Below are 72,089 nucleotides of genomic sequence, written 5' to 3' on the forward strand. Positions count from 1 at the left end.
CTGTGATTAAAATTCTGAAATTTTCACTTTCAGATTTTCAATTCAATTAAATATTTATAGGGCAAGGAACAAGGGAAGATTTGGATAACAAAATATTAAGTAACATAACAAGCCACCATTTCCATTGTATTCCATCTAGGCCACACATCTTTCAGTTGGTACCACCCATAGCTAGGGTGAGGCTTCCCATTAGCGATACCCAGAACTCTACTAAACCGGCTAGGTTACCCACACACCCTTAACCCCTGTATAAAACACTCTAATCCAGCATCACACAACCATGATCCATCCACTCCCTCAATTCCTACCTGTAAACACATAAGGGTTACCTAAAAATAAGCCATAATGTGGCATACACAGACAATGGAAACAATTCAGCCATAAAATGAAACTGAAATCTCGTTGTTTGCAACATGATTTATCCGTTATATTACATAAAATAAACTAGGCACACCAAAAATAAATGCAACAATGTCTCAATCATATGTGAAATATAAAAATTTTGGTCTCATAGACATATAGGGGGAAAGGAGATGCATTATGCTTAGAGAAGAGTAATGAATTCAGAGTAATAAGTGAGTAATAAATACATAAATAGAAGAGTAATAAATGGTCATGGGGTGGCAGAGTTTTTAGAGACAACTAACTCTAGAGTGTGGGATTGATTCATGGTCTACTTCTCAGATTAAGGATGTGAGTGTTAACCTGACCCTAGGGCAGGTAGCATGCATACAACGTAAGGGAGAGAAAGAGTCTGGCTTTCCCCTTCGCTCTTGTTACTTTTTACATCTTCTCCTGCCATCGATGGTTGACATTCTGTCACATCACTCTTCCTCAGAGCCAGCAATTTATGAACTGTAACCTCTACAAACTCTGGGCTAAATAATCCTTGCCTCCTTTAATCTTGGGTATCAGGTATTTTGTCTCAGAAATTAGAAAATACCCAAGATATCAGATAATCCGTACATTGATGATGATGATGATGATGACTGTGATACTGGCCATGTGAGTCAAAGTCCCTGTGACAATGAAACAGAGCAAGAGTTTGCTGATACAGATATAAGAAATAAAAACTTTCTTGAATTAGATAAAGAAGAAAATTGCAGTGTTGAGTACACATTTGACTAGTCCAAATGCAACCAAATGATCATACATGCCTGAGTGTATGTTCTAATGTTAGAACTAGGTCCAAAATCATACTTAAGTTCTTGGAAGGGATGAAATATAATGCATGGAATCCCATTACTGAGATTCAATGTTGGAAATTGTTTGTAACAGATGATATGCTACAAGATATTGTAAACACACAAATGATAAAATAGAAGTAACATGTTCTTTATGCTCTAATAGTCATTCTAGGAAGTGTGTTTATTATGAAACCTTACTATATGAGCTGAAAACAGGACTTTCTCATGTAATTACAAGAAGTGTAAAAGATTTCTGAAGAACTTATGGGTATGAGCTTGAGCTCTGTAGAATAACAGTGACATTGAGAAGATTTGGTTTCCCTCAAAATTGCCTGAAGTTTGTTAACAAAACCAGCTGCCTAGAAAGAAAAAGAAAAGCTAATCTGAATGTTATCTCCTTATCATTTAAGAACTTTGTTTCAAAATATCAAACAACTTGCACATCATTTAAACACATAAAAATCAATGAACATCTTGGTGTATTTCATGGTCACTGTAGCTTTAGGCAGAATTTTCCAAGTATGCCTTTAAAAAAGTATAAAACTATATGCCCTGGTAGAGGATAAGACATATTATACTTTCATTTTAGATATTTTTCTCAAAACTCAGTCACAATGTCTTTATTCATGTGGTAATAAAAAGAATGCTTAATGTTGTGAACAGACTTGTTGCTCCTGTTTCCCTGACTAATTAGAATGTGACATTCAACAGTTGGTTTACCAGTTACCCATTGTTGTTACATTTGCTAACAGAGCTCAAGTTGACCAACATAGCAACTATGCACAACAAAGCAGAAATTCCTAATGAAACATTGCAAGTTCAAAATAGAGAAATACATAGTACAATATTTGGATTTCAAAGAGATATAATATTGGTCTCATATATAGAAATGAAAATGTTGCATTAACCTGAGCCATGATGACAAGGTCAACAGAGAAAGCTTTACAAAAATGAATCCAGAAGTCATAACTTTTTAAAACAAAACCAAAGATGGTATAGATGTTATCAATGAATACAGCATTGAACACAGCAATGAATACTATATCACTTGAAACAAAGCATTGGGGCTGGGGATTTAGCTCAGCGGCATAAGCACCTGCCTTGCAAGCAGGCGGTCGTGAGTTCGATCCCTGGTACCGATAAAAATGAAAAAGACAAAAAAACAAAACAAAACAAAGCATTGGCCAGTGATGGTGTGTTTTACTCAATTCTAAACATGGATGGCATAAACAGTTTTTATAGTTTTTAAAGAAAATGACAATTGCAAAATATCATTGAGAAGTTTTCTTAAAGGATTGGGACTGGAACTGATAAAAGATCACCTGCAACAGAGAACAACACATTTCTGCCCAGGGAACCTGTCATGGTTTACATGTGTGGTCCCCAGGCCTCATGCATTTGCATTATGCATTTGTGATTGGATCATTGTCTACCACTTGGATTGGGGGTGTGAATGCTACACTGGTCTAGGGGTAGAGCCAGGATGTAATGTAATGGCAGGAAGAAGGTATGTCTCGCTCTCATGCAGTTTCTGCTTGCTGTTTGCAGCCACCATGAACTGCGGTCCCACCATGCCACCCTGCCATGGAGCCAACTGAATATGAACTGAAACCTCCAAAAACTGTAAGAAATAAACCTTTCCTTTCCCAACTTGGTACATCAGGTATTTTGTCTCAGCAGCGAGTAAAAGTAACTAAGATAGAACTGTTTTTAAAAATTGTGGAGCAAACTAATGAACTGACAGCTGAACAGGAAGGTACACTATCTCAAAGACCCTGAAAACAGGAAAACAAAAGATGCCAACTTTTTTTAAAAAGAGCAGGAGAAAAAAAACATACATACTATTAATATAATCAATCCTTGCACAGTATTGCAACATGTACCAGTCATGTGTGAAGATTACCTCGGGTATGACAACAGAAGCAAAGTTTATTTTTCTGGTAGACTTTGTTTTTCAATGTAGTTTAGATAGGTATTTCTTTCTGATATTATCTTTTAGATTTTGTAAACAAGTAAACAGTTAATGTGAAAATTTTGTCTATTTTAAGCACTCGTTACATACTGTATATTTTATTTTATTAATGTCTTGCTTTCAAGTGCACATTGTATAGCACACTAGGAAGCTCCTGACAAAAAAGGAAGACAAGAGAGGTGAAAAGAACAGCTCGCCACACAGGAAAGGAGAGGTAAGTCCCTATGCTCTCAGTGTAAGAGAGAATTGTGCATGAAATATGCAGTGGTCATGTGTAAAGATTAACTTGGGTGTAACAATTGAAGCAAAGTTTATATTTATTGTATAGTTATACTGGCATTTTCATTGTAGTTCACAGAGGAATTTACTGTTGTTTCTAGTTTTTTAGATTTTGTAAACAAGCACTTGTTGAAAATGTTGCTGTCTCTTCTAAATGTGCCATACATAAGAGCATAGTATTTTATTTTCTTGATATTACATGTTCTTGTTAACTACACATTGTGTTATATAAGAAACTCCTGAAATACAGCAAGACCACTGAGATGTCACGTATGTCCTACAAAAAAGACAGAAAAGCAAAACACATGTGCTATCAGTATTTGTGTGTGGAATATGATGTTGTTATGTGTGAAAGTCAGCTTGGATATGACAGTTGAAGAAGCTTTAGTGTAATGTTTTGCTGTTACTGCCACTGTAGTTCATATAGGAACTTATGTCTTTTGTTATTTTTTTAGACTTTGTAGCTAAAAAAAATGTGAGATTGAGAATTTACACCCATCATGAAATTAGATTCATTTTTTTAAAAAAGTCTGAGCATCTAAGTATAGCATTTTCTATTAAACTATCTAAGGAAATTTTTGGCAAAAATAAAACAGTGCTTTCTCAATAGTGTTTGGGCCCAAGAGTCCAAGGGAGCAAGAAGAAATTATAGTAGATTTTGGGCTGTGAAGGAGACCAGTTGGAAATACCAGATGAGGTCAACTGGTATCTTGAGTTAGTCAAGGAATCAGTGAATACGGAACCATTCAATTGACGGAGCTGAAATCCTTCAGGAAAATTCAAAAAATAGACTGATTGCAAATATGGTCCAAATTATTCCCCTTTCGTTAGCTGCACACTTTGAAATGTGTCTTGATAATTCCTTCAACTAAGAAGTGTGGAGTATTTTCCCATTAATGCTAAACGAAAGGCTTAGGCAATTATCTTTAGGAAGTGAATTGTGGCAAAAGTGCCTATTCTGAACTTTACCCTAAAAGATTTTCAAGGCTCATTTTTGCTCTCTGGAAAACATGACAGCCAATCATGAGGATAAAAAGCAAAATAGAGCATTCACCTGGATAAAAAGAGACACGCAGTCCACTGACCCGCTAAACTTTAGATAGTAACCATCAAAACTCCAGGCCTCTATAGCCAATCCAGACAAGCCCTCCTGCCAGCTAATCACAAATATATGAATAAGTCAATAAAAGAAGCCAAGCCTGTACTAAATAGAAGAGTGTTCTTGGTAGTCTGAATAATTGGGCATAAATGAGTAATTAAATAAGTTATGTATTTAGTAACATTTTATAATGATTTCACATAGTAATACCTAAATAATATGGTGAGATAAAATAAAGAAAGAATTGTACATCTAGGCATAATCTAGAATGCAAAAGAATTATCAAGTAACTGCTATTGAACAAGACTTGTGAATTTTAATATCAAGGGAAAAGTTTTTTCCCCACTTTGCCTCATTTTATTTGTTTAATCAGAAGAAGGACCTCTGATATTAAAGAGCATTCCAGTGAACTCTTCTTAATCATGAACAGCTGACTCTACTTCACTACATTGAGCAGAATCAGGAATCAGGAAGCTAATAAATTCACATGCACTTGGTAAGATGTGATTTTGAGACTATTTCATGGGTATGTGGCAGTCTAGATCCAAATCCCGAGTCAGGAATTGAGACTAGTGGAAACGGGATTGCTAGTAGAGAAAGGTCACTAGACTGTTAAATATAGTAGCTAAGAATTCAGAAAAATGTAGCAAACATGCAAACAGCACATTAGTAAGTACACATGACTTGAAAACTTCCCGAATTTCTTTAACTGATGAACACATAAGCATGGAACAATTTCAGAACAGTATTCTAAAATAATGGAATATATTAGTAATTTTTGTGTCATTATTGATAACAAATCTAGCAAAACCATAAATTGCTTTAGTCTGATAAAAATTATTTCTGATTCTTTTTTTTTCCAGTACTGGGGATCAAACACAACCTTGCACTTGCCAGGCAGGCATTTATACCTACTGAGCTAAATCCCCTGCCCTGGTAGAAATTATTTAGAATAAATCAAATTGAAGGTAATTGTGGAATATTGCCTTTCACATATAGCAATAATAGCAGATGACTTTTCATAGTAATACTATATGTGCACTGAATATATTTGTAAGCAATTGTGATGGATTCATATTCCAGTTTTAAGTATCTATTTGATATTTCTTTTGGTATGTCACATATTTTGCAAAAAGAGTTGGACATGGTTGAGGTGTACTTGTGACTCTGCAATGTTTCCTCTTCTTTTCCCTACATAGCAAATATTACCATTTTTCATCTCAGGAAGTGATTCATAACTCTTGTTAAACAGTATGTGAATTGACGCCACATGGACATTATTCATGCACATTTTAATGCATGTCTTTTATATAGCTCTTTTTCTGGTATTTCTTATAATCTGAAAGGAATAGAAATACTACTTCTGTAAAAGAAAGTCCTCACTTTACCCTACATCTGTCATTTCATGATCCCTAGTGGAAGTAGATTTTTTTCTATTATTTTCTTTTCTTTTCTTTCCTTTTTTTTTTTTTTTTCTTTGCCCTTTATCATACAGCTTAAGGCAGACCGAAATGGAGAGATAATGTTATTTGCTAAATGTTACCTTTGGAAATTCATTTCATCTTGAAGAATCACTTTCTTTAATTTTGATGAGAAGATATCATAATGTCCATCTCTCATGAATGTTCTCTATCAGAGGGATGAGACCTTTTAAGAATGGCATACTAAAGGGATATGGTTAGAAGCATTTAATAAAGGATCAAGAAGACTAAGAGGATATGATGTTACCTCAGTGCAAGTACATGAGGGAGACGCTGCCTTGGAGTGTAAGGAGAGGGGTCAGCTAGTGCACAGGTGGGACCCAGAAAGAAGCAGATGGAACCGCATTCCAGGTTTGCAGTTCTCACCTAGTAGCAACTAAGTGACTCTTCCTTCCACACCAGGGCATCATGGAGAAGGATCTTTTTTTTTTCTTGTTGCTGCATTCTTGGTATCTCCCTCTCTTCCTTTTCTTAGATAACTCTGACATTTGTACATATTCTTTTCATTAAAATCTCTTCCTGTGAAGTGTCTAGAGTAAATTCTGCAATTAAAATGTATTGTTACATTTTTGAAGATCTTTCTACTTATCAGTACCATTTATTACTGCAATTTAAATTTTAAATTGAAATTCATGCTTCTCATGGTTTCTAGACTTTGTCCAGTGTCTTTTGGCTGTGTGGTCTTTACTAGCCACATCTTTTGTCAGTTCATTTAAACATACTTCGCTTCTCTCTCCCCAGAGTTGAGTGTAACCCAATCTAAGGCTCCTCATCTGTCACTATTCATATAGCACATGAATGGGTTCTTGTTATAATTATTCTGTTGATATTATGAATCTAAATATTTATCTTCAAGTCTATGCTTTTTACCTGAGTGACACTGCTAAAATATGAATAAAATAACCTTTAAAGTTTTGTTAGAGTACATGAAGCTCTAATTTTTACAACTGTGTATATGCTATGTAGACTGCTAAATGTTCATTCATATTTGTAGTGTACGTGTCTATTGTTTTTTTATTTTTAAGAGAGTAAAAAAAAACAGAATAAAGTAAATCAGAACAGAACAATTAAAGTGATAAGGACATATTTTATTATAATTGTAAATGATGTATTCTCAGAATATATTGATACTATATGTGCATACATAATTAATGTTATACATATTTTCTAAAATTCAAATAACTACAGTAATTCAGTTAGGTACTGAAATCTTACTAGCATTTTGCTGACCAAATGGTACACTGTGACACATGTTTGCACTTGCCAGAGTGGAGCACATTTTTCAGGTCTTGTGATTTAAATTACCTCTAACCAAACTCAAATGACCTAATCTTTTTTTATTATTATTATTATTTTCAGTTAAGACTATAGGCTTCCATTTTAAAATAATACATGTTGGCAAGTTAGCAAAAAGAATAGGTAAGAAAACCATACAATTCTTTTTAGAATATGGATAAAACTATAATTAAATAGATTAAAGAATTTCCTTAATATGACACAATAATCGCTACCAAAATATTTGGCAAACATATTTTATAGTAACATTAAAAATTTCCCTAATACTGAGAGAAAAACAAAAGAGAAAACAGTCTCTACAATTACCAGTTTAATTAAAAATTTCTAGGATACAATCATATTAAAATAAAAATGAAAAGTGCATTAAATTTTAAAATAAAAACAATTTTACAATGCAGATTTAAAAAGTAAATAAAATGTTTAAAAAGCCATATAAGTTATTAGAAAGAGATTAATTAAAGTTTAATTTTCCATAAAGCAAAATTAGTTAGAAAATTAAATGAAGAATCAAATCCATTTAGAATATGAGCAAAAAATCCTAAATTTAGAAATTACACAAATGAAAATAATTTTATACAACAATTACAAAGTATTGATAAAATAAATTTAAAAATGCTTAAGCAAACTAAAACATATATGCTCAGGGATAGAATAAGTTCATATTATTAAATGATATTTATCATTTACTTGTAAATTGATATACTTGCTGACAATATTATTCCAAAATGAGTATAAACATGTGAAAAAAATCAAAGAAATCTTGGAGGAGAAGAACAAATGGACAAGGCAGAAATAGTTCACATTGAGAATGTCCCTGAGGCTTCAGAGCTCATAGATGGGGCTTTTGAGAGGGACTGGACCATGGAGGCCTTGTGACTCACCGGTCAGGAGAGGTGGGTCTCTCCCTGGTTGCTCCCTTCTCTCTCTGCTTCCTGGGCCACAAGATGTAGCAGTTTTTCCTTCATTATCTCGCTTTGCCGTGCCACTGTGTCTTGGAGCCAGACACCCGTGAGTTGTGACCACTGGATGTCATAATAAGCCTCTCCTAGTTTAAATCGTGGGTGTCAGATAGTGTGTCTCAGAGATGAAGAACTTGACTAGATCTGTAATCACAGTCAAGTTTAGTTAAAAAATAAAATAACAAAAGAAGTGATAATAATTCAAGGGTGAGCACATGGACCACAAAAACACAACATAAAATCCACAAATAACATAAAGTTGTATGTCTGTCACCGAATTTATGACAAAGATGTCATCATGACACTGTAAGAAAGATAAACAATTTTTTTAAGTGATTCTGGAAACATAGCTATCCACGTGGAAAACATCTGGACTTTTCTTACAGAAAATAGATAAAAACAGAATTCATATATAATGTAAAGGTAGATTTGTAACATAAGATTAAAAAATTTCTTAAAAAGCATGAGACTGTCCTCATGGCTTTGGAATAGAGAAAATACTTTTTTCAATTAGAGGTAGAAAGTGCCAACCATCAACAAAACAAAAAGATTGATTTCATCAAAATATTCCTCCTAACCAAAACACACAATTAAAAGAACAATTTACATTTCAATTTGGCAAACATATATCCAATTTGAGTAAACAGCAAAAAAAATTAGATTATTCTGAATTTCTATACAATCTATCATCTATGCATCCATGCAGAGTATATAATAAAATACAAGTTAAGAAAAAGACAATTATCACTGCCTCATCATGAGATTATCAGACATAGACATGTAAGACTGACCTAATCATATGAGTATTAACTGATCTTTTCCAATAACTAATAGAATTAGTAGTATAGTCATCTTAGCTTTGCTATGTATATAAAAGCAAATTTATCTTTTTCTTTTTCACTTCCCTTCTTTTCTCATTTGCCCTACCTAACTTATTTTTCCCTTTTGAATAGTCTCTTACCCTTTCATAACGTCTGTTATAGATCTGGAACTTTATACTTTTTCGCTTTTCTACCCTAGGGAGAAAATACAGTATTTACACACGTGTGCATGATTTATTTCACTTATGAGTATCATCTCAATCTCATACATTTACCTATAAAAGCCTTGATGCAAACCTTCTTAATAGCTGAGTAGTACTCCACTGTATAAAAATACCACATTATATTTATCCATTCTCAGCTGATGGTCAATTGTGCTGTTTACAAGATTTAGCTATTACAAATTGTGCTGCCATTCAAACATGGGTACACACGTATCTCTGTGGTATAATGTTTTCAATTTATCTGTAAAAATGTCCAGAAGTGTAACAGCTGGGTCAATTGGGACCTCTAAACCTCCACACTGTTTTCCAAAGCCACTGCACTACCCTACACTCCCACCAACAGTGAAGAAGAGTTCCTTTTTCCAGACAGCCCCTCCAGCATTTATTGTTGGTTGATTTCTTAATCTTAGCCATTATTTTTGGAGTGAGATGAAATCTCAGCATCATTTTAATGTACGTTTTTCTAATGACCAATGATGCTGAACATTTTTCCATATATTTCTTTGCCATTTGGATTTCATCTGTGAAGCATGTATTCATCTCAGAAACCCATTTTTGTTTTGGGTCTTTGAAATTTGGGAGTTTGATCTTTTTTAACATTTTATGTGTTCTAGATAGAAGTCCTTTGCCTGATAGAGAGTTGGCTAAATTTTTTCCAATTTGTGGGTTTTCTTTTCACCCTGTTAGAGGTTTTTTTTTACATACCAAAACTTTTTAAGAAGATGAGATCCCAGTTGTCGATTCTGAGAAGTATTTCCCATGCAGTTTTATTGTTGTTCATGAACTCTCTACCTACCTTTATGTCTTCAAGAATTCTATGTACCTGTCTTCCAGCAGATTTGGGTTTGCATTTAATATTTAGACTTTTGATCGACTTTGACTTTAATTTAGTGCATGGTGACATATATGGATCTAGTTTTAGTTTTTAGCATATGAAAACCAGTTTTTCCAGCACTATTTACCAAACAAGTTATTTTTCTTCCAGAGAACATCTTTGACACTTTGTCAAAAACGAGGTGGCTGTGTTTATAATTGTGGCTATATCTTCTAATCCATTCAGTGCATCCAGTGATCTTCAGATCTGTTTTGGGGGGCGTTTTTTTGTCAGTACCATGCTGATTTTGTCTTTCTGCTGTTGGTTCCTACTGTTATCCCTCTGTTTATTTATATGTCCTGCTTGTTAATTGTTTGTTCTTTCTGTTGTTCTTCTTGGAATTGTGGTAATTTCTATCCCTTTCTACAATATCTTTTGGTACTCTTTGTAGGTTTGGTTGGGTTGGCATAAAGTTCTTAAGTTGTTCTGTGCCATAGAAGTATCTTATTTTTCCATTAATTTTTAAAAAATAGTTTTGTGGGGTGCATCATTCTGGGTTGGAAGTTGTTTTTTTCCAATACTTGAAATACTTCACTCCATGCTCTTGACTTAATGGCTTGTGTGATAAGTCTGCCTTGATTCTAATAGGCTTTCCTTTATAGGTGATCTTTCTTTTCTTTTGTGGCTTTTGATATTTTTATGCTAAATTTCCGGGGCCTTGATTATTACATGTTGAGGTACAGATTTATTTTGGTTATGGTTAATTTGAGCTTTATATCCCACATTTATCTGTATGTCAGGTTCTTTTCTCATGTTTAGGAAACTTTCTGCTCTTACAACTGCAAATAGTTTTTTATGTTATTTGAGTTGTCTCTTTTTTGTTGACATCTATTAGTTTTATATTGATTCTCTTTGCATCATCTTGCTGCTGTTGGATTGCTATTTCCTGATTCCTCATTAGTTTTAAGGGCTGTTTCCTTCCATGATCACCAGTCACAATCAGGTCTTTGAGGTCTGAAAGTCTATCTTCAGTATCGTTTATGCAGTTTTCCAGCTTTCAATGGAACTTTTTGTTTCCTGAATATTTCCTTGAATCTATTTCATTTGTTCTAATTATTTCCTGTATTGTTTATGCAAAGTTTCTATCACTTTTCAATGATCCTCAATTTTTGTCTGTACCCTCTTTGGATATACTCTACCCTCTTTGGAGGGTATATACTTTGGATATACTGTACCCTCTTTGGATATACTTTGGATATACCAGTTCTTTCATTATGTGTATCATTTCAGTTTTTATCTCTGATTTTTTTTCTGATTGATTCTGACAACTGGAGTTGTTTCTTTTTTTTCTTTTTCTTTTATACTATGTCCTGGCACAAACTCATGACTTTGTGCTTGTCTGTCAGGTGCTTATGACACTCAGCTAAATCTCTGGCCCAAGTTGTTTCTTTTCTTCCCTTGATTTCATTTCAGAGAATTCAGATGTGTAGTTTCCAAATTCATCCATATCTGTATCTCCTGGACTTGAGCAGGATGGGCTAGCAGTCTGAGACTGCATTTTCTTCTTTATTTTGGCATTTTCCTGTGTTCCTCCAAGTCAGTCAGATGCCAAATCCTCATTGCCTCCCATTTTGGTGGACTGTCCAGCAGTGGGCCTCACTGAGGATTGCTATTGATTCCAGGTCTCTGGTCACAGACATCCACACCCCCCCCCCTTGGGTTTCACTGAGGGTTCCTGGATGACTACAGGTTACTGAGCACAGGTTTCCAGCCTCTGTGGGCCTCAGAGCTGGCTCACAGGTGTGTATAAGTATTGGGCACAGAGTCTCTGTCCTAGCCGGCCTCACCAAGGGTTTCCAGATGACCACGAGTCACTGGACATAGGCTCCCAGTCTCTGCGGGCCTCAGAGATGTTGTCCCGGCGTGGCGGGTAACTCAGTGCAGCTTCCAAGTCCGGAAGAGCCTCACTGAGGGTTCCTGGATGACTAAGGGGCCTGTCAAATGTTTGTTTTGAAAACAGTGAGGAGGGCAGGCTAAGAAATGAGGAGGAAAAAGGAAAAGGTGACAGAAAAGAAGAAAGGAGATTAAAAAAAAAACAGGCTTAAGGAACCAGATAACTGGTATTTGCCATTTCCTATGAAATTCCCATGGGTTGATTTGAAGGGAAAGTCAATGATTATGCTTACATGAGTGAACTTTCTTAGCAAATTGAAAGTCAGCATTTAAACTCTCCTAATACTGCACTACACAGTAGCCTTCATTGTTTTCTTCTCTTTCTTTGAAATCACTCTTATCTAAAGTTTTGTTACTTTATTAATTTATGAAGAAAACTCCTCCAACATCCCTAAGTGATCTCTAGGGAGGTCTAATTGGTTTTCAGGTGTGCTGTGACACCTTAAACTCTCAGTCATTTTCACATCTTTATCAATATATCAGCCTTTAGTTTATCAAGCATTTAGAACTCAATTCCTGTTTGATAGGTAGAGTTCTCCTTATTTTGCAAATATTTAATTGATTTTTATTCCTCACTTCATTTTTAAATCAAAACTATACCACATTCAATGTTTCAGTATTTTGTTGGATTCATAATATGCTAATGCACCCGGTATACTTCATGAACTTTAAGAGGTTGTATTCATTCTATTTCATCTGTTTGTTGATTGTCAGTTTATATTGTCACTGTCTTGCTTTCTAAATTTTAATATTTATCAATTAATCTTCACATTGCTGGACAGATGGAAACATACACCCTGCTGTACTCCTACTGTTTTCTTTTCATAGAGTTTCATAAAAATAAAATCATACATGTTTGAATTTTGGTAAATATGGTACACTTTCTGAATGTACTAAGATAATAATATTCTTCCAATTATTTTTGTTTTATTCTTTGTTCCAATTCGAAATTATTTTTCTTCCAAAAGTATTTCTCCATGTCCATTCTTCAGCATCCTCAGGGAACTACACCAATCTTCATTTTCTCTACTTTCTTAGAAGACATTTTTTGTTTGTAAACCTGAGATAAATTGTTTTAAAAACAGCTTTCTGAGCATATTTTCTTTTGCCTCATCTGTAGCTACAGAATGCCTATTATATTCTTCACCCTTTATCCCTTATTGTTTGTATAATTCATGTCTGTATGCTTTTCCTATATAATTAGATGGGGACAAGACCTGGTCCCTCTCTCAGGACTTGCATATAAACACTGAGCAAGGTGGCCCAGATAAAGGTGGCCCACTCAGTGACTGTATCACCAATGCTCTCTTTTTAAGAGCTGGTAATTTGCACTTTAAAAATTTGCCCTTGAGCTTGGGGTCATTACTTTTACTTCGCCACTTTGTTTAATTCATTTAGTAATATTAGATATGGGAATCAATAGCTTGAAAAATTGCTTTAAAGAAAAATGATTCTCAATAGGAAAATGTTATATCTAGTTACATGATTGCTAAACTCTGGTGAGTCACTATCACATAAAGTTCTATAAGTAAATGCAGAAATAATAAAAATGCATTACTGTAGCCTGCATTTTAGTCACCAACATTAGTAAGAATATATTTCAGACAGTGGATTTAGACTCTTAATTATTGAACTTACATAGAATCAGTGACACATAGCCAGTCTCCAGCCATTCACTCCAATTCTCACTTTGAGGTGCAATAGAGCTCAAATTATGGTGGAAAAAGAAGTTGCTGGAAATTCATGGCAAGCAGAACATATAAATCATGTATTTTATAACAGAAGAAGAAAAGCTAATATATAGAGCAAATTTTGTAGTCTAAAATAAGAGTTTGTAAACTTTTCCTAAGAGGTCCTGATGGTATATACTGTAGGCATTGCAAACAATAGAATCTCTGTGACAGTTGTTCACCTGTACTGCTATAGCACAAAAGCATTCAGAGATGGCATGTAACCAAATATGGCTCCACTTGAAAAAAAACTTTATTTAAAAAGGTAGGTGGCCTTTAGGATTTGACCAATGAGTCATAGCTTGGCAACCTCTAGTTTAAGAAAACATTTCCTATAATTAGGGATTCACCTATTAAAACTATCAATAGCTAAAAATCATTAAGTATAATTATATATATGACAGTCAAGTACTATAAGTTAATTCTAGTTGTTTTCATACTTATTTTTCAGATTTTGTTCTATTGGATAGAATATTGCCTAGGTAACTTTGTTAATCATTCTATATTAGTTTTCTAGGGTTTTCGTAACAATTTACCCTATACTGGGTGGTTACAGACAGTAGAATTTTATTCTTTCCCAAATAGAACACTAGAAATCTGAGATGATCCTTTCTGGTGTTTTCTCAGCTTTCTGGTACATTTCTGCAGCTGTTTGTAATCTTTTGATTACAGATTTCACCCTCAGTCTCTGTCTCTGTGTTGCCTTGTAACATCTTAGTGTATCTTACCCTGTCTTCTCTTCTTATAAAGATACTATTTTGAGTTATGTACAAATGTACTATCCTCTGACCTTAACATGGATACATTTGTCTTTCTCAAAATGCAGTGAACAAGAAGTAAATCAAATGTACTTGATTATTCTGAAGCAAAAGCTAGTAGCTTATGAAAACATCACAGCTAAATCAAAAAGACTGATAATTTACAGAAAATCAGGAGAATTCCAACCACCCATGGACATGTGTAGTATTAACTTGGCAATTATTTATTTTAATGGGATACTAGATTCCATTTAACTACCCATCAAATTTTACAGATGAGTTTATAACACTTTATGTACACCAAACTTTAGTATTGAAAGGACATTGCCCTTAGTTTTAACATCAAGTAGACTTCAATGAAATTTGTGTACAATATTTGTATATAATAGCTCAGGAGAAAAAAATTCTTGTGTTCTAAATCACTGTCTAATGCATTAGCAAAATGTTCTTGTCTCGCCAGTGGATTTTGAACTGTAGTTTGAAAACCACTAGTTTAGAGTTTTATTTTGAGATTAACTTTCTGGTACTTGAGAGTAGATTCTACCTGGCTAACTTAACAGAACATTGCAGATTAGAGATATTATGAAGAATTATCAAACAAACTTTATCATTATCTCCAGCTTCACAGATGTCATTACCTTTCCATTCTACATGAGAGAAATTTACAACCCTTTTCTCTCCAGACACCATCCACTGAAGTTCTTAAGGTAGAAAATGGCATATGGGAGGTGGCTAGGAATCCTCATCCTCCTACAGATAAAAGAAAATACTCAAGTTGAAGTTTTCTGGTCAGATAATAGCAGTGACATATGCCAGAGTGCATGAACTATTTTGTCAGGCTGCCTAGACAAGAAGGCGAGGGTATATTATTCTTTATGAAGCTAGCCAGGAATACTCAAAAGTCTTGTTTAGATCACCCAGTCACTCATGGTGGAGGCTACAAAAGCACAGAAAACCACTAGTTTCCTCAGATAGCACCACTGAAAGCCAATATCACTTATAATTGACACACAGCTTTTGTAGGTACATTTATTTCAGTGCATTACAGCAAATCTGTACATACTTTGTGATAACTTTTGTTCAAATGATTCAAGTGATTTATGCATGTGACCTGCTGCCTGAGGGAAAACACCCTTAGCAAAGGCAGTTTTGCAAGGAGCTGCCATGACCCTCAAGAAGAATTATCAGGACAATTAATATATTTTGACAATGACAAAAGCAAATAGATTTCTATCGACTATTTGCAGAATCCTTCAAACACAAAATCAAAGTCAACTCTTAGACCCAAGATACTATAATCAATGTTCTTCCTCTATTTTTATAGACATAAACAGAGCCCCTAAATTATCTGGTGGAGAAAAAGGCTAGTTCCTTTGAGGCATGCCATAACATACCTTCCTAATTTCTATCTTTTCCAAATTCTCCCACACAGTGAATGCAGGGAAATTTGGACATAATTAAATTACTGCGAGGAGGGTGAGGAGATGAATAAAGAGGATGATTGCATTGTTGAAAATGTGTTGCCATAAGTTAGAAGTGATTAAAAGTGACAATCGGTGTTTTAAATACCCGTGATCTAGAAAAATCTGTATATCAATATTAGTGACATTTCAACTCCTCTTTCTCACAGTCTTAGAACTGTTTTAGAGGCTTTGTTCTTATTTTTATGTTATACAACAGCATAGGGAAAAGAGCATTACCCATCAATTCAGCACTAATAACATTATCAACTGCACACACTAATGTTTCTGTTTTCCATGTTTTCTTCTCCTTAGTGAAAAGCTGTCTTCTTCACTAATTGGAATTCATTACATCCTCCTGAAACAAAAAGGCTGAAAAATTACTGACTGAATGTCTCTATCACATTCAAAAATATCCAAAGAGAACAAATGCTTTTTTAAGAGGAGTGGGGAGGTGGTGTTTTTAATTTCTTATCTCTTTAGCAAATTCTCATCATCGGCTACTTCCTTTGGTCTTGGACCTGAGGCACCCTGCTATCAACAGGAAATAGCAGGACATGGACTATACAAAACAGTCACTCACGACTTAGCAGGCACATGTGAATTTCAAACATACTTCACATAGAATGCTCACCACAGCCTTCAAAATGCTTGCATAATCATTTTATTTCCAGGAGTGGAAACTCTGGTAGACTTTCATCTTTTCCAGCATTCACAATCGTTAATTCTAGTATTTATACAGGAGTGGACCAGGCCATCTACACCTTGCTTCTTTAACTGATATAAATTCATTTGTTGTGTTATGTTTATTAATTCTTTTTTCTTGCCTATAGAATTTCTCTGAAGGTTCTTAACCTGTTTGATTTCCATCAGTCAGGTTTTTTTAATGGTTATCTTTTCTTATTTTAAGATGAAAAAATAACAAAAATGAAGATACAGCATCTCAAAACAAAGTCATAGGATATTAACATTGGTTAATATATTGTCTTCAAAGTAGTTCAGATTACAAGATACAAGCATGAAAAATTATCAAGCAATGAAAACATTTTGATGAACTAACAGAATTAGTAGTATAGACAGGTTTTAGTGGAAGAGTATGCTTGAGAGTTTGGAGGAATTTTCTGACATTAAGGCCATTACAGCTGTAGGGCAGCCTCTCTGCTTACTAATCATGGATTGGTGTTAGTCTATATTTTCTATGTTTCTTGAATAAGTTGTTTTTAAACTTTGACACAAATGATAGTTACAGTAATTTGTCTGAGATACACATGAGAAAGAAAGCTCATCAATGTTAAAGCCACACTGGTGAAGTAATTACTTCACACTTTTTTATGTATAAAACCTTCAGTAAATTGTTTGACATCTTAATCTTCATTACCTCATGGGCAGTGAGGGAAATAATACCTATTCAAAGGATTTAGTGATCAGCGTAATATTTTTTGCTTAAATGGTAGCAAATAAAATAATATTACTTCAGAAATAATTTGTTTGGATTGACTGTTACATTTCTAGTATTCAGCAAGTTTTTATGTAACCATTTCATATAACAAAAGAGAACACAAATTGTGGAATCTTAAAATATATTTGACTCCTTTTAATGTCCCAGATTCTATAAAAATAGTTATGTCTTGAGAAAATGATAAATAAGTTCTTTTGGAGAGCCTATATGGAAAGGAAAAATTTACATTAGGGAGCATTATTGATCTCTTTCTAATTCTCAGAGCCATCCTATTAGTTTGGTAACTTTGTTTTTGACCAATCTTCCAACTTTGTGTCTGTCAATAAATCACTTCAAAATTTATTTAGTTCCTAAAGTACACAAGCTTTGTCTTTTGAAGAGGTGCATCCTCATTAGTTTCTATTTTAGCATGTCATTTGCCCTGGTTTAGTGTGTCTAGTAACCTAACCTATTGCAAAGTATGCTGACAAATGTTAGGTGCATGTGATATAACCACACAGTATCACAGGACTTCATAACCATATCAATTCTAAAATAAATCCATTTGTTATGGTTTGTGTTTAGATGTTCCTCCAAAACCCCATGCAGCACTGGGGGCAGGCTTCTAGAATTTGTGATTGATTCATGGTTCAATGCCAGGATTACGCATATGAGTGCTACATCCGTCCTGAGGCAGGCAGCCTTCCTACAATACAAAGAAGGGAAAGAAGCTTGTTCTCTCTCTCTTCTCCTTTTATGCTCTTATTGCTTTCACTGTTTTCTGAAGCCATGAACTGTTGCTTCTCTGCCATGTGTCACCTTGCCTTGGAGCCAGCTGATTACAGACTGAAACCTTTGCAAACTATAATCTAAATAAAACTTTTTCCTCTTGAATTTTGCATGTTGGGCCAACAACAAGTGTAAAAGCAACTAAGACACAATCTTTATTGTGAATGTATTTCAGACAGTTATTTTTTTCCTTCAAAATATGTTCTATATAGTGGTAATTTGCATTTCCATGGCCATCTGTCTTTGTCATATTTCTCTAATGAAAGAATAAGTACCATTCAGAATCTGATGTTATGGAAAATTTAATTTTGTCTGTATGGCTCTCAAGTTTACATTAGTACATAGATCAACACTTCTGAATGAGGCAGTAACACTCTACCACTGAATGTTCCTGCTCATGAAGTGCTAAAATATCCTGATAGTCCTCTCTTTTCGCCACTCTAAATGCAGTGGTGATAAACTGTTGCCACATTATCTCTGCTCTCCACTTGATACATTCTCTTGGAATGTGCAGCAGAATGATGTGGTATTATGGTGTGCCAGCAGAGATTTTCCAACAACACGGCATGCCAGTGCCATTTCTGTTTCTATGTAACCAGAAATAATTTTTACTGACTGTGATATCAGAAGATTGATTTTGATCTTCAGCTCTGGCATCACCCTGGTACTCCGCCATCATATTTTTGTAACCTCTGTCTGTCTTTTAAGAACCATTGCTCTCATTATCCTCTTGTCTTTTGAGTCCCTAAAATTCTTTGGGTAATCTCATTCCCTCCCACAACTTCTTCAATTCTCATGTTTGCATGGCTGATTTTGAAATAGAATTTCAGTTGATAGAATCACAGTTTGTTTCTCTGTTTTCTGAAAAAAAAGGCCAGGGACAGCAGCCTCAGGAGTTACTTAAGACTCAATCTCTCAGTGATGTTACTGGTAAAGAGGAAATGTGGGCCTGAGATTAATCCAAACTTTGTATTTTCTCACCTTGAATTTAATCAACTTTCTTAGTTTCTGGTGGGACAGCAGCCAGATTCCAGGCATCCCTACTGGGAAAATGCCGAAGAGCTGCTCTGAAGGGATCTAATGAAAACATAGAAACAGTGATAAGTCAAGCACATGTGAACCAAAATTAGAAAGAATAGAGTTGGTTGGTGGAGGATTAGGAAGAGAAGAGAAAAAAGAATCTTTGAATTCTCTTTTCTCCACTCCATGTATATGGAAGAAAAGATGACTGCTCTGTCTTTCTAACCTAATTCTCTAAGGAATAGAAATCCCTTTTTCTCTACAGAGGATGAGGAATGGAGGAATAGGTTCTCTTCAAGCAAATGCCTTAAGATTGTCTTATATATGCCACAAATATACAGACAAATCTACCTAATTTTCTCATCGGTAATTCTTCATTCTCCTCTCTAGTCAAATGCAAAATAATATCATGTACTACCACATAAATACTAATTATCAGAGGTATGTTATGTCCTCTTTATTATATTAGTTACTTTAAATTTACTATCTTGCTCAATTTTGCTACAACCCTGTAGGGTATGTAAGATAATCTACATTTTATGAATGAGAAAACAGAGAATTAAAAAGACAGAGTGTATTACTGAAGCAATATGCTTCTCAAGTGCATGATCTTAATCAATGTAGACAATCACTGCCCACCCCTGGGTCTCTCTCTTTACATACTCTGCCATCTTTTGTTATCTTTTGCCTGAAGATTATTGCAATAGCCCAGAAAATAGACCCTATAACTTCCAATTTGATTTTCTACCATTTATCTTCTACAACCACTGCCTCCAGAGTGCTGTTTCTGAAATGCAAATGAGATCAAGTAAATTTTCTGATGTAAAAATTCCATAGACTCAACATGACTCAGCTGCTGCCTATCTGTTCAATATAATCTACCATTCTCCCACACACATCTTAGCCTCCGCTGATGCTGAATTAATCAGCATTCCCATGAAATGTCAGACTCCTCACCTTTGTATGTCTCCTTTCTTACCTTTGACTAAAATGCATTTATGTCAGCTACCCTAACCCTGTGTTTAAGGGCAAACTCAAACTTAATTATTAGTTTCAATTTTACCCTTTATGTGAACTCTTCCTGAAGCATGTTGCAGCACATACTTGTCAGATTGTAGACATTACCTTATATTGCACTTTAATTGCTATGTAGCAGATTTTTCTGACTATGAAAAGTTTGGATAGCACAATGAATCTTTGCATTTATGTCCCTAATACCTAGTAATGATGCATAATACGCAATATATAATGCATATTCAAACAAATTACAGGCACCTTATATCCATATTTACAATATTTCTCTTGGAAAGGGAGCACTATATGACACACTACTTATGAATATTCTGCAGATTATATTCTAGTCTGACACTAAGTGGAAATTAACAACCAGAAAAGATAACTTGACATTCTTGCTTAGAACACAGATCTTTTTATCAAATTCTGACTTTCAGGACAAAATTGTTATGATCATGTAAACAAGGTAAGTGTGAAGAATAGTACATGCAAATATTGAATTTCACCTGTCCTAGAAAGAGGGTAAAATCAGTGACAATTTGCTTAATTAAAGCTTGAGTTTGAAATTCATTTTTAGGGAACCATGAATAATATAATCATTAGAAAGAAAATGTTTTTAAAATGCTATAAGCTAAATGAAACAAGGTACAATACTATGACTGAGAGAAAGTAGCTAGAGAAGACATTAAAATTATAGTCATGGAAATTGCATATGCCCTGTCACAAGGTGATAGAAGTCAATCGCACTTGAAGTTTCAGGATATTTAAGCAATTACCTAATGGCACAAATGTGGCAACTGTTTTCCAGCCTAATTGTAAATTTTGTTCTTTTCCCAATTCACTAACTGGCTATAAGCTGGTGCCTCTTATTTTAGTCTAGTCCAACACTTTTGATTTTTTGTATAACAGAAGAACCATCTAAACAGAATGTCAAAATAATACATTACAGCATGGATCAAGTATGTCCCTCAGAAGGTTCATATGTTCAGAAGTAGGAATCTTTGAAACTGAATGAATTATGGTGCCATAGGTAACTTGCAGTTTTGAGATGGAGCCTAGCTGGAGATAGATTATTGGAGGGTAGAGATTTCTGGCATAATAGGGAAGCAAAATATAAGAAACAGTGAAAATGGCCTTTTTATTTAAAGGATGTGGAGAGGAACAAACAGCCTGACATGGTTTGGCTTTCTCCTCCAATCAGCTATAGGAGTGGGAAGTCTAGGTGACCTTTAACCAGATGTGGCGCTTAGAGTGGTCATTTATGACACACGAGGAGCTGATTGGATTTTTCTTCACATGTATGGAGAAAGGAAGGAGGAAATTGTAATGGGGAAGAAGGACGAAGTAGCTCTCAGGGTAGGTGTTCTTGATTTGGCCTTCTGCCATGGTAGACCACTGCCATAATGTGCTGTAATTTATTTTAGCAGAAAACTCTTTCAGAGGTGTGAGCTAGAAGGTTATATTTTTATGCTAGCCTTCTATTTTCCTCCTTCTCTTCCTGGGCTGTGACAAGTGCAGATTTCTTTCACCAGATCCTTCTACCATGCTCATCCTGTCTTGGAGCTAACCAACCATGAACTAAAAACACGAACTAAAATTAACCTCTTCTTTTATACTGTGGAGTTTGATATTGTGTCTCAATGATGGGAAAGTAACTAAGATACATTTTGGTGCCAGTGAAACAGGATCATTGCTGTGATAATATTTAACAGCATAGCTTAGGAGGCTTTGGAGTTGTTTTCTGGAGAAGTTTTGTAAAGTTTTGAGGATGTTCACTAGAGACTCCCAAGAATGCTATAAACTGAGCTTGATGGGAGATATTAACTGAAATTCAGAAGACCAGAATGCTTCTGTATCTAGTGGCAATATAGAACAGTTGCAGGAGCTTTCAGTTGGGAACAAAGACTACATTGGCAATTGGACTCAAAACCTGGTCTATTATTATTATTATTATTATTATTATTATTATTATTATCTTGTCTTTTGGGGACAGAGTCTCAGTCTGTCTGCAGTATTATTATCTTGTCTTTGGGGACAGGGTCTCAGTCTCTGTCTGCAGTTCAGGCTGGCTTTGAACTTACCTGTAGCCTCTGCTGGTCTTGAACTTGCAATGATTCTCTTGCAACAGCCTCCTGAGAGGTTTGGCAGAAAATTTGTCTATATAAACTTATCTCCTGAAACTTTGTATAACTGAGATTATGAATAACAGAAAATTAATGTGATAAAGGAAATTTCAAGCAACCCAATGTTCAGGCTGTGGCACAGGTATTCCTGATTGCTTTTATCCAACCATACAGTGAAAATTAGGAACAAATGCACAAAAAAATGCATAGTTGCTAAAAAGATTAGCATTGAAAAGAAGCAAAGTACTTTCCATCAGTACAATGATTAGGATAACTAAAGGGCACCTCAGGTACCAGCAAGGTCCCACCTTTCCAAGCATCAAGGCGATGAAATTATAAAGCTTTCATTTGAGAAAATCACCAGGATGTGCTAATATTTCTGGAATGCAGAGTGAAGCATTTCCCACAGCTTGGCCATTTATGTACACAGAGGCTGCTGCAGCCTTGTTCTGAGGGTTCTGGTTATTGCTTGAGCTGGTGAAAGACCTTGGCATCATCTACATGGTGCTGTTTTCTTGGGCATGAAGAATGAAAAAGTTATAGATTCATGGAGTTTTCCACTCAGATTTCAGAAGATCTCGGAGGCAAGGCAATGTATTCCTGAGAGTTCAGTGCGTGAATCTGAGACAGTGAATCCAAACATGTCACGGAGATTTTAGAGAGTTGCAAAATCAGGAATATGGGACATCTGCTGGACATATGCAGTCAATGAGCATAGCCACCCCAGGTGAGAGACTATGAAGTCTACAGCTAACCAAGCCATAACGATTATGCCACCTGAACATCTTCAGCTCATATCCTGGGCACATTTACTCCACATGTCAGACACATAGCTAAAAGATTTAATATTTTTTGAGGGAGCAAGGGGTGCAGTCTTCCTTTGATCCCATTCCTTTCTATCATCTTTTTTTCCTTTTGGAATGGAAGTACTGACCCCATGCCATTTTATATTGGAAACATTCAACTTCTTTTTGATTTTTAAAGGTTTCACAACTAAGAGTTTGACTGGGTCTCATAAGACTGAATTTCAGCCCTGTGGTACTGATGAACATGTTAAGACTTTGGTGATTCTGAGAGATGGACTAGATGCATTTTGTATCATGAGACGGACATGAGTTTTAGGGGGTCAGGAATGGGATGTTATTATTTAGGTGAGAATGTGCCTCAAAAGGATTGTGTGTGCAGAGTGTGGACTTTTGGAAGGAGATTGCTTTATGGGTCTGTAGCTAACTTGCTTCTGGAGGAGGCACTGTTAGAGATGAGAGTCTGACCTGGAATGGTATATTCTAGTCCCCAACTGCTCCATGTTCTGTCTGTTTCCTGGCTACCATGACAAGTGCAGCTTTCCTCCACAAAAAACTTTCTCCATATCCTGCCTGCCTTGCAGCCAGCTGACCATGGACTTTGAAAACATGAGCCAAAATACATCTCTGCTCTTTAAAGTGTGGCTCTCTGGTATTGTCTCCAGTGACAGGAAATTATTTAAGATATAACATTTGTTTAAATATACATATATCTTACAAAAAAGAAGAAAATGACAACTCACAGATTTACATCCTGGGCATTTATGTCAACTTCCTACATGAACTCATCAGTGCCGAGCTCGCTTTAACTTAATAATAGAGTGGAATTCAGAAATGGGGTAAAGAGTGACTTTAACTAGATTCCTCACAAATTCCTGCTCATTAAAAATATAATTTATGTTTTTTTTTTCTGAGGCAGTCAGGAACTTGAAATTTCCTTTTTTTTTTTTTTTTCTTCAAAAAGGAATAGTGATTCTTCACCTGGGCCTCCAGATGCATGTGGTGATCAAAATATATGGTGAATATTTAAATTTTTAAAATTTATTAGAGTGAAAGGCACATTGCTATTAATTACTCTAAAAAGAACTCCCTGCACTTCAAACACATTTATTCCATCATTCTTTCTATTAGAGGCAGCTGAGTGAGAAATGTTATAGGCAGTCAGATAGGGCCAACCCTCAAGGAAACCGAAACTGATACAGAGGAGCAGATGTCTTGTGACCTTGGAATAGACAGCACCTCCTGCTGTGGTCCAGATCTCAAGGCAAAAGGCAAAACAAATGCAACCACATTGTAAGTATAAATATCAGAGACCAGTATTCTAAATAGGCATCAATCACCTTGAGGAAGCCAGGAGTCACTATCCCACCCTCCTACAGGAAGAGTCATTGCTCCATAAGAATGTCCAGTGCTATGTGACTCAATTCCTTATTTGTCCCTGATTTGGTCAATTTTACCTGAACAATTAATCATAGTTCTTTCCCGCCTCATATCCATCTACCTCGCATGTTCCCAGTTTTCCTCACCTTGGACCCATCTCACCTCATGGTTTTACTCTATAAGTCCCTAGAAAAGACTGAGTCTTTGACAACACACTTGAGACCCCTTTTGTCTCTCTCTTAGCTTTCTATCTCTCAATAAATATATTCTGCTCTTACCCTCTATTACTCCTAAAATTCATTCTCTGATTTTAGAGAACACAAACTCTTGCTGGACATCTAGTAGATTGGGAGTTTTATTCCCGGGTATGATTCCCACTTTCTGAAGCAGTTTTGGAAGTCCTCTTTTAAGAATGTTTTTCAGGGCAACTCACTCAGGACGCCTTCTGTCTTTCTCAGATAGAAGCTTTCTTTCTCTTAATAAATATATTCTACTCTTCTTCTCGGTTGTTCCTAAAATTCATTCTTCAGTTTTAGAGAACATGAACTTGCAGACATAGTAGGTTGGGCGTTTATTCCCCTGTATCATTTGGAGATCTTCCACTGAGATCAGTGGACAGAGGTGAGAGTTTGCTTTTGCTTCATAGATTCTGTACTGGGACTCGTTTAGGTAACAAATTTTTATGTTTCAAATTTTGTCTTGTCTTTGCTTAGTTGTTTATATAACTACTTATGATATTTGCTTGCTATTTTCCCATTGTTTTTGATTGCTTTGTCTTACATTGTTATATTAAAATAATGTGAATCTAAGTTAAAATATGGGAAATTAATAAAGTTATATTTCTTCAATGTTATATTATTAATTTGTTCTTGTGCAAGTTAGATTTAAATTGGTTGCTAACATTACTGGTACTCCTTATTTGACTGTATTTAGACAATAGCACTAGAAAAAATATTAGAACACCTCTGACAAGCTTTAATGTAAACTACTAAAAAATGGTTCTCTTAAATGGAAATCTAGCTCAGACTTAGAAAATACACATGCTTACAACCCCCCCCCCAAAAAAAAAAAAAAAAACAGGACTCCTTTAACCCTTTAAGCAGCACTAGGCAGGTGGCCGGTCTTAAGGCTTGGAGGACAGGTTTCACTGAGACAGACTGGCTCTGATCCTCCTTATATTCTAGAAGAAATGTCAGGCCTTTTCTGCTTCAGTTTGTCACCTTTGTCTTCTACTTATTTCCCACTTTGTACTTTCCTTATAGAGGCATGTAAAGTCAGAAAGAACTCTAGACTATTCAAACTTTTTGCTTCTTAGTTAAGTCCATAGAAAATGAGTGCTTCCTAATGTTGAAGGTAAGGAAGTCATCTTAGATAAAGGACACATACCCCATCTCTGGGTTGGATGAGACATTGATTGGAATTATGCCCACCCAGGAGAACACACATAAGAGCCATGTCCTGGCTCAGTGTTCTGGGCAAATCTCCTTTGGAGATTAAACCTGAGACACAGTGGGGAGAACCAGCTTCCTATGACAGTGGAAGAAGCTATCCCCAAAAGCAACACACAGGGGACTTAAACACATTAGAATAAGGAGGCTCTCCAAACTCGCAAGTTGTAGACTTTAAAACCTTTGTTGTAAATTCATAGAGCATTAGGTAATGATCTTGCTTAGGCTTTTAACTGTCCCTTACAGAATTTTGACAAACAGTAGTTACTCTGCCAGCTAATTAATCACTCATAGCAGCTGCCACTCTCAAAAGCAAAGGACAGGTTCCCCAGCATCTGTTTGGTTAATCCCCATTGAAGCCAGTGCCCAGTGGAGTCCATGGAATGGTGAACAAATAGACAGCTGGATTCCTTTCTCAAGACTGATCTTTGGTTATCTGAGCCAATAGAAACTGAGAACTGAGTGTTCCTGGCCAGGGCAACTGTCTGGTGGACACCCAAAGTTCCTCAGTGAACATTTGCTCAGGACCACTGAAAAATCTCCACTTTTCTATCTTTATTTTTAAACTTTTCCGTGGACTTTCAAATCACTTAGACTACCTTCCCCTACCTTCAGAGATTAGACTGAGGTAGTTTACAACAATGATTCACACTACCTGCTGTGTAGTAGAAAAGGATTTACATTTGTGCCTTACATATGTTAATTAATAGTGAATAGGCTGAGGCTGGGGCTGGGGATTTAGTTCAGTGGCATAAGCACCTGCCTTGCAAGCAGGTGGTCTTGAGTTTGATCCAGGGTACCGGTAAAAACAAACAAACAAAAAAAGAGTGAGTAGGCTTTTCTTTTCTGTGTGCATAGAAAACTGATGTGCCTTTTTAAATGTAAAATGTGATTGCTATTAAGGAATTTAACCTGAGAGCTCCAAAGATACATAAATTTAAATGAAGTATAGCCGTATCCTGCTACTAGGAAAGGTTACCTAGGTAATTAAGTGGGAGACAAGTGCCTGGAGACCCTTTTGCCCAGTGCAGGGAGCAAGGCTCCTCCAGTCAATTGTTCTACCAATCTCTAGAGGAAAAAACATCCTACTTCCAAGTCATCTTTTAAAGTATACTCTCTTCCAATAAGCAAAGTAGTTTATTGAAAAGTTTATACTTCCTTTTTTAAGCATTCATTATAGAAACAAAGCTCATGAGCCATCTGGGAAGATAGGGTTGTGTGTCGGGCCAAGGGTGGATAGGCTGACCCAATCTATCTTCGATGCTCTCCAGGTGGCCTCCTCCTGCTCTGGATCAGTGTCAACGCAGGGATGCATATGAACTGTCTAGCAAACGAGAATAAAAAGGGGTGCCTTGTTTATCTCCTTTATTTGCATAATTAGATAGCTCAGTACCACTCATAGCTCAACAAAAACTCCTGAGTTCAATTTGGAGGTACAAAAAGGCTTCATACTATGCCTTGCTTCTATATTACAGACATGGGCAACGCCTTGCCAAAGCTCCTCACTCCTTTGTAATGCATTCTCAAGCACTGAGGTTCAACCTTTCCATGTTGAAAAAGAGACATTTGGTATTTCTCTGCAGGAGTGTGTGGCCTACTGACCCCCTAGAACCAAAGTAAAATACAGAGACTTAAATCTGAGCTTATACCCAAGATGAAAATCCCTGGTGTCTATCAAAAGCCTCTAGACAGGATCACTGCAGAAGTACCTCTGACTGTCATTCAATAACTGTGACCCTGTTCAGCTCAAAGAAGTTTGTGATCAGTCATTGCCCATTATCTCCTCATGGCAGTTCAGGTTACTTCTTCAGAGGGAGGATTGTTGCAGGCATCAGATGAAAATGACCGCAACCTCTAGAACAACAAAAGAAAGAAATTGCTAGGCTGGACAAGAAATTAAACAAGGGAGGAAATCAGGAAACCAACAATAGGAGCAAATATGGCAAAGTCTAGCCAGTACATACTAGTGACATCCATAAATGTAAATGGGCTCAATTCACCTGTCAAAAGAAGCAAGCTGACAGAATGGATCAAGAACCAGGAACCCATTATATAGTGTATACAAGAAACATATTTGACTAAAAAGAAACTCACAGACTAAAAGTCAAAGGATGGAAAACAGTATTCCATGCAACAGGAACCCAGAAAAAAACAGGGGTAGCTATTCTGCTTGCAGACAAAGTGAACTACAAACCTAAAAGAATTAAAAATACAGGAACACTTACCTATGTAAAACAAATACTAATGGACAAGAAAAAACAATACACAAGAACACAATTGTAATAGGCAACCTTAACACCCCCATTGTCACAAAGAGATACATCAACTAGACAAAAAGTCACCAAAGAAATAGCAGAACTGAATCACACCTGTAAATGAATGGACTTATAGGATTATTTCCAAAAGATATGAAGTATAAAACAAAAGAGGCCTTTATTCTGAGAACACGGAGAGAGATAACTGACACCCCTGGCCGCTGGAGTCAGGCGATCTCTCCAGCGGACACGTTGCGTGGGGGGTATATAAGTAGTCTAAGCTTGGGGTAGTGCTCTAGGGCCATTAGAGATGCACAGGTATTTCATTGGCACACGTTTGGCGCCAGGGGTAGATTCCTAAGGGTGGGGGAGATAGAGTTATAGGTAAATCTCTGGGGCAGGGGAGATAGGAGCTCTCTGGTTCCGGCTGAGGTTTTATCTGGCTACAGTGTCCGGTCTGGGCCAAAACCCTTTCAAGTAGATGTTTACAGAGTGTTCCACCCAACCACATCAGAATATGCATTCTTCTCAGCTGCACAGGGGACTCTCCAATAGACCATATATTAACTCATAAAACATTCTTAAATAAATGCAAAAGGAATGAAATTATCCCATGCATAATATCTGATCATAGTGCACTAAAATTGGAAATCAACAGCAAAAAAATTGCAAAACCTGCACAAATACATGGAAATGAAATAACAACCTGTTGAACAACCAGTGGGTTACAGATGAAATTAAGGAAGAAATAAAACAATACCTAGAGTACAATGAAAATGCAGATACAACATGCCATAACCTATGGGGTGCAATGAAAATAGTCCTAAGAGGAAAATATATAACAATAAATAATCACATTAAGAAAATGGAACAAGCACAAATAAATAATCTAATGCTATATCTCAAGCTCATAGAAATGAAAGAGCAAGTCAAAACCAAAGAACATACAGGAGAGGAAATTGTAAAGATTAGAGCAGAAATTAATGCAATTGAAACAAAAAATGCAAAGAATTAATTAATCAAAGTGTTGTTTTTTGAGAGGATAAACAAAATTGGTAAACTTCTGACCAACCTTATCAAGAAAAAGAAAAAAACTCAAATCCATACAATAATGACTGAAAAAAGGGAAATTGCTACAGATTCCAGGCAAATTCAAGAGACCATGAAAACCTGCTTTGAAAATCTCTACTCCCATAGAGTGGAAAACATAGAGGAAATGGACAGATTTCTAGAAACACATGAACTACCAAAGCTCAATCAAAAAGATATAATAATATTGAATAAACCAATAACAGCTACTGAAATTGAAAACATAATTAAAAACTTACCAACAAGGCAAAGCCAAGGTCCTGATGGATTCATGGCTGAATTCTACAAGAAATTTAGAGAAGATTTAATGTCAACACTCCTGAAAATCTTCAATGAAATTGAAAGAAAAGCAGTCCTCCCTAAATCATTCTTGTAGACAAGTATTACCCTGATATCAAAACCACAGAAAGACCCAACCAAAAAGGAGCATTACAGACAAATCTCACTAATGAACATTGATTTCTCAATAAAAGACTGGCAAACGGAATGCTGCCAATCATCAAGAAGATAATACCCCATGACCAAGAGGGATTTATTCCAGGAATTCAGGGATGGTTCAACATACACAAATCAATAAGTATAATACACTATATCAACAGTGCCAAAAATAAAAATCACATGATCTTCTCAATAAATGCAGAAAAGCTTTTGATAAAGTCCAACACTTGTTTATGATAAAAACCCTACTGAAACTCAGAATAAACAGTGCATACCTCAATCTCATAAAGACCATTTATGACAATCCAACAGCCAACATTATACTAAGTGAAAAAAAAAAAAAACTGAAAGCCTTCACTCTAAAATCAGGAATAAGACAAGGATGTCCACTATTACCACTCCTATTCAATACAGTTTTAGAAATACTGGCCTGAGCAATCAGTCAGACAAGAGAGAGAAATAAAAGAAGTAAGAATAGGAAAAGAAAAAGTTAAATTATCACCACTTGCATATGACATGATACTCTACATAAAAGACCCCAAAAATTCCATTTAAAGACTGTTAGTCCTACTAATAAACAAATTCAGGAGTGTAGCTGGATACAAAGTCAGCACTCAAAAATCAGTAGTATTCCTGTACACAAACAAAAAAACTGAGAGAGAAATTATGGAAATATCAACTTTCACAATAGCATCTAAAAATATCAGATACTTTAGAATCACCCTAACCAAGAATGTAAAAGCTCTATAGTCTGAAAATTATACCACTATAAAAAAGGAGATTGAAGAGGATATTAGAAAATGAAAAGACATTCCTTGCTGTTGGTTAGGAAGAATCAACATTGTGAAAATGACCATATTCCCAAAACAGTTACAAAGATTCAATGCAATCTCAAACAAAATACCATCAGCATACCTTACAGATCTAGAAAAAATATTCCTAAATTTCATCTAGAAACAGAAGAAACCTAGAATAGCAAAGGTGATTCTGGGCAACAAAGGCAAGACTGGAGGCATCTCAATTCCTGACTTGAAATTATACTACAAAGCCACAATGATGAAATCAGCATGGTACTGGCAAAGAAATAGGCCTGATGATCAGTGGAACAGATTAGAAGATGCAAACACAGCTACAAAGACACTCAGCCACCTGATATTTGACAAAGGAGCTAAACATATTCACTGGAAGAAGGATAACTTCTTTAATAAATGATGTTGGAAACACTGGCTTTCTACATGCCAAAGACTAAAAGTAGACCCATGTCTATCACCATACACTGAACTAAAATCAAAAAGGATCAAGGATCTAGATATTAAAACAGAAACACTAAATCTACTGGAGGACAAGGTAGGTAAAAATCTTGAAGACATAGGAGTAGGGAGAGAATTCATGAATAAAATGCAAACCACATGGGAAATACTTCAAAGAATCAACAACTGGGATCTCATATTACTAAAAGTTTTTGCATTTCAAAAGAAATCACCAATAGAGTGAAAAGAAAACCCACAGAATGGGAATGAATTTTAGCCAACAATTCCTCAGGCAAAGAATTTCCTATCCAGACCATATAAAGAACTGAAAATTGTCAAACCCTCCAAAATCAAAGACCCACTCCAAAAATGGGCATCTGAGATGAACACACAGTTCTCAGATGAAGATAAACAAATGGCAAATAAGTACCTGAAGAAATGTTTACCACCACTGGTCATTTGAGAAATGCAAATTAAAACAGCATTGAGATTTCATCTCGCCGCAGAAAGAATGGCTTCCATCAAGAAAACACTGATAACAAATTTTGGCAAGGATGCGGGCAAAAGGAACACTGCTCCACTATTGGTGGGAGTGTAGACTGGTGCAACCACTGTGGAAATGAGTATGAATAATTCTCAGAAGACTAGGATTGGAAGTTCCATTCAATCCAGCTATTCCCCTCCTGGGTATTTTCTCAGAAAAACTGAAAAGGTCATGTCACAGAGATATATGTGCACCCATGTTTATGGTAGCACAATTTGTGATAGCTAACTCTTAGAAACAACCAAAATGCCCATCAACTGCAGTGTGGATTAAAAAAAAATGTGGTATTTTTATACAATCGAATACTTCTCAGCTATAAAAAAAAAGGATGATCTTGAGATCTTTCTAGGTAAATGAAGGCAACTTGAAAACATTAGTGAAATAAATAAGACTCACATGAGTAAATATCACATTGTCTCTCTAGTGTAAGATATAATAGAAACTGACAGAATAATTGTATCCAAAAATATTAGATACTGTGAAACGAAAGGGAAATGCTCTAAAGAGTATAATGGTATGTATAAGTGTGTAAGATAGATGACCATATTACTGAATCTCTGTTGGAATGTTGAACAGAAGGATTTGTACGGTCAATAGATGAGTGTCTAGCCACTATTTAGCCTTTGATTTTGTGACTTTGGCAGCTATTTTTTAAGATGACAATGGGAAATGTAACAACCAGCGATTCTGCATTGATAATTTTTTAATTCAGTATTGTTTTACCCATCTTTTCTGTGTTTCTATTTTCTTTAGTATTCTTTTCTTTATTTGGAAAAAAAGTGAGATAACAACCATTGTTAAGTTTCTTTCATTCTGTTTCAAAGACCCGTATTGTTATTTTTGAATCTGTTGTTGTTTATGCATTTTGCTTGTTTTTCTCTTCTGACTTTTCTCTTTATTAAATTTTTTTAAAAGAATGTTTTTCAGAGGTATGTTCAAAAACCTTGTGAATGCTGCTTCTGAGTGCCATCTAACAGAAAGGCAGCCTCATGAAAATATTATGGTGTGTTATTACCTACCTTATTCAACAGATGTGGCGTTGTGTGACTCTGACTCTTCCCCAAAGTCAAAATGACCAGGAAAGATGAATGTTTTGAATTGATTCAGGACATTGTGGTAGTCTAGCCATGAAATTAAAGACACTGAAAAATGACACTAAAAGCAAATAAAACTTTGCCCTTTATTTTGTAAATCAACTTTATTAACTTAAAATTTTGTGCCCAGTCCTGAATATAAACATGTTAATCATTTAGGAAGTGTCTGTCCAGTAGCTGACTATACAAAGTTGATTGCCTTAAACTGATATAATTTATCTCATTCCCCTTCAAAACTGAGGACAACAAGAAAAGAGATTTACAGAATATTCCTTCAGTCTCCTTGCAGTTATCAGAAGTACAATGTTCAATCTTTGCTCAAAACCTAAAATCACCTTGGGTTCCAGGAGAACCTTCATTGGACTAAGGCTGTTCTGAACAGAAATAGCCATGTCATCGAGACCAAACTACTCCCAACCAAGCAATAAGGGCTTCTCCCAGAGCCATGCTGGAAAACTAGAACTGAGATAATGATCAACAAGATCAAAGTCCATTTCAACACAAAGGCTGTCTCAATTTTTGTTAGTAAATCAAGCTGATCATCTCTATCAGCTCTGCATTCTCTTCACCTTCTCAGTCTGCAGACCTTCACTATTTCTTTTATTTTCCATCTCTACCTAAAAATCCTGCGTATGCCTCTTGCTTACACATTTTGAATTTTTTTCTTCTATGAAAAAGTAAAGAACCTACTTCAAAGCTCAAGTTGCGATCCCTGTTTCCTCTCTGGGACAGCTTCCAAGGACACTCACCAATGACAATAGAAAACATTTAAATGGAGATCTTTGAATAAATCTGATTTCAGTTTTCAATTGTGATGGTTTCAGAGTCTTTTAACAGTAACCATAGATTTGTTAAAGTAATGTAAGCATACAGTGGCAAGTATGAAGCAATTTACATTGGAGTTCATTGAAAAATATACCATAAAATTTTATAAGATCAATCTGTCTGATCTTTTAATAAAATATTAATCAGGAAATAAATAAGCATATTTCCTAAAAACAGAATTTAAAACTTTGTAGTGTGCTTTGACAATAACACAAAAAAATGGAAGTAGTGTACCTTCTTTTTCTGTCTCACAAATTCTTTTTTTCTTTTTTCTATCAGAAGATAAACTCAGGACCTCGTGCTTTCCCTGTAGGTGCTATGCCACTGAACTATATCCTTGGCCTCCAAATTCTCCTTATATCCATGAAAATTTATACAAATTTTCATCCACATGTCTAGTTCCAATTGAATACACATTTGCATACAAACACTCACCTAGAGAAATATAAATGGTGTTTGTAATTTGGAGAAACTAACTAAGAGTTATTTGATTATTCTGTCAGTTGAGCAGCAGTGATGAAGCCAAATGAAGGCTTTTACATCCTTTTCTGTTTATTTTGCAGCTTTCTTGATCTCAAAGCCACTTTGTGATGAATCCTTCACTACTATTTTTATCCGATGATCTCTTCTATTTACTGACTAGACATTACTAGCAGATGTAGTAGTGTTGATCAGTGAAGACATGGTCCAAGATAAATTTGTACATCATCAATAATAAGAAATAGCTAATCATATATTTTCAAATTAGCCATAATACTGTCCAAGTATATCATTTTGGTTTTTCGCCCATCTCTTGAACAGACAAGAAAATAGGTAGGCTCCAGGTTATAGAGCAAACCATAGTTTTAGAAGTGACAATTGTTCTCAAGTTGCTTGCAAGAGGTTAGTAAATCTAACAGAAGAGTCAAAAAAAAATCTCCTTCTTTGACAAAGAGTTGTCTGCATAATCGCTATGGAGTTGTAAGACATGATCAAAAATCACAGTGAATGATTAAACAATTAATTACTATAAAAGACATTGCAATTTTCTCTCTGAAATTAATTCTGCTTACTGAAACACATAACATCTCATTATTCTCGCCTCTTTCTGCAGCAGGTCTGGAAGTCTTCTTTCCTGTTGTTAGTTGTGCTTTCATGACTGCCTTTATGTCATAAATCAATCCAAAACATATGCTTTCTTGGGCATTTTCAACTGGGCAAACACCAGAAGCTGTGCGGTGCCACATGCAGTGAAATATGTCTGTGTGGAAATACTGTCACATTTTTGTGACCCTGACTTTCTTTGGATGACCTTCAACAGCAGTACTCACTGTATTTTTGATCAGCCTTATAAGGACACTTGTGAAAGGTAACTTCCAGACTGCTTGAGAAAGGGGCAAGAATGATGGGATAATATTTTGGGGATACTAAGGGTAATGCATCTTTTTATTGAAATAATGTTTAAAATTTTAAATAGTCACCCAATATGTTGATCACTCTGTGTGTCAATAAGAAAAAAGAATAAAGAAATTGGCTCAGAATTATATTAACAGGACACTGTTTAAAAATCTAATGCAGTACATTTAATTTTCTTATGGGAATTAAATATTTTTGAGGTTTATTAACTATTATTAGTAGCATTACTTATGGAAGATATGTCTTAAATTCTAAACAGATTATATATTTGGAAGTAAATGCTGATGATAAAACATTCTTTATTTGATTTCTTGAAGTTCCTAGGCAACTCTATGAACTTCAAATTTATGACACTGCAACTGACACTTTCAAATAAGTTAATATTTCTGAAGTTAGGGTTAGGCTGAGAGGGAGGGTCTTTAACTGTCATCACAGGACTGCCTTTTTGGCTTTAGGAATTTGCATAATTTTTCTGCTTTAAAATTCTTCATACTACCTCATTTCTCTTTTAAATTTCTCAAAACTGAGACTACTTTGGAGAGGTGTCCTTCCTAGACTTTGATGTAATTCCGGATCTGTTCCGTAAAGCTGATATTTCTACTCTTGCTATGTCACATACTTGAATTGTAGTTAGAATTTACCGTGTACCTCTAATCCACTGCTTTTATACATGCACACCCTCCTGTGTTAGTATGTAAGTAAAAAGATTTCAAACATTTCAACATACTGTGAGAAAAATGGTTTCAATATCTATTGACTGGAATCAGAACTGGTATTACTATATTTGTGTAAACAGTTTGAGAAATGTGATTCAAGACCCGAAAATGTTAGTACCTTTGTCCTGTCTAATTGTACTTATGATAAGCTATCTTACAATATAATTCATGATTTCTAAATGTGTTTTAGCACAAAGATACACCCAGGATTATTATTTATAAAAGTGATTTTATTAATCCCAAGTAAACAAAGACTAACAAATAATATTGTATAATTATGGGACAAAATAGGACTCACGTAATAATATATTCGGAGTGAATTATTATATCTTTAAGAAAATATTGTGTTATAAATATCAAGATGAGTGGTAGACCACAAAATTGAGTATTGACAAATCTAAGAACCTTGCAAAATACACAGATCAAGACTTAGTTGGAAATGCTTAAGTATTAACAACTATTTTCTGAACAGTAGTATTTACTTTCTTCTTTTGCTTTTTTGTAAGTTCTACATTTTATAATTATTCAACAATACTGAAATATAATTTTAATGATTGTAAATGTGAGCTTTATTTTCAAATGAGGAAATGGACACACATTGCCACAAGTTGTTTTAAATATAATTTGATGACTTTTTATTTAATTTGCTAATAAAAAAATTTTTCAAAAATTTTCTTATTTCCTTATTTCAATGCAAGAAATTCTTTTATCTCCCTCTGGAACTGGTCTGAGGCTGGAAATGAAGACATTCACAGGAAAAGTTGAAAATTTTCCAATACAAAGAAAATCAAGTGTTCTCATGGTGATGTTTAAGTTGTTCTCATAATTTCAATGAGCTTTAGGGCAAAATTTGCAAAAACTATTTTGAATAAATGACTGGATTAACTTTTAGGAAAGTTTGAGTAAATTTGAAATGGGTTCTTTTATTGAAATAATTTTTCCAATTCAAAAAATAAATGGTTTATTGTTTCCATGTTCATTGTGTTTTTTCATTTTTATTTTTCTATTTCATACTCTTAAGACTGTGTTTATTTTATTAAGTAAATTATGACAAATAAAATCATTTGGTAAATGCAATATATTCATTATATCGCTATTTCGAAACTATTGCATTTTATTTTAGATGATAAAAGCAATAGCTTTGCCTACCCATAATCGAAACATGATTTTTATAGAGTTGTAGAGTTTTTTGCTTTTTTTCCCTAATGTTTCTAATAATTTAAATTTTCCCACACCATCACAATTTTAATAATCATGTACTTTTAATCTCCAATCTTGGTTTTATTTTTTCATAATGACAATTTTTAAAAATATGTGACTCACTTCTACATTTCATTCTCAAATAGCTACTGAATTTGAGTTAATATATTCAAAGGACAACATTCTTTTAGCCCAACTATCAGGTTTTTTTTTTTCCTGACATCTAAGATTGACATTCCAGATTGTAGAATGGAAAGACAAATTGTAGTGGAAAGACAAGAGGAAAGAAGTTTGGATATGAAAACACCACTTAGAAGTGAAAGACTACAAAACAGAAAAAATATGAAGGGACAAGTATTAGACATTCTAATGTATATGAGATGAGGTTAAATCATTATTTATCTTTGATTGATTATGTTACCTACTGATCAAATTTCATTGTACAATACCTTGAGTATACTGGTAAGAACATGAATATGACGGCAAACAAGATAAATTGAATATCTATCTCAAAAATTTATGTTATATCTGAAAAATATGACAAGAAACATACAATTATCAGATTTTCATGCTCTATAGGCAGGGGACATGTTTTAGAAACTTCTCCTAAAATATTTATGGCCCCTCTTTCTCTAACCCTAACCCTGTCATTCAAAAATGTCTCCCAACACTAACTTTTATCTAAGAAGCAGTGTTAAAATTTATCTAGCCCATTCAATTCTTGCCTAGCTCTTCTTTCATGTAAAACTGATTGCTTTCTCCTTTGAGATCTCACAGAACTCTAAACTGGCTCGTGTGTTATGACTTACAGTCTACTGTGTTTATTGTTTATGTCTATCTGCTCTTCAATTGTAAGTCCTGTTTCCTAATAGTATCAAGTCAGTAACAAGTCTGTGTTAATCTTTGAGTCTCCAGCATGCAGTGTGAAGCCTAATACAAAAAGGACAACTTAGAAATAGTTGTTGAATCACTTAATAATAGAAATATTTGAAAAATAGAAATGTTGAATAAATTAATAAATAAAACATTTTTAAATGCATGGCAGGTATTAGACTGAGCCTACAATATAGGAAAACAAAAATCAGAAATTAAATGTTGTATAGAGAAACTGAGTCACAGATTTCAGAACCTTGTATGCACTATTGTGATATGTGAATTATGGTGCAATATTCTGTGAACTTTAGTTGAAATATTATATGTGTTCTCTGATAGTACCTTGTCCCATAATAAATCCAATTCAAGCAGAAGTGTTTATTATTATCTCAGCTGCTGAGGATAAAGAAACGAGTATAACATGGACTACTTAGGTTAGTTATTGAGCAAGAAGTAGAAGTCAATTGTTAGAATTTAATTCACAGAAATGGGCAAGTTGAAATATGTAGCTGGACTGGAAGAATAATTCAGACAGTTCCCTAAATTTAGCAAAATTTTCATTGTCCACTAATTCTCAATTTTTTAAAAATTTTATTATTAATTTTAGATATTTTTATTAGTTTATTTTTGCTGGAAATATTAGAATTGTTGTTGTTGCTTGGTGTCTTTTTTTTTTTTTTTTTTTGGTCTTTTTCCTTTTTATCAGTACCAGGGATCGAACTCACGACTGCCTACTTGCAAGGCAGGCGCTTATGCCGCTGAGCTAAATCCCCAGCCCCTGGTGTCATTTTTTTTAGCATAGTACTCCTTACAGGTAGGCTGTGAGACAATTGATCAGGAAAACCATTGTAAATAACTTACTTGTGAAAAACAGAATAAAACAGATATAAAATGCAAAAGTAGAGGAAATAACTATCTTAGTCTGAGTATTAGAAAGTCTGCCAGTTTGTACTTTTGGCTGCTAAAGTTTATTCCAGATGGCAGAGATAGTTCTCTTGCAACAAAACAAACATGTAAATTCCTCATTACTTGATGTTTTTGGCTATATATCCGTCGTTAGAAGGTTTCACTTCTACCCAATTACTCAAGGAAGGAGTGAAGAAATATCTCTTATCAAATATGGAATATTCTTCCATTTAATCAGTCTAAAAGAGGGGTAATCTCTTCCACTAGTTCTTGGTGCTTTGTGATAAACTCCCTTTATTCCGTTACAGGGCAGAATTTTCTTTAAGACTGTCTTTTTTTTAATGCCTTCACTAGCATCTCATCAATGGAAAAAATGAGGACCCTTATCCCATGAATGAAGCAGGCAGAAACCTGCTAATATTGTTTTCTTTCCTGCACTAATTTGTTCAAAAATCATGCTTCCCTAGGATCCTCCCTCATAATGTTTCTTTTTTCCCTTGTTATTGATTTATCCCATCTATATATTCCTAGATATGCTTGACTTATCTTAATCTGTGTGAAAGACATCCTAAAAATCATTAATTCTGGAAGTCTTCACTATGATTTTCACTCCTACTTCTACTTCTTCAACTGTGATTGATTGAATAACTTGTATGAGCTCCTTAAATGCCTTTATTTTAGATGAAAACAATCAAGAATCATCGTCCCAACCCCTCGACCCTCCCTCACTCTCTTACTTTGCTTTTTATGGTGTCTTAAAATTGGAGTATTTTAATAGACTTTTCTTTTAAGTCACATGTTTCTCATAATCATTCTCTTTTGGAAAGGAGGTGGTAATATGTCAGTCTATACCACACCCAAAATATATTATTCCTGCTAATTCTATGTTTAAAACACTTCCTTTCATTCTAGTATTATTGTGGGATATTGATCTTAATATGTTGAATAATAGAGTCCGGTGTTCATTAGTGTTCATTCTTCTCTACTGTGCTCTCTATAGACATCGTGCTCTTCTTGAGCGGAGTCCTGGTAGGGTCAGTGTCATGAGTCTGACACGGATGCAGTCACCTGGGACCCTGCATTTGGTTTGGTGACCAGCTCTCACTTTCTTCAAATTCTTAATTTTAACTTTGAATTTCTGTTTTGAAATCAAAGTCCGATTGAAACAGTGATACTCTTTTTGACTCATTGCTCTGGTTAGGGCGTGCAGTACTGAGCTGAAGAGAATACCGCCATGGGAGTAGACAGCCTTGCCTTGATTTCCGTGATCTTGAACTTAGAGAAAAGCATTTAATGTTTTAGCATTGAATGTAGCACAAGAATAAATCTGATATGCTCATTTAAAACAGAGATGCCATTTCTATGAAAACTTGATGCGTTATATAGTGTCATTTCTGTCAAATTATCTTAAAAGAATCCTCTCAATCTCAAAGACACGGATGCTGTAGAGGAGTATCAAAGTAGGGATTTCATGCTGTCAGAAAATTAAATGGCCATATTTTAAAAGAAAATATCTGCAACTTTACTAAAGACAGTAATTGTAAATAGCAACAAGTTGCAAGTTATGCAATATTTAACAATAAGACCACATCACAAATAAATTTTTCCCTAATTGAAGTTCGATTTCACTCATCAAAATGGCAAGTTTAATTAGATACTTACAAAAATGTTCTTTTAATATATATAAAGATTTCACAGCTCTAAGTGGCCAAAGTCATGTCAGAGGAAAAAAAAGAGAGATTCTTATTAGAAGATACAAATTTATTTTAAGCTTTAGTACAGGCGTACCATTCACCTGGAAATATATTACTCATTGTAACATAATAACCCAGGAAAACTTCCTCATTGTGCATAAAAAGCTTGTCTATAATAAAAATATATGATCAACATGACATTAGATAATTAAGAACATGAATAACTAAGTGCTACTAACAAAAATTTGTTATCTGTGTAATAAAATATTAGATCAAAGATTCCATAAGAATTAAATATGTATAATATGAAAGTATACTGAAATGTTTCAAAAAAGGATATAAAAACTATTTAATAACTTTGGGAATAAGAAAGTTATTTAAATGTAACTTTCAAATGTTTACACAAAATAATTTTGAGAATTTTGTTTCCTTAAAATTAAAAATTACCGTGGCTAAAGATACATTGATATTAAGAGGGTGAGAAACAGTGTGGGAATACAACGACAAGAGACTGCAATTCAGAATATATGACAACAAATGCAAAAAAATCAATAAGAAAAGATATATTACCTAATAATATGTGATAACCATAAAACACTGAGGCAAACTAAATGATGAATAAAAAATGAAAATATTTTCAAATTTATTTCATGTTAAGAAAAAGCAGCACACCACTTAGAGACTGACTTGTATATTTATATTAGGAAATATGCTCAAAATGAGTGTTAATATAAAATATCATATATGAAATTTCATATATGCAATGCCTATTAACTGGAGAAAAAATGTTAAAATGTAATCCATCAGCATAATATGTGTCAGGAAAGATAAAAGAAATACATCCACAAGAAAGGATATGCATACTTCTCAGGTACATTTTTGAATTAAAAAATAAAGCAATCTTACAAAACTACTTTGAGTATGATAACACATTCATAAAACTTGAGAATGAAGAAAACTAAATAATTTTCCTCATTGTTTAAGAATAAATAAGTAAGATTAGGCAACCTCAATAATTTTAAATGTGTGAATGGTGAATTGAGGATACTAATTACTTCCACAAGGAGAGAGAATAATAAGATTAGGAAAAAACATATAAATTTCTCCTTGAAGTCACAATGTAATTTTATATTTGTATAATGTTTATATATATGTTATGATGTGGTATGTGTGTGTGTTTAATTTGCACATGGATTCTTTGGAAAAGTAGGCTTTTATACATGTGAGTAGACTTTCCAAGTTTCCCCTTATTTTACACATAATTCTATGCAACCAGGTCTATGGAAGCACGGTCAGTATTGAAGTGATAAGTAAGTAGAACCTGGTTCCTTAGTATTCTGTGAACTTCATTTATGTGTTCACTCATATTTATAAAGGGATAAGAAATTTAGAACATGTAGAATCCCTTGATCACAGTAATGATATTTTCAGTACCTCAGTACTATACACCTTTATCTACCTTATCTACTATGTAGACTATGCATTAACCAAAACATTTCACTATTATCCTAATGAAACAGGACATACACATTTGTTCTCATATAATTTAGTTTACCTGAGCAAAAGAAGAAAATATTCCCCAGCTTGTCCAACCTAATGGCCCAGTCACCATTTATTTTGACTATTTAGTTTTTTATTTAGAAAATTTATCTTCTAGTGTTATTACAGACAAATACACATATAGATTAAAAATAATTTCCATGAATTAAAAAATTTATCGGTAGAATATTTTCAACACAAACTCAATAGATCTGCATTAGGCAAGCTTGGAGACTCGGCAAAGCCACTTCCAGTCTGAATGTGAATGTCTGAGAAGCAAGAGAATTTATATTTCAAATTCTATCTTGAATTTGAATCTTAAGACAAGAAAAGATATTCAGTTCAAATGCACAGTGTTCTAATTTTGGGGGTCTCCTAAACCTTTCCAAATGCTACAAGTTAAATAGTGTTGTAGTCAGGGGTTGTACACAGAGAACAACTAGGATTAGGACATGGAGTTTATAATATTTTTATAATGGTCACCAGAAGTTAACACAGGAAAATGCAGGAAATCTCTGCAACACCAAAGACATAGATTATTTAGTCAAGAGCCTAAACCCAACAGCAATGTCCCACATGAGTCCAGATAAAAACCCAGAGCTCAGGACAATGCCTCCCATTAGTCCAACTGGAAGTCCAGAGCCCACAAGAAGGACTTACGCCAGTCTGTTTTACGGATCCGTGCCTGGAAGACTCAAGGGTCAGCGGTAGAAGCCAGAAAGTCTATGCCAGCAAGATGAAGGAGATGTGTTAGTGGGATGAGGGTTCTACACTGGAGCTGAGAAATCAAACTCACAACAAAGAACAGGAATAGCCTGAAAGGCACCACAGCTGTCCTCAGCCACATGGAGGCCTCGAGCTCCTCCGATGACAAGCACAGTCGGGTACATGCCAGGAAGCAGCCTGACGAGTTTATCCTGGAGACCAAGCAGCACGTCTTCCTCTCCAGAGCCAGGAAGCAATGCTGGATATGAAGACCAAAGGTTCTCCAGGAGAACCAACAGCTCAGACAGCAACTCTAGGAGAATGCACAATGCCTCCTTAATGCCTCAACCTTCCACACCTCCCTTCTTCTCCACCTATTTATCCTGGCAACCCTCCTCAGGTGGAGCATCTTCTCTCAATGCATGCTGATGTAATCCAGCTGGCATTAGTTTGATCACCAGTTCTCAAACCATAACAAATAGCTTTCATAAAAGAGTCTTGACAGTAACAAATTTTTTGTCAGAATCCATGATCTCCTCTTTCTCATAAATCGAAAGATCAAACTTATGCAAATATTTGAAAGTCTTTCTAAGGTGATACAGCTGAATCAAGGTGCGAGTGAAAAATACTTCAAAATGCAACAGGACAGGATTGTAACTATGTTACAAATATGTTAATTTAATTTAATTTCTCAGCTTTTTCATGAAAGAGTGAATATTTAGTGAAAAGATAATATTTGCAAGTTATTTCAAAAGACACCAAATCAGATCAAGCATAAAACTTGTCCTTTTTAGAATATTTTAGAATAGTAAACAAAGTAAGAGACCACCAAAGTAATCCAAGTTATACTGAAAGTTCTGTAGAGATCCTGGAGCTGCTATCATTTCTCCATCTAACACTCACCCCACCTGTTTATTTTTGATGAACAGCCTCTATAACCTTTATGGAAGGATGCATTGTCAACTCCCGAATCAACTTGGTCATAAGGTAGAAATGAATTATTTGGTGGGATTTTTGCCTTAAATACAGTGTACAAAGTTTAGCTTCACTAATTAACACTAGATTCTTGTAAAAACAATTTTTTATTTTCTATACTGACTGCATTTCTATTCGTTATAAAAAGATATTCTGTAGTTCAGTGGAAAAATTTTTTCTTCTTATTTCATGACTCTTTAAAAGTATGAATACAAAGTCAATTGCAGGAAATTATGTCACTTAATAAAATATTTTAAATGGTTTTAATACAAAATTGTTTGAAAAATGCTAGAGTTTGGGTGTGGTTTGTCTATCAAAGTTTCACTCATTGTTGACTTAGTCCTCAGTACAGCAGTGTTGAAGTGGAGAAGCCATTAAAAGAGGCAGCCTAGCACTGGAACACAGCTCAGCGGTAGAATGCTTGTCTACCATGCACGTCCATGGCTTGATCCCTAGCAATGCGTGTGCATGCGCATGCACACACAGATACACACACACACAAGCACAAAAGTGGAGTCGAGTGGAAGAAAATAGGGTCTTTGGGAATGCTTCCCTCACATAAAATTAGTGTAATTTCATGATTACTTCTTGTGAAAAAAATTAATAAAATGACAAGACCTGTCTTCCTTACTCTCTCTGGTTTCCTGTCTACTCTTGTTATCTTTCTGTGTTCAGACACATCATGATGCCATGCACCAAGAGCTGCTCATTAGCAGTCAAACAAATGGAGCTTACCAGTCTTGGACCTTCTTTGCCCAAAATATGTGCTACATAATCTCTTTTCTTTATATTTCACTCAGCTTCAAGTAATTTGCTATAATAGCAGGAAATAGATTACAAAACTACTAGAGTGTGCTCTTTTAGGGATATAGCAGAGACAAATTTGTTAAGGAAGAGGTGTACTAATTCATTGCACTAATTCAGGATACTCAAATTGTCTGAAATAGATTTAAGGCAGATCTAATTTAGACATTGGCTGTTTCTATCAATATGCTCTGTCATTATTAATTTAACAAATATTTTGTTTATACTAAATCATTGCATCTGTCCTAAACATTTATAGATTATTCTTGTTATTATTCCCAATGTCCTGCAGTTTAACAGACCTTTACATCATACTGGTTATTATTAGTAATGTAGACATTGCTGAAGTTATATAGGAAGATATGCAATGGTTATACACAAATACTGTCATTTGATATAAGATAATTTGGTAGCCAAAAGTGACCTTAGAACCAATATCCTTTGAAATCACTGCCTGTGCATTATTCAAAAGGATCCCACTAAGATAGTATTTGTGTAGCTCGAGAAGCTGGTAGATTTGTGCTAAGCTCTGCCTAAATTCTAGTGATTGACTCTAACTGTAAGTGTTGGTAAAGTTTCAGAGACAGAAAACTAGGCATGTCATTTTAGCTGCATACAGCAAAACTAAATCACATAATCAGACAGAAACCCACAGAACGTGATGTGACTAATTACCCTCCATGTACAAATAAAAATGACATAAAATGGACTAAGTGCTTTCCAGCAGGATGGAGGACATATTTCTGGATCATATTTCACACCTGAAATTTTGTGTAGTGCCAATTTTTTAAGGCAGGAAAACTGGAGTAACCCTATGTCAAAGCATTCTTAAAATTTTAAGAGTTCACATGTATTTTTCGTCATACATTAAAAAGTATTCTGGTGGCTCTGGGTTCGCTTATCACCATAGGAAGGGAGTCCCCCAAGAACCCAACAAGTGCTGGAATATAGTAGAGTGCTGTAGCTCCATCCTCACCACCCACACCAGCCCAGAGCACTCTGTGCCTTTATGGAGGACTTTGAGGCAATCTATGACATCTGTTGTAGAAACTTAGATATTGCGTGCCTCACATACACTAGCCTGAACCCCCTTATTAGCCAGATTGTGTCTCCCATCACCACTTCCCTCAGATTTGATGGAGCCAGGAATGTTGATCTGACGAAATTCCAGACCAAACTGGTTCCCTATCCCCACATCCACTTCCATTTGGCCAAATATGCCTTCTTCTCTGCTGAGAAAACCTACCATGAACAGCTTTCTGTAGCAGAGATCACCAATGCCTGCTTTGAGCCAGTCAACCATATGGTGAAATGTGACCTCCGCCATGGTTTCTCCCTGTCGTTATCACGGTGACGTGGTCCCCAAACTTGTTAATGCTGCCACTGCCACCATTGAGACTAAGCATAGCATCTAGTCTGTGGACTGATGTCCCACTGGCTTTAAAGTTACCTTAATTACTGGCCTCCTATCATTTTGCCTGGTGGTGACCTGGCCAAGGTACAGGGCTGTTTGCATGGTGAGTAACACCACAGCCATTGCTGAAGCCTGGGCTTGCCTGGACCAAGAGTCTGATCTGATATGTAACAAGTTGTTCACTAATACATGGGTGAGTGGATGGGAGAAGGGATGTTTCTGAGGCCCTGGAAGACATGGATGTCCTCAAGAAGGACTCATGAAGAGTTTGGTGTGGCTTCTGTTGAAGGAGACAGTGAAGAAGGAGGGAACACTAGTTACGCGCTAGTTATGCGTTCCATTCATCCCTGAGTCATGTCAGCTCTCAGAGCCTTGGCTTCAGTGTAGCTGAGAAGCCCTAAGTTGTTCTGGCTTGATCATGTTTGTGATCTTCTATGAGTGTGTCTCTTTTCCATGTGTACCTCTGATTTTTCCATCAAGTCTCAAAGTAAAGTAAATGCTTTAAGAAAGGGAAAAGAACACAGTTATGTAAAATTGCAGAAGAAGATGATCTGAGATAGCAGTCCTCAAGGGATGACATAGAGGTAACAGATGGTGATAAGTAAATAATTCCCCCAAAGAAAGAAGACAGAAAAAAGAAAAGAGAAAAGAAAAAATGGTGTATATATTTGAAAGAGTTTTCCAACTCTGTCTAGACAGCATCAACCTAGTAAGAAATCAGCACCAAATTTGGTCTTACACATCATAGAAGATTTTTAATTCATTTCATTTACTCAATTCAACCATTCCTTTAACTTGCTCATTCACTCAAAAAGCATTTGAATATCTTTTATACATCCAGCTATCTGTCTGAAGAAGCAGGCAGGCATAACAATATATATTCATATATATTGGATACTATTCCATTTTTTCCAATCTATCACCACATTACAGTCCATAAGAACATATTGATTATTTATTTCAAAAGATTAGAAGAATTTAAGATACCTAAGGGCTTGCATTGTTAATAAAATATTTGCAGTAACAATTAAAAATTCCATCGGCTTTCTGAAAGACAGTAGAATACTTTTGCTAGAATCATTGTTGATAATTCCTGAGCTCCAACAACATTGTTACTGAGGAATTCTGGTAGAAAAGAGAAGAAAGAGAGGACAGAAAATGCCAGCACAGTAACTTGCAAGAAATAACTTCATATCTGAAAATACACAATTGATATCTAAAATGTAATATCTAATCAATATTTGAGCTTTTCCTCCCTGTTTACTAATGTAAAATGTCCTTTATGTATTCAAATTGAACGCCTGATCTTAAGTACAGAACAATATCACATATGTCTTTTGATTACTGCAAAAACTCATGATTATATATTTTCATGATATGCCTTTAAAATACGCTGCATGAGAATAACCTCCTCATGGGCAGCTCTTCTGCCAGTAGTTGGTGAATACCATCACATGATTTTGCAGTCCCAGGCTAACTACAAACCACTGCTTTAGAAGGATTTTTCAGTTCTTTCTTTCACTGTCTGACACATTTTCCTTGCCTCACAAGACTGTCATTTTCATTCTCAATCCAATTTACCTAATTTTTCTTTCATAAAGTAGCTCCGATTGCACTTACATTTGAAGTGGAATAATATCGTACCATTAGAGTTGCCTGTTAAGTTCCCTGAAAATAATGCTGGCTTACTTCCACTTCTCATTCAGCCTGCTGGTAGAGAGGCGAGTGTTTGCAGAGACTGTGTGGATGTGTTGGACAGAGCACTGTTCTTCCTTCACTTGAGAGAATGACCTCTGAAGAGGTACTTGTGGGAGAAAATCACACTGTGGTTTGCTCTCTCGTACTCTCTCTCTTCCCTCTCCTTCACACCCCTGCTTTCCCTTTCTCCTTTCCTCCCTCCTCCATTTGACTTAATTTAAGGAGAGCCCACCATCATGTGTATTTATTTATAAATTACTACCTCCTGTTTAAATCGGGCTGGTATCAATTGATCATTGGTAAATGAGTTGCCACCTATCTATCGTTCCTTTGTGAAAGTGAGCCACTATATTATACAAAGGAGAGCATCACTGAAGTGCTTAAAGTTGATTCCTCCCTAATAATCATTTAAGAGGAGGAAAAAAAAATAAGAAGAAGGATGAAAAGTAAATAAATGATTTCCCTTACCAGCGCAGATTTATTTCATTTGGATGAGTCACAAATTGCATTTGGGAAAGTAAAAATTATCTGCATAGTTTTAATAAGTAGCTCTGGGAATAGAAGTAGTTTCTTACCCTGGAGTTATTTTAATAATATAAAATAAAGCAATATTAAGAAAGTACATGGCCAGAGCTCTCGGAAATTTGTGTTAAGGACCCTAATTAAAATTATTCCACTGAAGCTACATGGCTTTTCCCAGGCCCCCAGTCTCCTGGGAGCAGACCAGTCTGATGGGTGATGTATGGTTTAGAAGCTATTAGACACTGATAAATCCATTTAACAACGCAAGGAGGAACCAGAAAGCCCAAGGCACTAAGGGTGCCCCAGGAAAGTAAACTGTGTGACACTGGTTGCCAGGAAACAGCAAACTAAGTGCAATGGAAAAGTAAATGGAGCAACTTAAGAGGACGTGCAACTCCCAAGCATGCTAGAGGTGGAAGCAGAGCAGGTCTACACTTAAGTTAGAAATCAAACTGTGAGCATAGCCCTATGGGTTAGAAGAAAACCTCATTTTACATACACTCAGAGCAAAGAAATCGTAGAAAAGAGGTGCTAATCAAGGACTCACTTATGAGTATCTATAGGTCATCCCCAAAGTGGATTTGATGTAGCCCAATTTTATCCCAAATTTAGAATATCCTGTTCTTTCTCACAAGTCATACCATAAAGTAGACAGACAAGATGTAGAATAATAAGTTATAGCCAGAGCACACATAAAGAGAATCTTACGGGAGTTATCATAATGTAAAGAGCTGGAAAAGACAGGGCTATTCTCTAGGACATAAGCGGACATACTGAACGTTCAGTCCCACTCATCAACATTACCAGACTAGATCTACTGCACTATTTCTGCCCTGAGTTTCACCTTTCATCTCTCCATCTGAGTCTCTGCCTCCATCTCCCTGTCTCCGTCTCCGCCCCCTCTCCCTCTCCTGTCCCTCCCTCTCATTATTGTTGGTCACTCTTATTTTCTGTTCAAGGCATTTTGGGAAGTTAGTCTAACTATGAGTTCCTAATGGTAGTTTTATTCTCTAGTAATTTATATTTACAACCCAACCTAGTTTGGGTTGTAGGTGACACGAAACATAGATATTGGAATTTTACAGAATGACTGAATGTGTAATTTTATAAACCAGGTAGTTGATTTTCCTTCCTTTTATGCATTCTATCAATGCTGAAGTTCAGTTAAGTTCTTTGAAGATAGTATATAGTATTAGTGTTCTTTATTTTATTCTCTTTGGTTAAAGAAGTTCGACATCAAGTAGCAAATCATACTTAAAGTGAACCTATTCATTAGGTTAAACTGAATGTCCTATTCAGGTCATCTATTTTGATAAAGGCCAAAGCTGTACTAGCAAGATTCAAGTTAGGATAGCTAAATATTTGATATTCAGGGTTTTATTTTTAATAAAATACAAAAATTTAGCTTTTAGAACAATTTTTCTGCCATATTCAATGGCAGTTTAAATGCTAACTAAACGCTAACTGAAAATTATGCTTCACAAACATTTGCACAGTCCCTTCTGATTGCTCCCACAAGTTTGTCTGAGAGGCTAAAAAAAAAGACATTCACAACTAAAATTATTAACAGTTTTATTCAATAAATGAGAAGATTTACCAAGATTCCAATTCATATGTAACAAAAATTAGATATAAGGTTGGATTAGTGCCAATGCTTTGTGTATCAATCAGCTACTGCCTTAGTATTATTAACTTTAACTTCTGAAAGTCAGCCAATCAGTAGTACTCATCTTGAAAAACCTACCAATCAGTGATAACCACACACATCTAAACATCAGGCAGTCAATTAACAAGTGCTTTGGGCCATTTTCTATGTTGCTGAAAGCCAACTGGTGGACCTCAGCCTTAACAATGACCACTTAGCTTACAGATCAAAGTCCCATGATCCCTAAATACCTCCACCTCAGAAAGCCTGCCTATCTCTGGAGGGTGGCTGCCCCAAAGCCAGCATAACCAGAGCCTGTATTCATGGAGACAATGTGCTCCAAATACACCTGTTACCTCCAGCCAAACACAAAGCTCACAGTTTTGCACCAGATATTAGCCAATTTTATTGTTAGTTTGCATCTGCACAGTTCCTTCAACAATTCAATCCACTTGTAGATATTTATCATTTCACACATGCCGTGGAGCTGCTATGCAGTTATCAAACTCAATATTTTCTAGGCTTGAGGCTGTTTTTACTATCTATGTGTGTGTTTATTTAAATACCTAAATGCCAAGTCCACTTGTAAAAACATTGAGCATTTGCTAGACAAGAGTTTTATGGAGTATCTGTGCAGCAGAATTATTCATTGAAGGTATAAAATAGTGGAAAGTCAGGTATAACTGATATGTAGAGGTATTTAGTTTCTCATCTGGTGCAAAAATTGTGTCCAAAATTAAAAAAAAAATAAATCTCTTGACTAAGAGAAATTTATAGAAAGAAAAAAATAACAGTTGCAGTGCAAGTTTTGATAGCCATCCACACTGAACAGCAGGAACAGTAGCTCAACTCTGATGGCTTTCAGACAGGCAGCTATTGAAATTACTTTCTTATTCTAAAGTAGCCAGCAGACTTTCAAGTACCAAAATTAAACTAACCAAAATAATACAAAAATATAATTGCTACACATACTGTAACTGAGGTTATCAAGCATCTAAATGATTCCTCTGTTTACAAAGTAGCTACCTTGAAAATAATGAGATGCAGAAAAAAATACCTTTTGCTTCTGCAGTTAGTTTCTTCACACATAAAAAACCTTTCTTTCAAGGTTATTGAGATTAAAAGTTTTCTTCAAATCATCAGAAACAGCTTAAATTTTTGCAAACTCTTTTAGAATTAAAATGTAAAACTGAACTGCTTTTCAAATAATAAGTATACAATTATAATTGTATAATGATGCAAATTAGATTTACTCAAAAGTGAAGCAAAGGATGAATGACCTTCCACAAAGCATTCGCTGATCTATACCTATCCTGCATTATATTAAATGAAAAATATCATTCTATTGGCCCTGAATATTTCTATTGATCATAAAGTGATTATATGAAATCATTTTCTAATTTCATCACTTTTCATCAAACTGAGTGATGGGTTTTTCAGGTTTTTGTTAGATTTTGATATTTTTGGTTCTCTCATATACAAATATCAGTTTTCCTTAAAAATACAATTGAGATTAGACTCTGTTCCATTCTGTATGATAGTATCAAGTTTGAGGGTATAGGCAACTACTTTGAAGGCAATAAGATTCACTAAGATGCCCATTCTGGTTTGACTATTGTCTCCTTTGGAAGTCCTGTAATGTTTACAATGCCTAAGTTTTATTGGTCTGGTTCTCTACTGTTTTGTCCAACTTTATAATATCTAATGAGATAGACAATTCTTTTTAAGGAAACAAGAGACATCATTGATAACCATAGTTGATAACCTTGTACTCTGTTTTACATCATGTGCTATGTCTATCCTTGGTTTTGACTGACAGCTTTGTTTTGCCATATTTGACTTTATTCTCTCCCCCCCCCCAAAAAAAAGTAATAAGAACTAAGGAGTAATAAAATCCAAAATGTGTAAATTTTGTTGTAAAAAAGAGAGGGGAAAAAAGAGCTCTAACGGATATAACAGCAAGTGTGTTTAGGGGTGTTAAATAGCTGACTATATTAATGTTTTTGGATCATTGAACACAGCTGTTTGCAGTCTCACTGTTTGAATGTCCACTTTGTATTCTTTGATACTGTGTTTTGAGCAACTATTTCTAAGATGATAATATGTAAGCTATAACAGGTGATTTCTTACTGTTTTTTTTTTTGTAGTTCTGTATTACGTGTACCCTTACACCACTTTGTTTTGTTTTGTGTTTTTCTCTTTTTCCTTTTAAATAAAATTTTTAAAAAATACAGTTGAGAAAAATAATAATTTGCTTAAGTTACATTTCAATGTTGAAGAAGGTATTTCCAAAATTCTTGTTGATCTTGTAAACAAGCTATACTGTAACAAATTCCACTTGTTCTTTATTTATGTTTTCCAGTTATCTTTTTAGCATTAGTTATCCAAGTTGAAGAAGTTCAGTGTTATTCTAGTACTCCATAGGGTACAGAAATTTGTTGAATGCATTAAAGAATAGCATACTGAAAAATGTATTCCTTTAAATGTCAAAACTTTTAACAATCAACTTTAGTAACATATGGAAAAATGCATATTTTAACTGGGTGATTATTACAATATTTGCCAAGACTACTTTCGAAACATACTTTACCCTTTGAAGTTTCTCTTACAAAATTGTTGCATGTGAGCAAATAGAATCTTCGTGTGTAGTGTAGAACAAGTGTGCACTATTCCAGGGCAATGCACCCTCTGTTGAGGGCTTAGCATTTGAATAATCACTGATCAAGAGAATCTGCACAACACAGTCTGAAAGAGAGTTTTGCCATGAAGGATGGAAGAGCCATTCTTAGACTTGCTAACTTCACAGGGGCACGTCCTAGTATACTTATGGATGATGCTGATGTTTACCATGTTGTATCATTAGCAAAATTTGTGTGAACAAAAGAACAGAGTAAGTTGGGGTAACCACCATTGAAGTTGTCACAATACAAGCAAAAAACAGACTGCAAGGAAATTTATAAATAAATCCTGAAAGACGGGAACTATTTAAGAAACAGAAATCTTTAGAATATATTTCTTAGGGAGTGTGCAATTTGTTTACTATGTAATTAGGATAAGCAATGAATTTTTAAGGCTAAGTATGCTCTGTTCATTTTTCCTTCATTCATTGTAAATATACCTAATATTATGAAATAAATCAAAAAAAATATTGCCTTTCTTTGTAATGCAATGAAGAGATTTTAAATGGGAAAGAGATGTTCCCCACAGTCAAAACTTTTGGGAAATATAAACTCAAGATAAATGAGACAAAAATATAAATATTTCAAAGTTTTTCAAAAACCTCCAGCCTTATTATTATAAAAAATGACAACCCCAACTAGTGTTCTGAAAGGAATACTTCTGGCTCAGTGATTCTCCCTGTTTATAGGTGGCTGGTCCTGTTTTTAGAGGGGCTCTCGATATCACGCAAGATTATTATTTTTTTACTAGTCCCATAACACAAATGCTTTTAGAGATTCAGGGATCCATTTCTTTAGCAAATCTCTTTCTATGTCAGTGTTTATGCAAGAAATTGATGTAAAGCCCAGAGGAAAAGTATCATTGTCAGCTTTCACAGCATTTTCAGAAAGACATTTATGCATTTTGTCTCTCCTTTTTTATAAAATTTTTACTGCTTTCTCTTAGCATATTATGAAGTCTAATTTCCCTGAAGATATGTCTAATTGTGATTTTTTTTTTTTGAGAGCTAGAAAAGAACCTACTTCCCCAATGACTTAAGCAGTTTGGAACCATGTAGGTGCATGTTCCATTTAAGAAATCCTCATAGATTTATCATTTCTCATATTTTGGCAACCTCAGTTGGCTCCTTAATTTATTGTGCAACCACTAATGAAGCGTAAGGCACCACCCTGAACGTGTGTTGGGATAACCTCAGACATATTAGTGAGCCAAGGGAAAAGCTTGAAAGAATAAACAAAAATGGATCTTGCATTAAGGAACTCATGGACAAGGAGTGAAGGGAACTTTCCAAAGAAAATCTCATTGTCACTTTCCTCAACTTTCCTTTTGTGTGTTTGTTTTCTCATTTATTGTTACTGCAATAGCATTTGATCCATGAAAAAGAAAAAGTGCCACATGCACTTGTGTGCTAAAACAGCTCTAAAACGAGCAGAGCAGTGTTTTGACGGTTTCCTTCTCCTTTACGTATGGTTTAACTTTCTACAGTTTTAGTTATGTATGCCCGACCACAGTCTGGAAAATTATTAAGTGGAAAACTTTAATCTTAAGTTTTAAGTAACTTTATTACTGAATATTATTATATTTGTTTAATTTTACTATTGATAATCTCTTAAAGTGCCTCATTTATGATTCAACTTTATTATATATTACATATAATATAAAATATATATTTTAGGGGCTGGGGATTTAGCTCAGTGGCATAAGCGCCTGCCTTATAAGCAGGCAGTCGTGAGTTCGATCCCTGGTACCAATAAAAAGCAAAAAGACAAAAAATATATATATATATATATATATTTTATATATAATGTTATATATTATAATATTATTATATATATATATATATATGACTTGAGGTGGTTTGAGCACTTACTGGGAAGGTTGGGACTTGAAGACTTTATTCATCAACAAGGGGCTAATATTATACCCAAAAAACCACCATCCAACTTAAAAAGTAAATTTTACAACACTATATAAACCATATTCTCCTCTTACACCATGTCAGCCACAAATGTGAAAACACTGCAGACATTATATTGTATCCTTCTTATTATTATTTACATGTGATCCAGTCAGAAATACTCATTTGGCATTATCTCTGCTTTTTATCTTTTTAGAAACAGAATCATACTGTATGTAGAATTCAGGGACTGATTATGCCATATCCATGTATATCATATCCTGTAGCTTTATTTCATTGTATTAAATGTGCAGACATCCAAACAGGTGTATAAATCACTCTATAATCCATTTACTTCAGTATTTGTAGTTTCTCTTTTCTTTTTATCTCTCCTCGCCTTCTTTTTCAGGCTTTCTTGGATCTTTCCCTCTTCCTCCTCAGCTTTTCCCCCTTTTCATTTCCATCCTTCCCTTTTTTCTTTTCCTCTCCCTCCCATCTCCGTATCTGTCTCTCTGCTTGCCGTCCCCCCTCCTTCCCCCCTTCCTGACTTCATTTCCTGTTTCCTGTTTCCTTCTTTCCCTCCTCATTTGCCCTTATCTTTTTCCTGTTGCAATACTTTTGTCCCACTAAGCAGTGTCTTTCTCTTGCCTTTTAACAAAAATAAATCACACATTGTACCATATGGGACTGGAATTGTTGCATTAAAGGTTATGCAAATATTCAGACGTAAAAATGTTAGCTTATTTCTGCAGATACCACAATTTTATCAGAGTTCATTGCTTCATTTCCTCTTTGACAACTTGGATTTTCTGATTTCTTAATGAAACGTCTTGTGGGACTTATCATCAGTAGAAGTAAATTTTTTCAGTGGTATTTAAATGATAATTTGTCCCTCCCTTTTCACTAATTAAGTTAAACATTATTTCATGAGTCTGTTCTCTGATCATGTTTTTTCTTCCATGAGCTGTTTGTCATTTCCTCAGTTTTCTACTGTTTTTGTCCTTTTCTAATTGATTCACAAGAGTTTCACTTATCCTCTGTACATTTCATGTATATGAGCATCTCCCAGTTAGTGACCATATTTTCAGTGTCTTCAGGCCAACTTGTTGAACAGAAGTAATTAATCAAGCTGTGGAATTCATCCACCTTTTAATGCTTACCATGGATTTTAATTTAAAGAATTTTTCTCCAGCTCAAATGTAGACGAAAAACAAATAATGCTCCAAATTTTCTTCTAAGAATTTAACATTCCGCTTGAAAATTTAAGTCATTATTTTTGTAATTAGTGGAAAACAATAGTCTGATTTAAGGATCTAATTTATACAGACAACCAATCAATCACTGTTAGTGAGTGAGCCTCCTATTCTAGTGTTCTTTAATCCAGAATTTATGATATATCAAGTAGTAAAACACAGTCTATTCCAAGGTCTTTATTTTGTTCTATTGGTAAATCTTTTTCAATCACTGTGCCCATGCCATATTGATTTTATCATTTTGAGCCTTATAGAATACTTTGGTATATGCTAGACCACTTTCCTCAGTTTTATGAATGTATTGTCTCTTGGCTTTCCAGTAATTTTAGTATAAAGTTGTCAAAATCCATAAAAAGCTGTGGAATTTTGGTTAAAATCATATTGAATTAGAGGAAAAATATTTGCAGAGTTTTCATATTTGTAAAAACAGTAAATGTCTTAATTTGTCTATGTCCTTAAAAATTCAGTTGCTCTTGAAAAATAACCAGTTGTAGAGTTTAGCAAAATGCTAGCTCAGAGGGGCTGATTTCAGTGAAGATGAAAACTATTATGTCTTGGTAGACATACAATATATCTGTAGTAGATCTATGTTGTAAGACATGTAATATATTGAATGATGCAGGCTGAAATCTTCCCTTTCTATTATTATTTCTTTGATCAAATAATATTCTTACATACATTTGTACTTTGAAACTCCTCCACCCTCTTTAACTACAACTATTTAAAGTGTTACTTTGTATAAGACAGAGTTCTCTGCTAGAATATTTTTCATGAAGCAACTTATACAGTGAGCTTTACTCTTGAAAAAATGTTCATTTTGCAGGTGTTTTTGGGCTGCAAAATATTTTATTTAATCAAGTTTATGATTGCACTGTTCATATCATATATAGATATATGAATACTTGATCTATTAATTGGAATAGTTTTATTAAAGGCTTACAGAGTGATAGTATAGACATCAATTTTCCCCTTTACTTTTATTAATTTGGGCTTCACTTAACTCAAACCTTTAAAAATAGGTACATTCATTTCATACTTGCTAGAACTTTCTAGTGAATATAATGTTTAAATTAGGTTATACACTAAGATTAAGAAAATAGACATTGGAGTTTAATGTCTTGCTGATTCTGTCTATGTGGGTTCGTCAGTTTCTTAGTGTGTTAATTGCTCCATGATGGGAGAGAATGACAGTAGATGTCTCACTGGAGCATGTTGAAGATAAAATTAGTTACGATGTCTACTGATGCTTGGATATTGTTTGAGTGATTCCCAAAAGTTATTCTGTTGGAGATTTGGACTTCAAAGTGATGGTGTAGGTTGGTGACATCTTCAAGAGGGAGAGCATTGGATGGGGCAGGGATTGGAGGGGGGTTGTCGCTGGGACTCTACCCTAAACAGGGATTAGGTAGTTAATGTAGGATCTTCAGTTAGTTCTTGTGAGATGGTTGAAGAAAACCCTAGAGCATTCCCTCACTCTGGTTTCCTGTCTTGTGATATGATCCTTCCTTCTGACATGTGTTTTTGTCATTGTGACGCCACATGCCACAATAACCTCACTGAAACCAGGCTAATGCCAGGATCATGACATTAGATGTACAACTGTGAGAAAATAAACTTCTTTTTCTTTATAAAGTTGCTTAGCCTTAAATATTTCATTGAAATATTCTGGTAAAAATGAACCACCACATTATACAAAGTTACCTATTTATAAGTTTTTACAATGACCTTAGCTCTATGCTATTGCTGTCATTATTTGCATCATTTTTCCACAGTGACCCTTTTGTTGGCAATAATGTGATCTTTTAAAGCTTATGTTTTCTGGTATTTATCTTGTTTCTCAACTTTATTTTGTGATAACATATATCTCTTGCAACCTTTCTGTCCTGTAAATTTATATCTTTCACACATTAGGTTTGGATGTGTTTCTATTAAATGCCATGTAAAAAATTATTTGCATCAGCCCTTAATCAGATAATCCAGAGGAAGATGATTTTGTTACATCTATCTTTTCTAAGGATATAGTTTGTATTATCATATATTTATATCTAAAATATATTATGTTAAGATGGTAATGATTCCTAAGCACTTTGAAAAACACTTTGCTTCTATTTAACTTCCCTTGAGAAGTCCTTTATTAAGTCCAACTCTGATTAGTTTTCAAATGCTAGTGACCTGTCTTTTCTTATCTAGTTGTTTTAAGCATTATTGTCTTTTATTCACCTGGAGGTTTCAGCTTACACACTGGCCTGCTGTTCAGTGCCTCTTTCTCTTTGCTTTTAATAGCTCGCTTTCAGGATTTGAGTGCTGATTTCAGCATTTTTCCAGAGTTATGCTGCTTGTCTGCTCTGCTTCAATTCAATGAACCCAGCATCAGTTTCTACTCATATGCGTGTGTGTGTGTGTGTGTGTGTGTAAGGATCTTACTGAGGTAGGAATCGGGGAGTGTGCACTTTTAATTTCACTAACATAAACTAACTTAATCAGTATTTTTCAAACAGTGTTAAGTTATGTAGGTTCTCCTTGCATTTCAGCAGGAAGCTCCTTCCATGTATAGAACCCATTTTAGAATAAAAAATTAATTTATTTGTATATTTCTAGGCAGTTTTTGCATCCTTAACTTTATTTTAATATCTAAAAGTTTGTAAAGAATTAACGATTTCTCACATGGTAGTACAAAAATTGTTGTCCATGTTTTTTTTTAATTCATGATTTTCATAACTATTTGTTTCATAAAACTTTAAATCTACTGGAGAGGTGGTGGATAGCTCAGAGGCACAAGCACCTCCCTGGCAAGCACATGGTGGAGTTTGAGTCCTGTACCAAAAAAAAAAAATCAATCAATCAATCAATAAATACATTTTAAAAAAAACTTAAACATTTTGTTTGCAAAATTATTGACTGTACTTTCTGGCTTTATTTTTGTATTTACACGTAGTTCTTTTGACACCAGATTCCATAAATTCTTACGAATGTAGTTCTAGTGCATTTATGGCCTCCTTATTAATTCACACCTTTAGTTATCTGGTTTATTTTAGGGAAATGACTGTGTACAAGGTCTTTTTTTCTACTTCAGTAATTATCCAATTTTCCTAAAATCATTTACTGAATAACCCATTTTCCATGCTGATTTGATATGTTATTTTTATCAGAATAAATTATCCTTATTTTTGGGCATTTTTTTGTTTCTGTTATTCCAATTACCTTTCTATTAAGTGCAGAGTCTTAGCATTTTCATTATTCCAAGCCTGTAGCATAGCATAGTATGCATAAAGACAGTTCTTTTTTAAAAAACATATTGTAATATACTCTCAGCACACTTCAATGAATATAGATGTGTTAAGACTATAACTGTTACATTTTTATGTTGCTTTTAGGGTAAATTATTTTCACTCCAATGTAAGCAGTGATTTGTTAATGAATTCATTCGATTTGGTACAGCTTTCTATAAGAATTTTATATCTTTTCACATAGGTCCTATAAACTTTGTTATTAAATCTTTTATTCAGGAAAATGTAAAATGTGACAAAAGTACTGAGTAGTAAACTGAAACCTGTTTTTCCATTACCTGTGTCCCACTCATGGATTCTACCGCCCCATCTGTATCCTTACCAAAGTAGAAATCACCTTTTGTGTTTTGAAGACAATTCCTGAGGCTGTGGGCTGTTCTCTCCACCAGTACCTCTACCGGCAAAAAATAAGAACTCACTGTTTTAAAAAGATTCACAATATCATTACAGGTAAAAAATGAATTGTGATTCTAGAACAAGCCAATTAAACTATATAAATTGCAACTTTCTCATGTGACACACGAGAGTATTCTGAGTTCTCTCTTAGGTTGAAAAATCAAAACAATAAATAGTTATTAATAATAATTTGAAACTTGCTTTTCATTTTGTTCTTTCATAGGTTATGAGATTGCTTTGTAGACTGTTAATCCATATTTTTTAGCAATTTATTGCCTATGTTTTGTTAGGCTATTCTATTGATTTTCTTTTTTTCTCTGTGAACTGAAATAATTTGACTATCACCAAATTCACTTTCTATTGAAACTTTTGAACACTATTTATGTAGATATCCTCCCTTTATAACATTTAGGCAATTTTCTAAATCAGTTTTTGTACCTGGCTTTCTTCTTTCTCTTCCTTAGCATTGAGTCCTGACTATAGTCCCTTTCCTAATTTTCCAATGGATATTAGGCATTAATGTGATCTTGGATAGATAATTATTCTCTATGGTTTTTTCCCCTATAGTGAAATTTTCCATCGTATGAACCTTTTCTGATATAGATACCCAGCAAACATTCAATAAACTTGAATAAATAAATGAGTGAACAAATGCATATATATGTAAAGTATCTACTATATCTGGTTACATAGATATTAGCAATGTTTTTCTCTTTTTGTGAAAACATGAAATTTTATTCAGAGACTTTTGGGGAGAGGACGGTAATCTCACTGTGTTCCAGGGGTCACCCTGCCATTTCGCAGCCCTCAGGTAACCTCCTCAGATTTTCCAGGTGATGTGAAATGTGTGTCTCTGCTTCTTTTTTTCTAGACTCTACCCTCTCTTCTAGGCTTTCCAAGACATGTAAATTGAAGACTACCATGACCTTAAAATTAAACAGACAAAAATGTTTGAAAAAATTAGAGAGAAAACAATTTTCACAAAATTACAAATTGTATGGTAATGTTGTGAGGCTTTCTACAGATAGACTAAAAGAAGGTAAACTCAGAATATGATGGTGGTAAACCCTCTAAAAACTCACTTTTGATCTGCAGGCGATGTGGTGTCATTCCTTGGAGATAATTTAGATAGCTTGGGGATCTGATATCTCTCACAGTTTTACAGGGATTGAGTCCAAAAGCTCAGTAATAGGACTCTGAAAAGAAAATAAAAGCAATTAGCAAACACAAAATAAAGTGTTTTTATGTGATATTGAAATGAGAGTATTAATACATTTTAAAACAACAAGACAGGAAGCATTTAGCATTGATCAAAACATTGTGAAATCTTTCAGATTAACTCTTTGGGTGTGAAATGAGTCCAGATACACCATGACTTTGTGTCTCATTTATACTGTCATAAAAAATAACCTTTCAGGGCCTGGGATTTTGCTCAGCGTCTCAATCACTTGGCTGGTAAGCACAAGGCTATGAGTTCCATCCTAGGCGCCAAAAAGAAAATCTTTGGCAGGTAGAACTCTTCCTCAATTTCAGAATCCTGGAAAAACATATATATATATTTATATTTATAATTAATTTATATATAATTATTTATATTAATTTATATATAATTATTTATAATATATTTATAATTAATATATATTTTATATATATATATTTCACAACATAATTCAGCCCTTGTTTTACTTTTATTGCTACATGTTTACAGCATATAATAACTACATTCACTATAGGAAATCGGCACATGAAAATAAAACATTTCAATTATTCTTTTTTACCTCTCTCCACCCCCTCCTTTTATTTTTCCAACATCAGATTAATTCATTTATCTTACAAGACCTTATACAATTAATTATCTCATATGTTATATATCTATGTCATATATTATGTATATATCATGCATTATATATAATGTATGATAATTGCACTGCCAAAATAAACTATAATTTAAGATACATTGCCTGTGAGGGATTATAATATCCCTCTCTTCTTTCCAATTATTTGTATTTTATTTTGTAAAAATTTCTTTTTTTAATTAAAAAATTAAAAGAAAGAAGGAGATTAAGATAAAAGAGGACATAACAAGATAATAACACAGGTCAGAACAGAACAATTTAAGCAACATAGTGTTTCACCACAAGATAACCCGACATAACAGTAGCTACCATAGTGTCTATTTCCTTGAAATATTTGAGTACAACTTCTTATATTACAGCATCAAAAACAACATGATAGTGTAACAGAGACCATGCAGTATTTAGGCTTGTGTGTCTGTGCTACCTTAATGTTATGGTCTCAAGATGCCTCTATTTTCATACAAATGACTCAAGTTTATTCTTCTTTTTGTCAGAGTAGTATTTTGTTGTGTATAAATAATACATTTTAAAAATTAATTTATTGATAGACATATAGACATACATTGTTATGAATTGTGCTCTATAAACATGGGCACGCATGCATCATTAATATCATACTACATGGAGAGAAGGGTCAGGTTTTCCTTCGTAATCAGAGCAAGCTAAGGATGTCTGCTACCGCCATGTCTGTTCCATAAATTTCTCAATAAATTGGCCAGAGAAAGAGAAAAAAATAAAAAGAATATGGATAGGGAAAGAAAAAGTTAGATTGTCATTATTCTATTTGTTAATGACATGGCAGCCTCCCCCCAAAAACTCACCAAAAGCCTTCTAAAACTAAAATCCAAATTCAGCATGTAGGAGGATACTAAATCAACTCTATAAAATCAATAGGATTTCTATTATTCACCAGTAACAAACTCACTGAAAGGGAAATTAGAGAAAAAATACCCTTCACAGTAACACTAAGAAAAAGAAATTCAGTACCTTGGTTCATGAATTTTATTTTTCTAAATTTGGGGAAAGATGGCCACATTCTGTTTATCTGGGAAAGATGGGCACAGTCATGTTTGTCACTCAATACAGAGTTTGCAAACAAAAACAAGATTTTGTTAATCATTTCTGTTTGGGGAAAAAATTATTTGTAATTAAAAGCAATTGCTATCCCAGGAACACCAATTTAATAATTAACCTAAGGAAGATAAAGACCTCCATAATGAAAACTATAGTACACTGAAAAACAAGACTAAAGAGGATATGAGAAAGTGGAAATATATCCCAGTGTAGTCAAATGGCATATTTCTTAAATTATTATACAGATTTAATGCAATCCCAGTCAAAATACCATTAACACTCTTTATGAACAGTGGCAAAAGCAACCACAAAATTCATATGTAACCAGAAGAGACCTAGAATATCAAAAGAAGTTCTGGGTAACAAGGACAAAACAGGTAAAATCACAATTGCAGACTTCAAGTTATATTACAGACCAACAATAATAAAAACAACATGACATTATTTTAAAAAACAAACTTGTAGCCAATGGAGCAGATGAGAAGACACAGAAACCACTCAGACTCTAAGCACATTCACCTATGTTATTATTTTTGATGGCAGACCAAAAAATTCCATCAGTGGAGACAACAGCCTCTTTCACAAATGTTGCCAAGAAAACCGATTATCCATGTACTGAATGCTGAACCTAGACACATCAATCCCCATTCCCTAGACTAACATCAAAACAAATCAAAGATCAGAACATTAGAACAAAAGCACTTAATCTGCTCTAAGAGAAAACATTCAGATCTCTTGAAGAAATGGTGTAGGCAAAACCTTCATGAACAAAACTGCAGTTGTGCAGGAAAAATACCCAGAAATGACAAACAAGATCACATCAAATTAAAAGCCTTTCACACAACTAAGGAAACCACTAATGGACTGAAAAGACAACCTAAAGAATGAGAAAAAATATTGTCATCTACCCTCCTATAGACAGCTGATGTCTAGAATATATAAACAACCCACAAAAAATTAGATCCTTCAAATTAAACTAAAAATTCAAATGGAAATAGACATTTCTCAAATGAAGAAATGCAGACAGCCAGTGAATAAAGTAAAACATGGTCAACATCAATGGCTATTCAAAACATGAGAAGTAAAACAACACTGAGATTGTATCTCACTCTAGAAAGAATGGCTACCATCAATAAATCAACCAATATCAAATGCTGGTGAGACTGAGGAGAAATCAACACTTCTCCATTGTTGGTTTGACTGTCCACTGATACAGTGGCTATGAAAATCAGTGTGGGGATTCCTCCAAAACTAAAAATAGAAATTCTATTTGATTCAGCTATTTCCTTTCAACCTATTTCCCCCAAAGAGCTAAAGATACACAATTTTTCCTCATGGAGTTAAATGTATTTTTTTCTACTCATTATCCAATTCATGTATACACATTTCCTTCATATATATGGATATTTCATATATACATGGTGAGAAACAAAGACAGAGAGAAAGAGAAAAGGAAATGAAAAGAAGCTTTGTATATAACTGGACCTGCTCTGGGAGATTGTCTCCATTCTGAGGAAGCTGGTTAGAAAGATGAGTGTAGCTTGTAACGTATGTGCATCAACTATTTAAATATTGTTGGCTAAAAAATAGAAGTTTCCAGACACCTTTTTATTTTACTTTAAGTTAAAAGTTTAAATTTTATGTCGTATTTCTCTGATTTGTCTTATTCAATGGCTTCTTTCTAACACAATATGCCCTTTATCCCCAATCCGTGAGCATAAATTATCTGCGAACAACTTTGTTCTTTCTGGTAATATGAGATGCATCCCCGGAAGTCTGAGTATGGAAGACTTAGCACTATCTAACAGTAATCATCCAGTACTCATTGGTTCCTGCCAGTGCAATAGCTATTTTACAGAACAAGTAAACCAAAATTGACCCTTCACTCACCTAGTGCTAAGGAACACTAGGACTCCAAAACACACAAGTATGTATTCATCTCCAGGATGTTTATTTCTCGTGAAAGTTAAATTTTAAAAGTGTCATCTTCCATATTATACAGTCCATCCATTCTTACAAGCTCTCATTTTGTGTTTGTTTCACGAAGTGTTTGTATCTCAAACCCACATTATATTCTTACAGTGTCATTTTCCTCAAATAATATTTTCTTCTATTCACACAAAGACATAGATATCTCTTTATTTTGAGAACAGAGATTTCTTCTTGTCAGTTTCCAGCATGTTTCCTGACATCAAATATAAACACATAGCTATGGGTCATCGGTTGCCTTTTAAGGGAAGATGAATCAAAAGTAAATACGAGCCATACAGATTTGCAAACACACTTTAAAAGAATCTATAAATAGCTCTTGTCTTGAAACACTAATCTCAGGGGAGACTTAATTTATAAAGCTGATCGTTAATTTAGAAGTAGAAACAGACTTAGAAAAGATGTCTTAGTATAATTACTGTAACAGCACATTTAAGAGCTTGGTGTAGCTATCACTGTTTTTAAACCATATTTGATTCAGCAATAAGATCATGGCAGTATCAAAATTGTCCGAAGATCAGTGATAAGATTCAACAGTTAAATGCCATAATCACAAAGGAATTAGATGTTGAAATGTGTATTAATGTTTAACACCAGTTTCCCAAGGCCATCACTAACTTCTGAAGAGAGATCAGCATACTCAGCTAAATCTCTGAGGTCCAGTACTTTTAGATATCAGACTGTGGACACAAAATCCTGTGCTCAATAAATATCAACCATCTCTAGATGGAAAGGAATGAAAATGAGGCCTTACTAAGATGGTGCCGCATATCAATTTCCTTAAGAAGCAGACTTCGATGAGGAGATGTGCATCAAGGGAATACACGCAGGGAGCTTTCAAAGTCAAAGCCTGTGGGAAGAGTTATGGGGCCTCAGGGTGGAGTGGAAATGCACTGTAGTCACAGTTAATCCTCAGTGGGTCATTCTAGGCACCTAGAATTAGGAAAACTATTGATATCAGAAGGGCATTTTGCCAGTCATACTTGTATTGAAACTACCTTATTACAGCATTCCAGTAATATTTAGGCTTGGCATCATTGATCCTGGTCCCTCAAACTTCATGCCTTCTGGATTACGATTTTCAATTCACTTGCGTGGTGGTTCTGGAAATTACAGAAAACTTGACTCTCTGCTTAAAGTAGTGGCTCAGTAACATTTTTCTGCCTTTTATATTGGGACTGTTGTTGCAAATTTCTATTTCTCTGTATTCGAGCCAAGATTCTGAAAGTGCTGACTTCTATTTTTCCTCACACCACAAACTACATCCTTAGTGAGTCAACTTTAATTCCTAAATCTCTCTTGATTTGCCATTTCCTTCATCCTGTTACTCTTTCTTAATTCAAATCTTTTTTTTTTTTTTTTTTTTTGGGCTGGATGACTGAAATAATCTCTTAACTGGTTTCTCAGATTTGACTCTTGTCCTCTTTGTTTTGGTCTCCAATAAGCAGGAAATGTAATCCATTAAAACAGCAAATACGCATATGTCCCGCCTTCTAAACCCTTTAATGGCTTCCTTAGTTTTGATGAAGTCCAACAGCATGAATGAGCTTAGAGCGCCCCCTAGCCCCGGCACCTGCAAACATGTCTAGTCTCACCTTCCAGGTCCTCCACTTCCTGGCTCCTTGTTCTGTTGGTTCTTTGCATTCATCACCCTTTCTCACGAGGTGTGCATTCACTCATTCAATTCTCCCGGCCCAAAGGCTTTCCTAGAGCATTGATATTAGTGAATCCAGACTGTGACATCTTTTGATTCAGAGACAGCAGAAGAGACTAACCATGCAGAGTCTGGCACAGGCAAAGCCTCTGGGGTCAGGGGCAGGATTCAGCCTAATTGAGACTTTGGTTAAAGGGTGTGAACAGTTGGCTGAAAATATGACTAAACTGTTAGCTCACAAGGAGACTGAAGATTTTTACTGGCCTGCTGAGGTGGGCTAAATCCCGATCATTTTCATTGGTGGGAAGAGTTTCAAAAGAGGTTTTCTACTATGACGTGCTTGGCTGGTCGTGCTCAACTTATCCTATAAGCTGTTGAATTTTCTCTATCTGGAAACTTCATCCTGAATGGGAAACCCTGGTCCTGTAGAATTCGAATGGCTGATACACAGTGAAACTCACTCAAATTACTCTTAGAGCTTTCATCATTATCTTCCATATTTTCTATGCTTATGATAGGATTGAAGCACTTTCAATGCTTCAGTGCTGGATAAATACAAGGACGGGATAGAAGTACACACCAGGTGTAAGGGACAAAGGACAGAGTCAATCCTGCATTATGGTCTTGGACAGAACATTTCTTAAATGATCAGTATGTGTACACTGCAGAGCTACAGCAGAGTCTGACTCAGTGGTTCACAGAGAAGGGGACAGACACAATATGAAGACAAAGATGCCAAGCTTTTTATTTACTTTAGTCTTCCATCAGGCACCTAAAGGTCCAAGTGAAGCGTCAACAGCCTCAGCAAAAGCATCCTTCAGGTTCCTGGTAACCAGACAACATTTATCATAATCTACACATCAAAAATTCTACCTCCAGCTCATCACATCTGATGCGTGAATGTACCCAGGATTTCAGTGCCTTGCTAGACTGGATGACTCTTTAGGAGAGAAATTTTTCTGTATTTTTTCACAGAAGGAAGTATTTAGACAAGCGTACTTGATTGCATTTTTTAAATTAGTTATTAGTATATGCGTGTAGTAATATTGTTCACATTCCTTATATGAAGGCACCTGTACATAATACATCTTAATTCCTTGTTTGCATCACTTTTCCTCTCCCTTCCTGCTCCTGCCCTCCATCTTTTGATCCCATTCCTTTTTACCTACATGTTTTCAGTGTATAATGTTTGCATTCCTTATGCTGTTTTGGTATATCTACATGTCACATCCCAATTCCTGTTATTTTGATCCTCTATTCCTCCTCTCCTTCCCCATCTTCTAGCTCTTGATCTTCTTCCCCTTTAAGACAGAAACATCTCTCTATTTCTCATTATCTTACTTTTCTTTTGGTCTTTATTTTTAACTTGAGTTTTTCATATAATACAAATCATGTGATATTTAAAGTATGTGTCTGATTTATTTTACTTAACATTGTGGTATCGAAGTGCATCCATTTTTCAAGACATTACTCAAATTTACCTTTCTTTATGGAAGAGTAATACCCCATTATGCATAAATGCTACATTTTCTTCATCCATTCATTTTTCATGGACCTACAGATCGCATGCATATCTCACTGTAATGTGATCCCCTTTAACTCTTTCAGAAAGATACTGAAAAAGAGAATAGAGAGGTCAAATGGAATTTCTAATTGAAATATTTTGAGTAGTCTCCACACTGATTTCCACAGTATCTGTGCTGGTTTACATTTCCACCAGTATTGTAGAAGAATTTCTTATTCCTCAAAGCCTTGCTAGAATTTGCTATTATTTCATTTCTTGATGATGGCAATTCTTTCTGGGGTAAAATGAAATCTCAGTGTTGTTTTAATTTGCATTTTTCTAGTGGCCTATGATACTGATCATTTCTTCATGTATTTAATCATACATACTCTATGAAGTGTCTGTTTATTTACTTTGCCCATTCTCTTGACGGGATCTTTTATTCTGGGAGTTCTAATTTTTAAGTTCTTTATATACTCTAGATAATTACTCATCCACCTGAACAATCAATAGATTTGTTTTCATGTTCTGTAAGTTTTCTTTTTACTATGTTGGTTGTTTCTTTTTAAATTTGACTTGATGTATTTGTTGATTCTTGAAATAATTTCTTGTACAATTGAGGTTTTACTCAAAAAGTCCTTGTCTATGCCTGTGACCTAAAGATTTTTTACCTATTTTGCCTTCCAGAAGGCTGTTTCTATTTTGAAATTAAGTTCTTTGATCATTTTGATTGTAATTTGGTACACAGTGAGAGACATGGGTTCAATCTTCTGCATGTAGATAGCCAGTTGAATTTAGTATAGAGGATATCATTCCTTAAGTGTGTATTTTGGCCCCTTAGTCAAAGATCAAATAGTTGTATGTGCTCAGGATTGTTTTTACAGTCACTCCTCTATTCCATTGACCCCCAAGTCAGTTTTTGTGCCAATAACATGCTGCTTTTTTCATTGAAGCTTTGTAATGTAATTTTAGGTCCAGAGTGGTGATGCCTGCTGCTTGCTAATGTTACCCAGGGTAGCTTTTGCAATTCTGGGTCTCTTCTGGTTCCATGAGAGCTATAGGATTATTTTCTAAAGTTTTATGAATAATGCTGTTGGATTTTATTAGCACTGTATCATAATTGTATATTAATTTTTAAAATATGCCCATCTCGAATACACTGTATTGGTTATATCTACTTAGAAATATGTGTTATCTTTCTATTTTCCGATGACCACTTCAGTTTACTTTTTCAGAGCACTGTAGTTTTCATGGTAGAGGTCTTTCTTTTCTTTAGTGTTTCTACCCATTTAATTTCTTGGTCCAATTGTAAATAGTATATTTTTCTTTAATTTCTTTCTCAGTGAGTGCCCTGTTGCTATGCAGAAATGCTATTAAATTTTGCGCGATGATCTTTGTATCCTATATTACTGAATTTGACTATTAATTCTATGAGTTATTTAGTGAACTTTTTGAGATATTCTATGTAGAGAATGATGTCAGCTATGAATGATAATTTTGAATTATACATTTCTATATGTTTGTTTTATGTGACTTACTAAATTTATTGATTTATTGAACTGTCCTTGCATCCTTGAGATGAAGCCACTTGGCCACCATGTATGAGCTTTTTGATGGATAGTGTGTGTGTGTGTGTGTGTGTGTGTGTGTGTGTAGTCATTGTAGAGATTGATCTACAGTCATCTTTTCTGGTTGAACCTCTGTCGGGTATTGGAGTCAGGGAAACAGAAGCTTTCCAAGAATGACTTTGGCAGTACTCCTTCCCTTTCGATTTTATTAAACATCTTGTGGAGTAGTTTTGTTAGATGTTTACTAAAGTTTTTGAGTGTTCAGCAGTGAACTGGTCCAGTGCTGGACTTTTTTTGATAGTTTATTTACTACTGCTTCAATTTCGTTGCCTCTTTTTGAACTATTCAGGGTTATAAAATCTAGGTTTAATTTATGTCTAGAAATCTATCCATATCTTCTAAGTTCTCCATTTACTGGCATTCAGATTTGAATGTAACTGCTAACTTCTTTTTACTTTTAGCAGTGTTAGTTGTGGTTTTACCTGTTTCATTTCTAATTGCATTGATTTGAGCTTTCTCTCTCTTTCTCTCTCTCTATCTCTCTCTCTCCTCACATTAGATTCACAAATTTGTGTATTTTATTTATTTTTTGAAGAACCAACACTTAGATTCACTAATTCTTTGTATTTTGTCTCAATTTCCTTGATTTCTTCTCTAAACTTTATAATTTTCTTTCTTGTACTGGATGAAAAATTGAAAAGTACCAAGGATTTAATAATTTAAGGAAGACCATTCAGCTAGAAAGCAGCAGAAAGGAAACTTGACCTAAGCAACTTGAATACTAGGACAAACATTTTCATTTTGCTGTCCCTCACTAAGGGAACTTCTACCTTCCAGATCATAAAGCACACTGCTATAATCCCAGCACTTGGGAGGCTGAGGCAGGCAGATCGTTGCAAGTTCAAGACAAGTCTGGGCTACAAAGTGAGTCCAGTTTAAAACACATAGTGAGACTCTGTCTCAAACAGACAAAAATAGATAAATAAATAAATACATAATAAAATAGGCCAGAGTCAGGAATATAGCTCAGTGGTATAAGCACCTGCCTCAAAGGGCAAGGTTCTGATTTTGATTCCCAAGATCAGAGAGAGAGAGAGAGAGAGAGAGAGAGAGAGAGAGAGAGAGAGAGAGAGAAGAGAGGGAGAGAGAGAGAGAGAGAGAGAGAGAGAGAGAGAGAAGAAAAGGAAAACAGAACAGAACTCTGACCCTAAACCAAAATGTAAATTAAACAAACAACAATCTTAACTTTTAATCATATCTTTTCTAACAAATTTACAAAAATTGGTAGCTTTACTTTCAAGCATAGTAAGAATTCTCTCCTCGGTTCTTGTCATTTCATGCAAGTGCATCAAGTCTATCCATTCACATTTTAGCTTTTCCACAAATTAGTGATTATAAATCTAGTATCTTGGACTTCACACTATTTGATTTCTCTCTTTTATTCCTACAATTCTCTGAAATATTGCTAATGAACCTCCAACTGCATATTTAGCTTCATTGAAAACACAAAGGAGAAAAAAATTATGCAGATACAGAGTTGAAATGAAAATCCAGTGATTTCATGGGGGTAAGTATGATGAATTCTCATTACCAAGTTTGTGTCATGGATCTGGAGTGAGACTAATAATAATGACCAGCATCAGCACAGCATTTAAGAGAACTGCACTCAAGAGTTTACAATAAGTACATCGCATTGTGCAAACACAGAACCAAAATTAATTCTCATTATTGCTTTAAAATGGCATTTGGTACAAATGGTGTATGTTTGTAAGGAACTCAAACCTCAGGTCTACTGTTCTCCTGGGCAAAGAAAAAACATAAAAGGAGTTTGAATCAGAAAGAAAAAAAATTAACTATTTGACAACTTACTCCTTATTGATATGTCCAGTCCTGAGACTGAAGTTTACCAAGAAGTTTGGGAGAAGCACACAACCACAGTGTGGTAAGGAGTACAAACTTAATGTCCAGAAAAATTCAAATAGCCAGCTCCCTCTTTGATGCAGGCAAAATTTTGAACAAGTTAAAATGTTCTATGCCTCAGTCACCACAGAAATATATTATGGATATATATTGTCATACATTTTATATGAATTAACTTGGTTAGTGCCATGACAAGACAATTTGAATCTTTAAATCAGTGCGAATTGAATTTTCTCTCCTTTGGCATAATATTCTGAGACATATTACTAGAGTCATTCTCTATTTTAAAAAAATTAAAAGTTTTTATGTATTGGTGTATGCTAATTATTTTATATTGTCTAGTTGAAATAACATATATTACAGCAAATATGTGTTTAAATTCAAGATAAAGACAGGAAAAAAGAAACCACAGAACACTTTGAACAATAAATTATTAATTTACAAGATTGTCACCTGGGAATAGAAGAATACCAGGTAATGAAGAAAAACTTAGCAAATACAGAAGCATCAGCTTTAGGGAGCATTATTCTGTAAGGAATGAAGTAAGGTACTGTAGGAGAAAAAGCAGATTTGGGGCAAACACTGACCCCCATATGCAGCTACTTTCCAAGACTGAGGTCTGGCCCTCACTTTAGATGCAATGGCTGTAGCATCCAGGATAGCACAGCAGTTTAATGAGGCTGATGCATGCAGGCAGAAACATAGTTACTGGAATGTTGAAAAAATGCATCTATGGGATGGGCACCATTGAACACAGTAACACTGCTTGATATACCAGGGCCCAGCAGGAAGCCACCTGCAAGCCTGAGAAGGTGACGAGGTGTCCAATGCTTACAAGAATCAAAAGTGAATGTGAAAATAGATGTGTACATAATGCACACAAGTTTCATAACAATGGCTACCTCTGGAACCTGAGGGAGAAGAATGACATAAAGAAGGCTTTAGTTGGTGTTTGCACTTTAATTGTAGTATTTTATTTCAGAAACTGGGAAGAAGATAGACAAATAAATCATAGACAAATAGATATTCAGTCACAGTTTACTTCTGTATTTACAGCTATAGTACTATATCTTTTAATTAGAAGTCTATTGATACATATGATCATACCAAAACTGCTAATTGTGTTTTAGAAGACCATAATGACTTTATAATTTGCAGCTCCTAAAATCAACTACTTGTAGGTCATTTACAATGGGAAGTTTAGAAATTTTTAGAGCTTGAGAGACTAAATGATCCTACTTTAAAGTAAAAGAAACATTTCCATGTTATAAATGAAAACGTGAATTAAAAAATAAGAAACCGTAAGTTTCTGTGGCCAGTGAATCAAGGTTGTACTTTAAAAATTAAATTAGAAGTTTGTATCTTTGGAATGAAACATGACAA

The 72,089-nt window shown here is 34.8% G+C and overlaps 1 pseudogene; it reads left to right on the top strand.

The window, feature by feature from the left end:
• The first annotated feature begins 45,303 nt into the window (after positions 1-45,303).
• On the top strand, positions 45,304-46,027 carry LOC100713116 (tubulin alpha-1B chain-like; annotated as a pseudogene).
• The last annotated feature ends 26,062 nt before the right edge of the window (positions 46,028-72,089 follow it).

This window comes from Cavia porcellus, unplaced genomic scaffold, assembly GCF_034190915.1.
Source record: "Cavia porcellus strain 051 isolate PalLab524CR breed Dunkin Hartley unplaced genomic scaffold, mCavPor4.1 scaffold_1, whole genome shotgun sequence".
Taxonomy (NCBI): Eukaryota; Metazoa; Chordata; class Mammalia; order Rodentia; family Caviidae; genus Cavia; species Cavia porcellus.